The sequence below is a fragment of the Sphaerodactylus townsendi genome, linkage group LG02, assembly GCF_021028975.2.
Source record: "Sphaerodactylus townsendi isolate TG3544 linkage group LG02, MPM_Stown_v2.3, whole genome shotgun sequence".
NCBI lineage: Eukaryota > Metazoa > Chordata > Lepidosauria > Squamata > Sphaerodactylidae > Sphaerodactylus > Sphaerodactylus townsendi.
Genome location: NC_059426.1, coordinates 94,739,264 through 94,811,352, shown reverse-complemented (window position 1 = coordinate 94,811,352; position 72,089 = coordinate 94,739,264). Strand labels below are relative to the sequence as shown.

Below are 72,089 nucleotides of genomic sequence, written 5' to 3'. Positions count from 1 at the left end.
AGGTTATCAGGAAAGAGAAGGAGAAAATAGTGGGAGTGGGGGAATTAGGGAATATGTGACACCCTCCCGCCCCCACACTCAAATGTTTACAGGTCCCCCATTTGTTCTATATAATAGGCCACAACCACCTGCCAACTGCTTCTTCAGGGTCCTCCATAATTGCTTTTACTCTATTAGAGTTATATCATTCAAGCAAGAGAGGTACGCACATATACGTAGACAATTATTTGACACTGTAAAGTTTTTAAATCTCATTGATTTTCCTGAATGGGATTAAATAAAGTGTTTTACACTGGCATTGAAATAAATTAGAATTAAAGTTTCTTATTTTGGGTTAGATCAGTGGTGGCGAACCTATGGCATCGTAAGTGCCAGAGGAGGTGGCAATCTCAGAGCTCCCTCCTTGGTGGGTTGCGCACATGCAAACAGGATGATTTCGCATACCCACCCACCTCCCCACATCTATAGCCGCTGGCCTGGGCCACTGGGCTTGATTATTAGCATTAAGCCTAAGACCTAGTTTTGGGGAAGCAGTGTAGGTAACCCTGTTAAGCACTATTAAATCCCACTGATTTTCATGCGAAGAACTAAAGTGCGATCCTTTACCTGGGAGCAAGCTCGGTTGCTGGCAATGGGGCTTGCTTCTGAGTAAACCCTCCTAAGGTCGTGATTCACCCGTTGGAAGAGTTGCACAGTTGCTTCAAAGCAGAGCCACTGACTACCACCAAGCTTACACCTGAGTAACGCACGCCTCAGAGCTAACCGTTTTTTTCTAAACTAAAACTTCAGTATTCAGGTTAAATTGCCGTGTCGGTACTTTGCGATAAACAAGTGGGTTTTGGGTTGCAATTTGGGCACTCGGTCTCGAAAAGGTTCGCCATCACTGGGTTAGATTGTCCCTTTTTATTATTATTCATTTATTTCACAGGGTTGCACATCTGTTTTTCTTTAAAAAGTTAAACAAGACTTTTTCTAGAGGAAAAATCTATGAACAGTAAAATATTAATATGAAAGTCTGTCTATATAATATGACAGTACATACCTACTAACTAGGATTGCCAACAGTTAAGAGAATAATTTTAGATGTTATTTAGCAGCTGATGCTATTCATCCTAAAGTCATTGAAGGTTTCCCATGTCCATTTCCTGCTGCTACTAAAGGCACATGACATTTATTTCTCCAGGTTGTTGGCAACTCTACTACAAGAATATTTTTCTATTCACATTTTTCTCTTTCTTCCAAGCAGTAAGGGTCATACATGGGGTCATCTAATTTTATCCTATAACAAAAATTAGATTAGGCTAAACTACAATGATTAAGCTAAGGTCATCTATAGAGGTTTATGGCTGAGCAGGGATCTGAATCAAGTTCCCTTGTGTCCAAGTCTAATGCTTAATTTACTACTTCGTGTGTGTAAATCTTTGCACAGGAAACCAGTGCTCAGATTAGAGGGGGCCCTGACCCCTACTTTTTTGTAACCTCTCAGCTACTTTGCTAAGGATGTGGGAAGACAAATTTGGCCTCCCTATGTCTGTTCAGGGGTTGGAGGCAGAGAAAGAATGATGCATGAGAAGAAAGGCATGAAGAAATACAATTGGCAGATATGTAAGTTAAACTTATCTATACGGCTCCATATTGATTCACTGTTTTGTGCTTTTGAACATGATTTCAAGGTTATACAAATTTCCAGGGGCAGCAGGCTCTCTGTAGAATATTGCTGGTAGTGGTGAGTTAGGAGGCAATGTCTGGTTGTACTAGTCAGGCTGAAAGGAGTACTGCTTTAGTTGGAAACTGTCAAGTAAATCTAGACTACAGTAATTTGAATTGGCTTCTCATGATGCCAACAGCAGGACTAGAACTTGTATCTCCACCATAATTGCTTTAATGATCAATATGGTATTTGCCATTTCTTTCAGTAGTTGTACTTCAGACTCCAATTCATAGATTCTTCTGAATACCTTACATATCCCTCTGGGTTCTTATGGAGTTCTTTCTTTGGACTGTGTGTCTGTTACAACACCAGGTTTTTATTTTTTTAATTTTATGGTTAAAGTGTGATGGGGGGGGGGATCATTCCTTATATCTGCTCCAAAGTACCCATCCCAGAGGTCTTAACTAGGAAATCTAAAGCTACATATAGGTAAGATTGTAATGAATCACAGAGTAGAGTTGTGATGAATAAGTTGACACGTGTTCACAATACAGTTGTGGAAGCAGTCTTTAGAGATCAAGCAATGCAGGAACATCTGCAGATTTCTCTGTATTCAAATGTCACACAAGCTGCTAGAAGCTTCAGCTAGGCATGAACGCAGATTGTATGCTGTGTTCACGCACATGCACATTTTGGTTCTCCTACTTTCCTTCATGCACAAAGCTTGAGGCAAAACTTCCCAGTTCAATTGAGTTTCCAAATCACTATAATCACTGCATGCAAACATTAAGGCACCTGCATTTATTAGTTAGTTAGTTAGTTAGTTAGTTAGTTAGTTAGTTAGTTAGTTAGTTAGTTAGTTAGTTAGTTAGTTAGTTAGTTAGTTAGTTAGTTAGTTAGTTAGTTAGTTAGTTAGTTAGTTAGTTAGTTAGTTAGTTAGTTAGTTAGTTAGTTAGTTGGTTAGTACTCCCCAGCCTAAGCTGGACTCTGGGCAGCTAACATACATGGTTTAACAACAATCATAAAACAATAATTTAAATAATTAATAAATAAAATGTCTCATGTCAGTTCCCCTGATAGCGATTTAAATCAAAAGCCCACATAAAATACCAATTTCACCCAATCATATAAGATCTTATTTGGGTGAGAAAGGAGGGGTGTAAATTTTGGGGCCAACATATTTCACAAAGGTACATGCCAGCTTCAGCTGTAAGCCCAGTGGAATATCTCAGTCTCACATGTTCTGCGGAATTCCCTGATATCCTGCAGAGCCCTGATGTCTGCCAGTAATGAGTTCCACCACATTAAGGCCCTGACTCTAGTGGAAGCCATCCGTAAGTCCTTGGAGCGGGGATCACCAGAAGATTGCTGTTGGTGATGGAGGAGACAGCCCTCCATGACCAGTATGGGGAGATGCAGTCTTGAAGGTACTGTTGGCAATTCTCTCTAAGAGATACCTTTGCATTACAAGTAAAGTGCACTGAGGCAAAACACAGCGAAGCTTACCCATGCATGTGTATGCTTTGCAACAAAGGACTCCTGGAGCCAATTCATAGTTTTTAACTACCCTGTTTCCCCTAATATAAGACATCCCCGAAAAATAAGACATAGTAGAGGTTTTGCTAAAGTGCGAAATATAAGGCATCCCCCGAAAGTAAGACATAGCAAAGTTTTTGTTTGGAAGCATGCCCGACGAACAGAACACAGAAAAATAAGACATCCCCTGAAAATAAGACATAGCGCATCTTTGGGAGCAAAAATTAATATAAGACACTGTCTTATATTCGGGGAAACACGGTAATAAGAGTAGTCTCTATTAGTGAACCCCATTCTTGATAGAAAAGTGAGAGAGAGGTTCTTGATTCTAATCTATCTAACTGGACAATGAGAGATGCTGTCTGCATCTCTCTGCACACATAGTGTGAGATGAAGGGTGTGTGCGGGAATGGTGGAGAGTGAAGAAGGAAGGAAGGAAGTTCCCTGAGAGTAGCAATCTACACATCAAATGGATAGTGTCAGAGTGGTGGAGAAAAGGTGCCCAGTGTCTTGACCTTCTCTAGTTATCTGACTCACTGATAAGTCCTCCTCTGTCATTGAGACAGGGAACAGTGTAAATTCCTTCACTTCCAAAAGGTTCAATAGTCTTAGACTGCTCAAGGCCTTGAAAGTTAGTACCAAAACCTTGAAAGTGATCCGGAATTCAACTGGTAACCAGTGCAGCCAACTGAGGACAGGTCTAATGGGCTCCCTCACCAGAGTCCCAGTGAATACTCTTGCCACTGTGTTCTGGGCCAATTGCAGTTTCTGGAGCAGTCTCAACAGCAGAGCGAGTTACAGTAATCTAGCCTGGAGGTGACTGTTGTGTTAACAGCTGTGGCAAGATCAGTGCAGGACAGATAGGGGGCCAACTGCTTAGCCTGGCGAAGGTGGACAAAGGCTAATTTGGCTATATGTGTGACTGGGCCTCCATAGATAAGGAGGACTCCAGGATCACACCCAAGTTTGTTAACATATAGGGTAAAAGCCTGATATCCTTTTCAGCTACTTTATTAAAACCTGGCAAATGACAGGAACCATCCAAATTGTAAAGCAAGGTGGCATACTAAGCCTTCTGATTTTTGTCTGAGTCTTATTCCCATGGACTCTTTGTTGCTTCTTAAGTCCAGTATTGATTTTAACTTTTTTTAAAAGCAAGAGTAAATATGTCATTAGCAGAAATTTTACACCAATCCCACAGGGTGGGGATACATGGGACTCCTCCTGGAAGCAACAAGCCATGAGGGGCATGCAAGGCAAATGTCACTGGATGGAGGTGCTGTAATATATGCTGGCAATGGGATGCTGCACAAATGTGTGCTGCCCGAACATGGAAACAGCCCTTCTTGCTGATGCTCCTCTGTCAGAGGAGCCCACACCAACCCAGCTGGAGGTGATCTGAGGGCATTCCCAGGGTTGGGGCCACTGAGCTTTAGTTGGCTTCCACAGAGTTTTGAGCCCAGGAATGACCCTTATGCAACATGGGGACTAACTCCACATTTTATTGTGGAGTAGCCCATTGGGCAGTAATACAGGTCCTCAGGTCAGTCAAAAGGTTTTTCAGTTTTTATGCTCCCCATGCCATGTGAAACCCCTTAGGATGCAGTGTGACTGCACCACAGCTGTCATGGGCTGCTTCCCCCAATTTCAGCATGATCAGTGCCCCCCTATGCCACGCACTCCACCTGGGCATCCCTCACGGCTGGCCCTCTCTCTGCGGCGGGGGGAAATCATCCAAAAGCAGCTCTTTGCAAGAGAGCCAGGGATGCCGGACCACTGCATGGGCAGGCTGCCACAGCAGCAGCTGCCAGGGTGGCCTGGCGCTTGTCGCCGCCTCTCTCGTGGGGAGTAAGCCTGGGGACCCCACGCCTACTCCTCCAGACAAGCAGCGCCATTTAAGGTGCCAAAGTGGGGAAAGGCCCTGTGATGTCTTTGGCCAATATGGAACTCCCCCCCCCCATTGCGTAATAAGTCTCTTTACCAGTCAAAGTTGCTTTAGAATGAAGATATTTTTTAAACTGTTCTATAGTAGTTGGACAGATCAGAATTAAAGGCACCCAGATTCAATTCCCACTTAGCCATAAAGCTCTCTGGATTACCATGGTCTTATCCTCATAAATTACCAGGCTGTTTTTATGATGAAATAGTGGAAATAACCTTATATGGTACCCTAAACTGCTTGGAGGAAGGATAGGATAAAATTCTATCATTTTTTAAAAAAAATGGGGCTGAGACACATGTATACTTTAGACCTTATACCATGCCAGCTTGGTGACTGGCCCAAGGTCACCGAGTGCACTTCATGGGGATTTGAATCTAAAGCATCCCACTAGGATCTGGTCATCTGAGACAGACTGAAATCTGTATGAAGTTCACTGTGTGACCTTGGGCCAGTCCATCTGTCTGTCAGTCTCTCTTTAGCATAACTTACCTCTTAGGGCTGTTGAGAGAATAAAAAGGACGGGATTAAAATACACTCAATAATATAACTGTTTACTTCAATCTCAATATTTGCCATTACATTCTTTACTAATGATGAAACAAACGATCATTCTGAAGAAAAAATTCACTTTATTTTTGAGTATTTGTACACATGGGGCTCAACAGATAGTGAAGATGCATTCTTATAAATTACTTAAATTAAATTTAAATTAAATTAAATTAAATTACTTAAATTAAAATTAAATTATAAATTAAAATACTTCTCATAAATTATATGCTTGTGTCAGCCTAGGCATTTATTCAAATATCTGAGCAACGTGAGCAGTTCTTCATTCAAACAGCAGAAAGAACATGCTCATCAGTGTCTGATGTTGAATGCTGCAGTTCAGCCAGAAGAACATTGACTAAATGCAGTTCATCTTTACACCAATTGTTCTGAATCCAGCAAAAGGATTACTCTATTTCCAAACCACAATATTTTTTCATATAATAGTGCCCCAGTATAGGAGGGAATTTATGCTGACTAGGTTAAGTGCCTTTCCCTAAATGGCCACTGAGGGCCATTATGTAGGTATTTCTTGGTATTTCTATTTGGATAGAATATGTAAGTGTGGGGATGGTCAAATTCAGACTTTGGAACTGAATTGGTTTCCATGCTCCTACACATGAAGTCTTGTTTCCCTGCTCCTACACATGGTTGACCTTTGGCTAGTCACAATACTCTTAGAACTCTCTCAGCCCCACCTACCTCACAAGGTTCCTATTGTGGGGTGGGGCAAGAAGTTTGTAAACGATTTGAAACTCCTTCCAGGAAAGAAAAACGGGGTATAAATCCACTCTTCTCCTTTTATTCCAAATTACCTGGGAACAAATCCCACTGAATTCAGTGGGACTACTTCCAAGTAAATTATATATATATAATTATAATTATATAATTATAAATATAATTATATAATTATATAATTATATAATTATAATTATATATATATAAAAAATCTAAACGTGTGTTTGTCCCTGATGGTCTCCCTCAGAAGCTGCTGGACGGATCGCCCCCAAATTTTCACAGGACATCCCTCCCTGTTGTGGGCAGGTAATCACACCTTCAAATCACCGAAAGTACATACCTGAGCCAGGTAAAACGTATTTTTCCTAGCACACCAGGCCATGAAGCTGGCTGTGTTTAACTGTCACCCTTAGAATGTTCGTGCAGCATGTCTATGGCCTGAGGGGTTGGTATGCCCTTAGAATGTTCGCGCAGATGGCCAGAGAGGAGTAGTGAAAACAGTATATAGGTAATATTGTTAGGTAATACGAGTGGAAGTGAAACACATACACACTTGGCCATGTGAGACCACAGGTGGGGTTCCCCCCCCCTCACATGCAGATAACTTTCACTCTCTGTGCCTCACCCACTGCTACCACACAATACACATCCAGCTCATCCTCACACACCTCACTCAGCCCTCCCTCACACCCAACCACCACTTACCCACTTCCTCACTCATAATCGCCACATCTCTCTTTTACTAAAAGCGAGCTGGAGTTTGCCTTTTTCTTCTAAGAAAACTTCCCAAGAGGGTGGGGGCTAACCACTCACCGGGTTCCTCCGGCTTCTTTGCACATGGCCCTTTAAGAACCCAGAGAGCTGGCCTCGATCTGAGCGCCTCACCACCCTGCCTCTGCTGCCTGACTGGGATAGCCTCCTTGCCCCAGTTCTGCCTTACCCAAGCCAGGACTGTGCATGTCAACCAGCCTCATGGACAGCGGGATTCGCACTCTGGACAGTTCCGTGGTGGAATGGAAAGGGTTACCTTATACTAAAAAAACAAGACAGCACCATATATCGATGTGCATTGAAAAGGGGAAAAGGGATTCCATTTGACCACCCCAAAAGGCAATGCTGGGGATTATTGGACCTGCATGGACATCTGTGTGGGTTGCAGACTGTGATGAGAAGGACAACTGCCACAGCAACACGTGGCTGGGCCTGCTAGTTTATTTATATATTTTCACTTGTATGCTGCCTTTCTCACTGGGACTCAGCAGATTAGAAGCACTATAGAATTATTCAGAGGTGTATCTAGGTGGGACAGCCAGGGCATGTGTCCTGAGTGCCATTTGAAGGGCCAGCCCTCCCCCCCACCCCCCGGCACCAAGAACTCAGATCTACCCTGAAGGATCCAGCTTTAGATTGTGGGCTCTGCCTCCAAAGTCCATGTGCAGTTGAATACTGGACCCAGGCAGGCTGGGGTGGAGCGGTTTTCCCGCTTGTCCTAGATGCTGAGTTCCATAAATATGCCTCTGGAATTATGCAATAAGTAAGCCAATTATAAAATATAACATTTGAATGATAATACTTAAATCTATCAGCAAAGATTCCTAATAGCAGTAGCATATCTAAGTGAGGCAGGAGCAGTCTCAAGCCCCAGGTGCTATTCTGGGGAAACATTTTGCAGCCGCGACCCACCCCGGCCCCTGCCCCCTACTGTGGCCTGGGTCAGGAATTCCCTGTTTAGGAGCACAGTTGAAGGCTGGCCTGCAGGGTTCACCCTGTTCGCAATCTCCACGTTGAGATTGCAAATGGGCCAGCTGGCACTCCCTGCTGCCATCTCCACAAGGAGATTGGGTGGGCCACAAAATTGGAGCAGCAAAGGGTCCATTTGAGCCTTTCTCAGGTCAGGCTTTGACCTGGCTCTAAACAGCAGCCTGCAGCTTAGAGCTAGATTAGATATTTTAGATTAGATATTTAATTTATTTTATTTATCCAAATTTATCCAACACTTGCCTCAGTCAAGCTCAGACAAAAGCTGTTTTCTCTCATTCCCTCTCACTTTACACTGTTGGCTCCACCCCCAAGCTTTACCCAACTGGAGTTGGAGCTTAGGGGATGAAGCCAACAGTATTAAACTAGAAGCTCCAGCTTCAGTCCAAGCATGGCTGGGGCCAGGTTTGGACCCAGTTCTAAGCTGTAGGCTTAGAGCTGGATCCAAGCCTGGCCCAAGCCAGGCTTGATTGGCCCCTACTGCTCCGCTTGATTGGCCCCTACTGCCAGCCCCACACCTGAATTCCACACGATGAGGGGGTGGAGGGAGCCAGCTTGCCCTGTTTGCAATCTCCACATGGAGAATATGAATGGGGTCACACCCACTTGTTTCACTCCCCTCCATACAGAGATTGGGTGTGGGACTGGCCCCATGCCCAACCTCTGTGTGAAGGGGGTGAAACAAGTGGAGCTCAACCTATTTGCAGTCTCCATGTGGAGATTGTGAATGTGGGTGAGCCCCACTCGCCAGCCCTCAATTGCCTGGCATGGGTGGGGTGCAGCTAGGAGGGAGGGCTCAGCACCTGGGCTTGCCCTGGCCACCATTTTAGATAGATATGGCCCTGCTTAGTAGTTTATCACCAAACAGATTAGAAAAACATTTGAGTCTACCAGCAACAATTCCTAAAAAAAAAAACACATAATGCAGTGGGGCTGGAATTGAAGAATTAAAAGAAAAAATGCATTATCCCTAACAGAGGTTATCTCCTGATCTGATCCATGAATGTAGAGGGCCAGCAAGTGGGGCTCATCCCTGTTTTCAGACTCCACATGGAGATTGCAAATGGGCTGAGCTCCACTTGCTGCGCCCCCTTCACACATGGGTTGGGCATGAAGCCAGCCCCGTGCCTGACCTCTGATTAACTAGGTTGGTCTTCACATGTACTATGTGTCCATTTCTGAGATGTCTGTTTGGGGTATAAATTAAATACAGTTTCCTCTGCAGCAGCGACGTAGTGGTTCAGAGCAGGTGTATTCTAATCTGGAGGAACTGGGCTTGATTCCCCACTCTGCCGCTTGAGCTGTGGAGGCTTATCTGGGGAATTCAGATTAGCCTGGCACTCCAACACACACCAGCTGGGTGACCTTGGGCTAGTCACAGTTCTTTTAAGCTCTCTCAGCCCCACTTACCTCACAGGGTGTTTGTTGTGAGGGGGGAAGGGAAAGGAGTTTGTAAGCCCCTTTGGGTCTCTTTACAGGAGAGAAGGGGGAGATATAAATCCAATCCTTTTTCTTCTTCTTACTAAACATATGATCATTGTTGTTAAACCAGACCTGCAAGAAGGCACTCTCTCTCTCTCTCTCTCTCTCTCTCTCTCTCTCTCTCTCACACACACACACACACACACACACACACACACACTACTTTTTCCACAATTCTTCTGTTTGCCATTCTTGTTATGAGTTTCTCCAGAGGTATGCAATCTTCTGACAGAAAAAGATAAAACTGACTGATACAAATGAGTCACAGTACCCTGGAAAAAAAGTGATTCAATCCCCATGATAGAAAAAAAAGCTTGAAAAATTAACTGTTGAGTTATTGTGAAAGATGCAGCTGCACTCAATGAATGAAAATATATGCCACTTCCCTTTAATATTTTGGCTCTGCTGATGAATTGGTGAGGGGGTGTAATAATAGAATAAACTTTTTTATGGGGAGGAGAGAGTAAAACAGCTGTAGTGCAAAATTAACATTTATGAAAATGTGTGTACTCAGTTGGAGCATATGACAAAATTCTATAGACTGTTTCAGGTATTCAACAAGTGCCACTTCATGGGGGAAAGGACTGGGAAATCACAAGTGCCACTTCATGGAAAGCACTGGAAAATCACAGCCAATTTATGGCAACCTCATAGGATTTCCAAGGCAAGAGACATTCAGAAGTGGTTTGCCATTAGCTGCATCTGCATCATGGCCCTGGACTTCCTTGGAACTCTCCCATGCAAATACTAACTACAGCCAACCCTGGTTCCGGATCTAATGAGAGCTGGCTTGCCTTTCTAAGGTAATGCCTGAATTATTTTATACATATACCTTAAAATATAAAAAGTGAAAGCAGCAAACACAACCTACAAATACAAATTTCTGGAAACATTGGTCATTTCCACATGATCAGAATATCCTGGGTTAAGCAAGAAAAATATCCCTGTGCAGCCAATGGTTCCTGGTCCTAAAGCAGGTTTGCCACACAAAATTTCTTTCATCCCACAGTATTCAAAACCCGCCAAATTCGAGGTTCTTTTTAAACTCCAGGGTGAGCCTGCTAGAGCCTGCTACCATGCAAACACCAATTAAGAGCTGGACTGGTTTATTTTTCCTGCCCAGCTGCCTGATCTCCCTGTTAGACATTCATTCAAACTGCCACTCAGAAACATCAGCCAATCAGAACGTGGGATGCCAGGCATGCTCAGAGATGCTTGCAGCTGTCACTCAAAAACAACAGCCAATCAGAATGCAGGACACCGGGCATGCTCAGATATGCTTCCAAAGTAAATACAAAAGTCCCGGGATCATGCAAAACAAGCTGGAGTATTTTCTCACAGTCTTTATTGGATTCCTTCAAAAAAAAATGGGCAGCCATGTGAATGGACATCCTGGGATAAAATAGACCTAGGTTTTTTAAAAATGGTGGTAAGAACATAAGAAAGAGCTTGCTGGATCAGACCAGAGTCCATCTAGTCCAGCACTATGCTTCTCACAGTGGTCCACCAGTTGGCTTTTGGAGCTCACAAGCAGGATGTGAAAGCAATGGCCTTCTGCTGCTGCTGCTCCCGAGCACCTGGTCTGCTAAGGCATTTGCAATCTCAGATCAAGGAGGATCAAGATTGGTAACCATAGATCGACTTCTCCATAAATCTGTCCAAGCCCCTTTTAAAGCTATTCAGGTTAGTGGCCATCACCACCTCCTGTGGCAGCATATTCCAAACACCAATCACACGTTGCGTGAAGAAATGTTTCCTTTTATTAGTCCTAATTCTTCCCCCCAGCATTTTCAACATATGCCCCCTGGTTTTAGTATTGTGAGAGAGAGAGAAATTCTACCCCGTGCATAATTTTATAGACTTCAATCATATTCCCCCTCAGACGTCTTCTCTCCAAACTAAAGAGTCCCAAACGCTGCAGCCTCTCCTCATAAGGAAGGTGCTCCAATCCCTTAATCATCCTTGTTGCCCTTCTCTGCACTTTTTATATCTCTTTGATATCCTTTTTGAGATGTGGTGACCACAACTGAACACAGTATTCCAAGTGTGGTTACACCACTGCTTTATATAAGGGCATGTCAATCTTTGCAGTTTTATTATTAATTCCTTTCCTAACTATCCCCAGCATAGAGTTTGCCTTTTTCACAGCTGCCATGCATTGAGTTGACATTCCCATGGAACTATCAACTAAGACGCCTAAATCCCTTTCCTGGTCTGTGACTGATAGCACTGACCCCTGTAGTGTGTATGTGAAGTTTGGATTTTTTGTTCCTATGTGCATCACTTTATATTTTGCTACATTGAACTGCATTTGCCATTTCTTAAGCTCCACTTCACCTAATTTATTTGCTAAGGTCCGCTTTTGAGCTCTTTCTCTCTCAATCCCTTCTTTAAGTGTTCTCACCACCCTACATAATTTGGTATCATCCGCAAACTTGACCACCACGCTACTTCCAGGTCATTTATGACTAGGTTAAAGAGCACCGATCCCAAAACGGATCCTTGGGGAACACCAATCCCTACATCTCTCCATTGTGAGAACTTCCCATTTACACCCACCCTTTGCTTCCCGTTTCTCAACCAGTTTTTAATCCCCTCTTATTCCTTGATTGCTGAGTTTTCTCAATAGACTCTGGTGAGGAACTTTGTCAAAAGTCTTTTGGAAATCCAAGTAGACAATGTCCACTGGTTCCCTTTTATCCATGTGCCTGTTTACACCCTCAAAGAACTCTAGTAAGTTTGTAAGGCAGGACTTGCCTCTGCCTCTGCAAAAGCCATGCTGACTCTTCCTCAACAGGTCTTGTTTTTCTACATGTTTGATAATTTTATCTTTAACAATAGATTCTACCAACTTGCCAGGAACAGATGTCAAACTGACTGGCCTGTAATTTCCCGGGTCCCCCCTAGATCCTTTCTTAAAGATTGGTGTGACATTGGCCATCTTCCAGTCTTCAGGGATGGAGGCCGATTTCAGGGATAAGTTGCACATTAAAGTGAAAAGATCAGCAATTTCATGCTTGAGCTCTTTAAGAACTCTTGGGTGAATGCAATCTGGGCCAGGGGATTTGGTAGCATTTAGTTTATCAATGGATGCCAGGACTTCTTCCTTATCTACCACTATCTTCGCTAGTTCCTCAGATTCACCTCCTAAGAAGCATGGTTCAGGCACAGGAATTTTCCTCACCTCCTCTTGGGTGAAGACAGATGCAAAGAATTCATTCAGCTTCTCTGCAATCCCCATGTCATTCTATAGCACACCTTTTGTTCCTTCATCATCTAATGTGCCTACCACTTCCCTAGCTGACTTCCTACTTTTGATGTACTTGAAGAACTGCTTGTTGCTGGTCTTGATGTTCGCAGCAATGCGTTCCTCATAACCCTTTTTTGCCATTCTTACAGCTAACTTGCTTCTCTTTTGCCATCATTTGTGTTCCTTCTCGTATTCTTCATCAGTTGAGCTGGACTTCCATTTTCTAAAAGACATCATCTAAAAGACACAGGTATAATCTTGCCATTTGGAAACAACCATTGACAGGTTACAACTCATATTTGCTCCTGAGTAAATATGTGAAATATCTCCTGTTAATTGTGCACACCAGGTACAAATCTTACCTATCACCTGTGATGTCAAAATCTAAATGACATCCATGCTGAACAATACTTCATGGCCTTGAGTTTCATGATGAAATGTAGGATATAAATATAATAAACTATTCATTGAGGTTTGAAATGAAAATGATAATAATTGCTATGTAAAGTTCTATGTAAAGTTCTATGTAAAATTAAACCTCCTTACCAAAAATTACATTATAAAAATTCACCATATTTTCATGCAGATAAAATCATTTTATCTTCATAGCTACACCAGATAATGGGATAACATTATACTAAAGGAAGAAGAATCCTGATGCATTTTGTATTGAAGACAACGGGTCTACTCTAAAGGGGAAGAGGTGATTCATTAAATTCAAAGAGACATTATCCATGTCAGTGTGGCCTACGGATAATCCTTGTAAAGAAAAGGGGCTGTAAGTGATTGTAGATGAGGGGAACAACTCTCTACAACCTGATATGAAACTTGATACTATTGTCAGTATGATTCCCCAGTGAGAAAGATAAATTGTGGTCAAGACCTGGATAGGTTATCTAGTGGTCATCAGTGCTGGTGGTACCTTTTGACACCTAAAAAAATAAGTCGACACTACTGGACAAGAAATGTGAAACTTAACACTAGTCATGAAACAAAGCATTTGTTGGACTCACATTTGAATGGACTTTAATTGAAAGCACAGTGAAAATGCAGGTTACAATTTCTGTGGAATCAATAACTCGTAGTAATGTCTGAACTGTGAAGTATCTAATGTTTATTTATTTTCTAATTGTTCAAGAGCAATACATTAATATATATATATGTAAGATATATACACCACTTCAAGCAATTAAAAGTAAATAATAAACCCCCAAACACTGGAATAATATAGGTCCATTCCACTCAGCACAAATAAGACATCTGGGGGATGTCTTCACCCCACACACCCAAAATAAGGTGTCCTGGAGATGTCTTTAAAAAAACTGCCTCTCCTTTGTTTTCTGGACAGCACAGGTATTAGAGGAGGGACGAGGGTTTTTCCCACCCGACCGGTAAACTTTCCAGTCAGTTTCACCTCTCACTTTTGCCTGACATTTTGTGTGCTGCTGAAGGTTTTCCCAGGACATTTGCTCAGGAGGCTCCAATCCTGGGTACTTTTTCACCCTCAAAAATACATAAGTATACTCAGCTCTTTCTGCCGATTCCAGCAATATATAATTTTTCTATTTAAATTTTTTTTGGAGGAACTAGAGTTTGATTGAAGACGCTAGCTCTTGAGGTTTTCTGGTTAAAATGTCGTGGCCAGGTCTCAGTGGATTATTTGATCCTAATGACGCACAGAGTGTAACTGGCATCTTCAGATGTGATACACCTCTGAAGATGCCAGCCACAGATGCAGGTGAAACGTTAGGAACAAAATCCACCAGACCACTGCCACACAGCCCGGAAAACCCTCCAGAACCAGTTGAATCTGGCTGTGAAAGCCTTCGACAATACACTGTATTTGAAGATATGCAGACACGCATATGAGAATCTTAGACAGTCGGAGGACTTACACTGAAAAGCATTGGAATCAGGGAGGACAAATCAACAGCCCATTAAGAATCTTCCCTCTGCAGTCCCAATGCTTTTTGATGGGAGTCCTCTGAGTGGCTAAGATTCTCATATGCATAGCTCCATATCTTCAACACAGCTCTCACAAAAAAAAACATTCTTAAGGAAAGCTTTATATTGCCAGAATCAGCAGGAAGAGTTGAGTATAACTGTATACTTTTCAGATGTAAAAGATACCCAGGATCAGAGCCTGCCGAGCAAACATCCTGGAGCAACCTTCAGCAAATGGAGGCAGGGAGAATCCTTTCAGCGGTGCACAAAATGTGGGGTGCAAGCGACAGGTGAAACTGACCAGAGAATTTAACAATTGGGCAGGAAAAATAAGACATATCCTGAGCTCTGCATTCTACACAGCCAGACTAGAGACATCTTGCAGGCTGCTTAGGGGGGAAAGGTGCACTTTAAAGCATCTTCAAAACAGGATGGCTTAATCAAAAATAAGGCATTCTGAGGACATCTTGGAAAAAAGGTTGTACAGAGTTCCTTCCCAAGACGCCTTTTTTTTTGCATCCTCGGGATATTTTTTTTGTTCTTAGCAGAATGGACCATCGTTCCTCAAATTGGGTTTCTCTTTCTGCACATATAATTGTAAATGAAGAGATATTCAAGTCACAAGAACCATCTGTTTACTTTAAGAACCATATGTTAATGGAAATTCTGGACCAGCCTCTTCATAATTTCAGCTTTGATTTTATTTTATACATCTTGCTAGCCACATAACCAGCATGGCAGCTTGTTAAACAAATCCTGAACATCTACAATAATATTGGCTTTGCTTTGTGTGAGGATTTTATGCACAAAAAATTAGGAATATTATACAGTTTCTCTAGGTAAATGCTGTAGGTAGGAACAAGTTAACTTCAAAGCAAGATTCTCTTTTTCAGCACAGAGGTTTTTAATTTAACTTTACCAGCTTTGCAGTCAAGACTGGCAATCTTGTCAATTGTATTCAGTTTGAATTTTTCACAAAGTATGATGCAACATGGTGTTCAGAAGATTACAGGCACATCAGGAGCTCCTGCAAGCAGAGGATAAACCCAGTATAGACTCAGAAATCAGATGCATATGCCAATATATTCTATGAGAAACAATGTCCACAGTTCTGAAAACTGCAAGCAAGATATTAGAAAAACTTGATATAGAAGATAAATAAATCAAATCTCTTGGGCAGTACAAAGGTTACCAAAATCCTCTTATTATTCTTACAGGACTGCAACAGTATTTGGGAAAATTGGTGTATGCTGTAAGCATATAGTATACATACATACTTATCATACATACTCATCATAATGGATGGATGAATAAGAATGAGTACTGTCACTCGTCTGAATTTGCACATTTCAAGTAAAAAATAAAAGTACAAAATATTCTGAACAAAAGAAAAATATAAAAAGATTATTGTAATATTTAAAGTATAGTATAGCAAACTTGTACTTATAAAATAACATTATAAATTGAAATCATGAATGGGAAAATTCAAAAAATCTATGCAGAGGTACTGAACAGAATCCCACAATTTAGTTAACTTGTCTCAACTGCATTATGAAGATGCCTGAAGATTTCCTAAGAAGTTGAAAGACAATGGTTGAAATATTTGCAGGAATATATATTATAATGTGAAACATCTAAAGGGTAAGTTGAAGTTTAGTCATGTTCCTGTTGTGCATATTATGATGACGGACCAATTCATCAGACCGGGCAAATTTTTTTTGACAGCTGGGCCACCGGCAACTGAAAGGCTTTTCACCTGTCAACAAAACACACAATTGTTAAATCAGGATAACAGTGAATTGAAACATCCTATTCAAGGTCCCTCTCTCTTAGTTAGCTTATTAATTATGTAGTGGACCCAATGAATTTTTCTCAAGCTTTCCTAACCAACAGGCAGGGAAGGTAATTTTTCAAGGTTTTTGGAAAAACAAATAAGAGACGCTCAGTAAAAACAAGTGCGGGGAGCAAGCCCTTCCTTCGTTCTTAATGCTTTCTCCCACCAAGGAAAAAACTTACAATTGAGAATAGAGGAGGCACATTTAGGAATATGATTTCCTGAAAGGGATTACTGGATGTGCACTTTCATTTTCCTCCCAAATACAATAAGGAAGAAGAGGAAATTACAATCCCAAACATTTCAAGAGCTGACTTTTCTTAGTGAGCCATCTCTGCCTAACTCCTTCCCATTCTCAAGGGTAATTCCCTCCTCTTTGGAAGGAGTAACACTGACAGGGAGAACTGTCAAGCAACATCACCGGGAGCCACACAATTACAAACCAAGCTCAGATTCTGAAGGTTTTGTGCATGGTTTACACAGTGAAGGGAACCTTTTGATGTAAGGAAGTTCATGGTCTAACTCCCACAGTTCTCAATTCGTGCATGTTGAACCAACTGCAGTATGTAACTGAATTTTTAACACTCTTTCACTTATAAGGGGGAGGGAAAGACAAAGAAGAGCGGGGAAAAGAGAGAAAGGGGTGAGAGAGAGAAAGGAGGAGAGAAAGGGAAGAGAAAGGGGGTAGAAAGAGCGGAGGCGGGAGAAACGCCCAGGTGAGTGGTCCTGTGGCTGGGAAGAGACTGGGGGAAGGGACAAGGCCAGGGAGGGTGCTCTTTCTCTGGCCTTGACTCGACCTCCTGTGTCCTCCTCCTGGCCACCATTCACCTGGAAGTAAATTATGCTTAATTTTAAAGCAATCATAGGCTTTTGTGGTGGCTGTGGGAGGAAGAAAAGTGGCCCCCATTTCCCCATTGGTGACCAAAACAGAGAACTTTTAGTTGCTTTAAAATTAAGATTAACTTACTTCCAGGCAAATAGTGGCTGGGAGGAGTCTGGGGGTAGGGACAAGGCAGAGAAAGATCACTCTCCTTGGCCTGTCCTTGCTCCCAGTCTCCTCCTGGCCACAGCACCACTTCCCTGACTTAAATTAATCTTAATTCTAAAGCAACCACAGGTGTTTTTTTCTTGCAGCCACATGGGTGGGTGGTCAGGGTGCCCTACACCCCTGCTGGCAACTTCTAAATTAAAACTAAGCTAGTTTTTCAGTCTATGGGCTTCTGCTGGATTAATTTTGTATATCATGGTCTGGGTGATAGTGTCTATTGTTATATATTTGAAAGTACTAAAATCATATTATATTTGTGAGCACTAGAATTCTTTTTGCATCAGAGAAGGACACTATCTCTGTAGCTTATGGCTGAAAAGATTTAAGAAGTACTCCTCACATTTAATCAGGGATGAGCAACTTCTAAACTAAAACTAAAGGCAAAGGTTCATGCTTGAGTAACATTGCATAGGGTTACACTGCAAGTCTCCCTTTTACATAAGGACACACAATTATATTTTTCATCATCATCTTTATCATTACAATTTGCCTAAGTCTAACCACTTCCAGCAATTAGGGCCATACTATGATGGCATCACAAACTTGGAAAGAGACAAGACATCCAATCTTTAGGGGTACAAGAACAAGAATAGCAAAACAGTTTTTCAAAAATAGAAAAATAAAGAAAAACAATCCAAACAGCATCAGTGTCTCTCTTATCTATCACTAGCAGTTCGTACGTTGGGCCCAATATTACACTACAGAGCTGAACTAGGAGCATTAGGAATATAGCATTGAAGGAAAATATTTTTATCATCTTGAGAGACTCCAAATATTTGAAGAGTGGCAGACTCTTCTCTGGAGAATTGGATTTGTTTCCCACTTCTACACATGAAGCCTGCTGGGTGACCTTGGGCTAGTTACAGTGTATTTGGAACTTTCTCAGCCCCACCTACCTCACAAGGTATCAGTTGTGGGGAGAGGAAGAGAAAGCAGTTTGTAAGCCACATTGAGTCTCCTTAAAGGAGAGAAAGGTGTGGTATAAATCCAAATTCTTCTTCTTCAATTCTTGAACTCCTTTTGTTAGAATTTTGCACCTTCACTAGGTGGGGATGGTGAGAACTCAATCCCCCTTAGTCCAAGAAAAAAAATTGCAAGGTCATCACTAAAAATATTTGTCATTTCTTAAGATCAAGTAAACTGTACATTTGCCAATGTCTTGAGCATTCTGTAAAATTTAAATAATCACAAAATCATTTTAGATAAAGTAAATCCAAAAAATATAAATTTGAAAAAAAGTATACGCACTTGTTTTACCTGTATGAGTCCTGGTGTGAGTCTTCAGGTGATCAGATCTGGAGAACTTTCGCTGACAGGTTTTACACTGGAAGGGTTTCACACCTAAATAGATAAAAGAAGTCTATTCCTGTATTTCAATGTCTTTTGCGAGGGATGAGGAAAATCAGTTATTTCTGAGTTTCCAAACTGTTGATAGTTTCTTGTTGAATAGTTAGGGGGTTTTTTTAGCTATTTGTCTGCATATACCATACACCAGTAATCAGACTCCCTATCTAACCTTTTATAACCGTTTCTACTTTTCTAACTCCAGTTAATGCTTTGAATCTCACAATTTCTTAATTCCTGACAATGTAAGCAAGTACTAATTCATTACTGGCCTCTAAATTCAAAAGTTTGCAAGTGAAGGACAGCCTGTGATGGTAATTGCAGTTTTAATAGTTGTTTCTTGGACATTATTTATTTATTATTTGATTTCAAGGCTACCCTAGATGGTCTCAGGGTGGATCATAACAATAAATTAACAATAAATTAAAATATGTGACCATACATTATGAAATACATCATAAATTCAACCCCACATTAAGGAAAATGAATTAAAGGAATTAAAGAAAAGGGAAAGGGGGGATGGAATACCATTGCTGTCCTCAACCATAGACCTGGTGGAACAACTCCATCTTACAGGCCCTGCAGAACTACAACAGCCCAGGTCTCATTGGGTAGAGTGTTTCACCAGGCTGGAGCCTTGGCTGAAAAGGCCTTGATTCAATGTAATGTGAAACAATGAAAGCTTAATGCACCTAATGCACAAGATTTCATGTTAAACTATTGTTTTTCATAAGTTGACCCCAGATTACCACAGTTTGGCATTTGATTATAGAAAAGCCATTATATAAATTATATATACACATACATGTTTCATTTTATAACAGCCAGCATTGTATAGTGGTTAGAATGTCAGATTAGGATATGAGAAATCCATGCTCAAATCTACTATGGAAGCTTGCTGGGTGATCTTGGACCAGTCACATATTCTCAGACTAGCCTACCTAACAGGCTTGTTGTGAGGATAAGATGGAGGAGATGGAAACAATGTAAGTTGCTTTAAGTCCCCTTTGGGGAAAAGGTGGCATAAAGTAAATTTTAAAATGCCCTTGATCCAGATAGTCAAATCTGCAAATTAGGAATATGTATGAGGGTGGGGAGAATCTTTCTACAAACTTGGTGATCTTCCAGGTTTGCAGAAAAATGAGCCCTTCGGGGGAGGGCGGTTTATAAATATAATAATAATAATAATAATAATAATAATAATAATAATAATAATAATAATAATAATAATAATAAAAATCTTAAAGTATAAAAAAGAAGCCATAAAAAGTTTTAAAATGCTGAGATCTGACAGCACTTCCTCACAAGATCTTGGCAGCCATTTAGATTGCCTAACAGTCCAATCCACCACTTTGGCGCTGTCACACCCTTTCTAGAGAGTTTTCTGCAGCAGGGGAACCCCAAAAGGTTTTTTTAATCCTCTGAAAAATCCTCCATGCAGATAACATGCTGTATCTCTGAGCCAGCCCCTGCCGATACATGAAGACTGAGTGGACAGTGGAAGCTGACTAAGGTCAGCTTCAACCTCTGATCCATCCCTGGAAAGTCCCCACCAGGTCAACACATCTGGAGTCATTATGGGAGTGCCAAGGCAAGGCCAGGCACCTTGGTCACCCATAGCAGGGTGCCTCACTAGCCAGGTACCAGTGGATTTGTCCCTCGACCATGGTAAGTACCCTGGGGTGGGCATTTCCACTGACATAGGCCCATGCCATCTCCACGGGGATATCCTTCCCCTACCTCTGGATTGGGCTGCTTGGATCTCTCATAATTCAAGATGGCTGGTGCAGTTTCACTTCAAACAGGGGAGTGCTGGAGTCTCCAGTGAGACTGGAGGGAGTCAAGAAAGCAGGAAAAAAATTACAAGCAGAAGGAAGGATGGGAGAGAGAGTAGCAAATCAATAGATGAGAAAGATAAGTGGAATGGAAGAAAGGAATCTGGAAAGGGGGTGACTGTGTAGGGGATTTACTGGGGAAGGAAGGGGGGAAATGGAGAAAGATGATTAGTTGGGGTGGGTGACTTTTCCCCAACTTGGATTATTCCCTAACTCAGAAATATATCAGCATGGATCTTTCATGATTAGATCCTGCCAAGTTTCACAGTGCAGCTAACCATTTCTGTCCTATGGAAATCCACTTCCACACATGTTTAAATGCATGGAATATATTATCAAAACCAGGGGCGTACCGGCCTAGGGAAATGGGGACACTCATGTCCCCAGGCACATGCCTTTTGGTCACATTGTAGGGCGTCAGACACCCCCCCCCATGTGATGAAACAGCATGTGTCCTCCCACTGGAGCACCCCACCCCCATCCCAGACTCCCTGCAGGCCAGCTTCTGCCCACCCCAGACCCTGAGGACAGCAGCAGCTGGCCTCCAGGGATGGGGGGGCGGAGCTCTACCTCTTCCCCTGGCTCCCTGCAGCCCGGCTTCTGCCCTCCCCAGAGCCTGGGGAGAGAAGGAGCCAACCTCCAGGGACATGCTTTTAAAAGCACAGAGGCTGGTGGCGGGGCTCGTGGGTGTGGCACTGCCCTCAAGGCCGACTCACCCGGCCTCCAGGCTCTGGGGAGGGCAGAAATCAGGCTGCAGGGAGTTGGGGATGGGGACCTGGCCTGGGAAGCAAGGGATATAAGCAAAAAATATAGAATAATGGTCAAACCCGAGAAATAAAATAGCAATATTATTTATTTATAACTTTGAAGGGTTAGCTAGAAATTTTATGCAAGAAAATAGAATTGAGATAAAATGCTAAAATTGTTGTGTATGATTCTTAAAAACATGGTGTACTCTGTGATATCTTTCATAACTTTAGTATAAACAAAACTAATAACAAACAATAATAATAAACAAAATTTAAACAAAATATGTAGATGTGTGCCATGGTCTTGCAACTAATAATGTGTTTTCATTACTGAACAGTTTTCTTTTTTTCTTATCACCTAAACAATATTGTTTAGTGGTTCTTTTCTAAAATAGTAGGCATACGCAGGCTGGAGCTCAGTTAGTCATACGCTTAAGGTGCTGTGTGGTTCCGGGCTGTATGGCGTGTTCTAGGCAACATTCTCTCCTGACGTCTTAAGCCTGCATCTGTAACAGCATCTTCAGAGGATCATACCAGCCACAGATGCGATGGCTGGCAACGTCAGGAGAGAATGCTGCTAGAACATCAGCGCATACAGAGTCTCGAAACCACAGCTCTAACCTGAAAGTGATTCCGGCCGTGAAAGCCTTCGACAATACATACTACTATTGTTTATGGAGTGTTCCATATTCCTCAAGGCCACTCAAATCAGTATTTAACTCTCTTTTTATACACACTAATTACTGTTAGAAATAATGACTTTGGCCTGCATATTAGCTATACTTACCAAAGGCACAAATATAATTGCTTTCCTTTTCCCCAAAGAAGGGTAATTGTTTGGCCTGTGCTGATAAATGTGCTGATAATATTGTTATGTATATTACAGGATGTAAAAATAATCACTTCATAAGTTCAACACTCTTTTGTAGTTTAATTTTGTATGTATGCAAATACTTGATTTGATATAAACCCATGACTGTATCCACACATTGCTGGATATTGCTCCCTCTTTCTGGTGTAGAAATAATCTGCAACAGGATTGTCTTATCCACACAGGAAAATCTAGTTGTAAATGATTCCTATAGTGTCAAAAAATGCAGTATTCAGCAATGTGTGAATGCAGCTCAAGATTTTCTGGTAATAAGGAAAATAACTAGGATTCTATCCAACACACTCTAAGAATTAACAGTTCAAACTCCTACAGTTTCCAAAAGGCAATGCATGCAACAAACCTGTGTGCCGTCTTTGGTGTCGTTTGAGTTGATCTGAACGAGAGAACCTTCGTTCACAATCCTTAAAGTCACACTGGTATGGTTTCTCACCTTAGAAATAATGTTTCATTTGAAATGGTTAAATAAATGTGACAGTTATTAAATAGAGAAACCCTAATAACATCAAATATGACCACAAGGTCTCCCACAGAAATTGCTGTGCCTTGGAAACTGATTCTGGAAAATGCTTAAACCTTAGCAGATGTTAGAGGGAGAGTACTGATAGAACACAATGCACTGACCAGAGGATAGTCTCCAAAGTATAGCACAAGTATAGTGCATAAACATTTGAACATGACACCATGATAGGCTTTACACAATACAACACAGATCCCTTGTTACTTGCTAGAAATTTTATATCTTTCTCCAGTCGAATTATTTCAACCAACCTCTTCTGTCACTCATTTATATGGGAATAATAGCTACTCATTCCAGAGTTTTAACATCTGCATTTCTGTGTCGGACAAAAATCAGAACAGATGCTGATCATGGCGTGACCAAAGCAAAAGGGGAGGGAGGGATTGAGAAAAGTGTAAGAATAGTCTAAATTTTAGGGCAGCAAACCAAGCAAAGGTGGCAAACTGTTTCATGTCAACTTCAAGGAAAAGGACTGATGAAACCACACATCTGGAAGTGCTAAACAGTGCATGGGGAAAAGATCATTGGATGGATTCTTTGTTGGAACCAAAAGCTCAGGTCCATATAGAGACCCCATATAGAAACTGGGGGCCCTTCCACACGGGCCAACAAACATGGCTGCAGGATGCTAAAAAAATTGTTTTGCGGTGGGGGGACTTCACACAGATCCAACTGATGAGGGGAATGGGGAGTCAATGATGGATTCCACACAGTATAAATATAATATCTTTAGGACATTATAAAAAGTGTTTTGGGGAAGAACTTTGCACAGCTCTCTTCCCCAGAATGAGTTCAGCCCATTTTACTCCTCTCAACCCAGATTTTTCAAAAATCACTAGAGATCTTTTCCCCCCAACTCAAGTTGAAGATGTTTTCTGCTTGCTGAGCAAACACAAGCAGCCAGAAAACACTCTGTTGCTCTAATGAGGTAGTCACAGTATGCCGGGGGCTCCAAAAGACCTTCAGCTAGCCCAACATCCATGAATTCTCACATAAAATCATCAATATAAACCTTCTTTAATTAATAACTAACTGCCACACAAGAAAATTACTCCCAATAACTGTTTTATTTATATGATAGTCTAGTCTATTCATAGTATATTTACAGCTTTGCTGAGAAGTAAACTTTTATTTGAAAAAAGGTGTTTCTTTGCCAGTAAAACAAATTAAAAATTGATTCATTAATCGACAGGAAAATCTTTAAATATGTGAGTCATTTTAGCTAGATAGTTCAGGGTTTTTTTTAATCTTAGAGAAAACTTCCTATTGGTAAGAGCTAGAGTTGAGTCCAGTAGCACCTTGGAGACCCACAAGATTTCTGGGGCATAAGCTTTCTAGAGTCAGGCCCCTTCTGCACAGCAAATGTAAAACGAGTTGTAGTCAGGATAAAGGAACCTGATTTCCTTTTTTGCATTCACATGCATCTGTGCAGGCAGCGACTGGAGCCCACGGAAACAATCCAGGATGCTGTCGTGCCTTCACACGGAGACGCGTCTATTTTTTTAATTACCTCCCACCCATGTGTAGCTATGCACAAATGAACCCCACACAGCCATGATGATGTTCCATGATATGACCATCTGCACCTGCCTAGCTATGTAGATGCAAGTTTTTAAATGCCTAGCTATGTAGATGCAAAGAATTTTAAAAGGAAAAGGGAGGCAAATAAAACTACTTCTCCCTGACCATTTGCTTGTGAGCAGCTACAACCCAGGATTTTTTAAAAGACTCACTAGTTTAGTTATTTTCAAAAAACTGGGTTGGGGGAAATAACATGGGGCAGACTCGGTTTGGGGATGGGATCTGAGCAAAGTCTTCCCCAAAAAACGGGTTTTTTACCATCCTAAACCTGTGTTTATTGGCCTGTGCAGAAGGGACCTCAGAGCTTCCTTCATTAGATCCCTTCCTTTTGGTAAGAACAGTTCAATGGCTCTTCAAGTCTAGGCTGGAAGCTATCAGAAAGTCTGTAGATTGGGATTTTTTTAAATGCCCATGGTTAGATTAGATGATTTATCAGCCTTTTGTAGCTCTTGGACTCTGTGACTAATCATCATGTCTTCAGATTGGTTTATATTCATATTTTCATCATATCTAAAGGTTTCAAAATACTCCAAGACAAATAGTATACTTTTTGATCATATCTGTTTCATTAATGGCAATGTTAATTCTAGGACAGCACATCATAAGCCCCCCCCCCCAAAAAAAACCCCTTTCAATTTGCACCTCAAAGACATGAGTCAGAGCTCACTTTCTTGGGTATGTGAAGAGGAAATACTTTGGGGATTTCTCATATGGAAAATTACAGAAGGGAGTGCAAGGAGGGCCAAGAGAATTTGGTGTGAATCCTGTCATAAACATTTCAAGTGTGTGGTTTACAATGGGGTTTACACCAAGCCTTTTTCTGTATCAACTCCTCCTTTCGACTCCCCCATTTCTGTAATCTGCCCTATAAGAATTGTTAGAGCAATTTCCTCTTCAGACATCTTTACACATATGGAAATGAATTTTGTTAGATGTTGAGGTATCCATGAACACAGCTATTCTTCTGCAACTCGATAAGCAATCACTGGAGATATGAAATGTCAGGAAAACTGTGTTGAAACTCTGGTAATGCTAATTAGAAATTCCAGTTTTGTGTAATAGAGCTCTACATATATGCATGGTCCAGTTTTAGTAACATTATCTGAAAGAATTAACCACAGGAAATGTAATGAGTCAGGTTCCAAATAAATATCTAGGTGCTGAGGCAGGGGAATTTATAGGCCGCTTCTGGGTTCTTTTTGCAACCAGGATTGCTACCAAGTTTTTACTTATTTTAAGAAATATTTCCCAGTGAAATATATTTTTATATAATTCACTGGGAAAAAATTCATCCAAAACTTCTGTTGTGCCCCTGGACTGTTCAATAACGAGACTGTATGTTTAGATGATTTCTTTATTTTGAAAAAGCATCAGGAATAAGGATTTAGACTTCTATTGCCAGAACTAAAGCATAAGCAACAAAGCACCCACCATTATACCCCATGACATTCTCCCACATCACACAACATCATCCCTGTCTACCAGTCTCCACTGGCACCCCACCAGTCCCATGGTACAAAGACAATGCAACCTCCCCTGGGGTCAAAACAACCTATATTCCATACTTCTGCAAGAACTATAACAGCAGGTGTCTAATGAGCTGATAAGGCATTGCCTGGGAAGTGGAAGCACAGAGAGCGAGAAAGTACAACCACAGCAATTCAAAGGGAGGGGGGAAGAGAAGAGGATCCCACATCCTGGTTGGGAGACATGGCAGGATCAAACTGGAAATGGGTTGATCTTGACAACTTCAAACACTTTGTTCATCTAGAACACAGAGAGGATTCCAGTCTTACAAAATGCTTCAGTTCTGACACTGTAATCACAACCTTGTTACTTTGCCCTCCTTGCAAAGCACCCTGTCCCTCCCACTCATTATTTAAAAAGAGACAGTTAAGGAGTCCTCCCGGCAGGAAAGAAAACACTCAACAAATGACACTTGAGAACAAACAATGAATGGGTTCCATTACCAGTGCAAAGGAAAGGACAATAGTAGATAAAGTTAAACTACTAGACAGGAAGAAAATTGTAATCAATGAAGAAACTTACCAGTGTGTTTTCTGCTGTGCATGTGCAGGTGAGACAATTTAAAGTATCGCTTGTTACAGCCAGGGTATGTACACATGAAAGGTCTTTTCTCATTTGTTTCACTTGCAGATCTAACAATTGTAGGAGCTACTCCAGGCACTCTCCGCATATCCTATAATGGCATAAAGAATATGTTCTTGTACACAATATATATTGACAATGCAAGCTCTGGAAGAGAAGTAGCTCATACTAGGACTATTACTATCTTGATATCATGAACCTCAAACAAATGTGCAATAATAAATATTCGAAAGACCTTTTTTTACTTGCAAAACAAACTTTAATGTATAGCCCTTTTACCAAAAAAAAGGGGGAGGGAGAGAAAAAAAGATGTTCAGGTCACCAGTTGATATGTCATATAACTTGAAAAGTGGGGTTCATATCAGATGGGAATAGGTAAACTGAATTCTTGGTACATTAGAGTTTCTTGTGTAAAGCAATCCTGTAGCTAGTTAGCAATATTGTCTCAAATGCATGCCACTGAAAGAGAAATGAATTATTCTGCTGTTAATATGTAACAAAGTGCAAGTTTATATTGCTGTTTCTAGCAATAAGATAGCATCTTTTGGGGGAGTGTTATTGGTATAGTGGAACTTAAGAATATCAGCCATGAAAACAATCTAAACAAATGTTTCTAGAAGTAAACTTACTTGCAATCCTCTAAAGACTCCATGGGTATGTATTCTATATTGAGCCCCACAGCTGTCTTTCCGTATAACCGCCATAGGACCATACGCATGGCCCGTATCAAGCTCTCATATCACTGCTGCGATGGCTGAGAAACAAAGAGAAGACAGAAACATTTAAGAGTACATACTGCCTGGTTAACAAGCATTTTCAAAAATATTTGCAGTGTTTCTTCATTTGGTACGAAAATAGTTACACATTCCCCATGTAGCCATGTAGCCAAAAACATTGTCAGTGAAACTTAGGCATACTGATTCTATTTAAATACAAGTTCCAAGCTTCACATGCAGCTGTGCTTTAAAATGTGATTAGTGAATTAGAAATAATCAGGACATAAGAACAAAGTTCTGTGCACATGTGCATTGTGCAAGGTATTTATCAGCCAGATGCCAGATTGGCTATTGCTAATAACTTTGGAATGAGCAAAATGCCTCAAGTTTCAAATTAAGTGCTGTGGTTTTTTGTCAGCACCTCATGACTCAAATATAACCAGATAGTACTGAGAAAGTGATGACATTTACAAGAACAGCAGTGCTGTACTCTAGGACAGCATAACAAATCAGTGTCCTAACTATTTAACCTATATATCAGCTTGCAAGATGTGCTGTAGCTTAACCTTTAGTAAAATCAACAATCAGGGAAATTGTTACTCCTTGAAATCAATGGTTCCTTTTAGTGCAGTGAGCAAATACTCTTCAAATTCAAAGCAGAAATTTTTGTACTTCATTGTTCACAATGTAGATTTTCCTCTACACATATCAGTGTCTCCAGTGGCAAAAAAACACATTGTTTTGATTGAAATTGGAGGCATGCTTTCTTGCTCAGTGAAAGATTTGCTTTTAGTATAAGTATTACAGCCTTTCAAAGGAGCCAACACTTTGTGTTTCTGCTCAAAAACTAATATAACTGTGGTCATGCCCACATAGGTTATCTACCCTGGGTTCAATGCTATTTGGAAGCAGTTTTTTTCCTGTTTCTCCATGCCATTGTGGTGAACTCATGTATCTCCCAAGGTTTCCCCAGCTTTTCTCTAATCTGTTCCAATGTTATTGTAAATAGTGCAGTAAAGCCTAGATCAGTCGTTCTCAACCTTCCTAATGCCACGACCCGTTAATTCAGTTCCTCGTGTTGCGGTGACCCCCAACCCTAACATTTATCCATTTTACAGATGGAGAACACTGATGCAGAGAGTCTTAGGCGACCCCTGTGAAAGGGTCGTTCGACACCCACCCCCCAATGGGGTCGCGGCCCACAGGTTGAGAACCACTGGCCTAGATGGTTGCTGTGCTGTGGGAATATTCAGATTTTCCAAGCCTACCTTTCAGCCATTTCCCCTAACTGTTACCCCATGGGACCCATTTTCTTCCCCTGCTTCCAGAAGGCTTTTATTGTAGTGGTTGGAATGTTGGACTAGGATCTGTGAGAATGTGGTTTGAATCCCCACTCTGCCATGAAACTTTGCTAGATGACCTTGGGCCCATCACACACTTTCAACCTAACCAAGGTTGTTGTGAGAATAAAATAGAGAAGAGGAGAGTTATTAAGCCAACTTAGCTCCCCATTAGGGAGAAAAAAAAGTATAAATGAAGTAAGTCAATAAATATATATATCAGGTTCTTAATTGCTAGCTTTCATTTAAATGAAAGGTCTCTTGCTCCTTTTTCTGTAAAGATATAAGGGAAAAGGCATATCTCTGTAATCACAGGACTAAATAATTGCTTAAAAAATGAAAGCTGGAAACTCAGAGAACTTGGTACACACCTTGGTATATTGATATAACAATATTCTAGTGCTATTTTTTAAAAAAATTGCAAAAGTCCTTATGTCCCAAGGACGGGGATGGGATGGGGAAACTGCAGAGAAACCTGCCATGTGGAAGCCGTATTGCTGATGCATTTTATCAGCAACAGTAACAGGGAAACTGCACAAGTTCACCCCTGTGTGGGCAACACTGGTGCTTCCTGACTGGAAGAAGATCAAGGTACTGCACTGAATGATTCAGAGTCAAAGCAGATAGCTCCTATGTGGACAGTTGCTTTGAGCTTACAGCAGCTTTTAGTTGTTTTGGCAATTTATTTCTTGTAGCACTAACACTCTCTCTCTCTCTCTCTCTCTCTCTCTCTCTCTCTCTCTCTCTCTCTCTCTCTCTCTCTCTCTCTCTCTCTCTGCCCCAGGGCACAGATTGATCATTAATAGCCTACGGTTTTTTTCTGGACCATAGGTTAGGGTAGGAAATGTTTGGATCTCTCAGAACTCTCATTTGTCAGGGTAACTATTTCTTAAGGTATATATAGTTGTACGTCCATGTTGTTCCATGCACCCAAAAACAAAAATAACATCTATGTTGTATCTTTTATTGGGTCAAGAAAAGGGGGGGGATTTAACCAAAACAACACAGGGAACCACAACGGTTGACCCTCACTAGACAGAGCATTCCATTAGGTTGGAGACAGAGCTAAAAAGGACCTGGCTCTGGTTGAGGCTGGCCAGATGGGCCATATATCTCCAGTAGATTTCCATTCACTGATCTCAGTGACTTTTGGGGGACATACCAGTGGACATGGTCCTCAGAGAGCTAGTCTTCTCTACGATTCACCTCCACAGGATTAAAAGAGATTTCCGGGCATGTTGGCAAACAATAGTGTTTGAAATTGTTATAATCTTTACTGACTTTGAAGGTGTAGCCGTGTTATCCGGCCTTGTGTTTTTAACTTATACCTGTGTATACTTAATAATAACTATTTTTATTTTGTGATATATATATATATATATATATATATTGGTTTCCAACTCAACTTTTGTGATTCCCCATACATTTTACTGGAACCAATCAAATTCATGCAAAACATTGTGCAAGCCTTCAAACTCATCAGAAGTCTTTAACAGGCTGGATGTTATACATTTTTAAAACAAAGAAGGGTGAAAAGCAGATTTTTCAGTCCATTGTGTTAAGGTCAGATGTTGAATACATTCTCTGCAGTTTTGCAGTTGGCTTAACTTGTTTTCTATTTCTACAAATAGTTCCAGTCTTGGACTTGACAAGGTAGGATTGTGACTTTGTTCCAAGACTACTGCAGAGTTGGACCATTCTTTGTCATCATCCTGCTTTACTCTTACTTGTGATCGTACTGGAAGTGAGGGCAATGTGTGAACACTATGATGTTGGTCATAATGTCTTTTGTATCCTGCTTTGGCTTTCAGGTAATTAATTCAAATAGTCTTCAGATTTGGCCATTGAGGGTACAAGGCTCTCTCTACAGTAGGAAATGGTGTTCAGATTTTATGACCCATTATTAGTTGTATCGGGCTGTATCCTGTAGCAGTTATTGGAGGAATGCAGTAGGCTAGCAAAGCTAAGAATGGATCTTCTTGTTTTAGGATTTTCTTTGCAGTTTGCACGGCTCTCTCTGCTTCCCCATTTGATTGTAAGAAGTGTGGACTGGCAGTGACATGTTCAAATGGGTAAGTCTCAGCAAACTCAGCAAACTCTCTTCCTGCAAACTGAGGTGCATTGTTAGTCATCAGTCATCAGCACATCTGGACAACCCCATCTGGCAAATATATTTTTCAGGCAAGTGATAATTGTGGGAATTGACATGTCTGTCGTGGGAGCAATTTCTATAAACCTAGAAAAATTATCAGTAACAACCAAATAATTTTCACCTTGCAGTGAACAAACATTTGTACCAACCCTTTCCCAGAGTATGGAAGGTAAAGGAGGCAATAAAGGTTCTTTCTTTTGGGAAGGTTTGTGTCTCTGACAAAATTAACAGTTCTGTATGAAAGACATAAGGTCTTAGCTAATTTGTGGCCACCACCAGAAAGTACTGCACGTTTTCTGCAATTAGTGATATCTTGATGTCCAGTGTGAAGTTGATGTAACATGTACTTAGTAGGAATAACAAAACACTCAACATGAAAAATAAGTCCATGTGACATGGTAAGACTCCATGCTCTGTGAATTAAGGATTAACTTGGTAGTCAGCAGGCATGTTTTGGTCATCTTTTAGATACATAGTTCATTACTTTCTACATTTGGTGAAACCTTGACTTCCAGTGTGAAGTTGGTGCAACATGTACTGCTTTTTCTCAATAGGAATAACAATATACTCACCATGAAAAACAATTCCATAATACATGGTAAGATGTCCACACCCTGCAAAATAAGGACTAACTTGGCTTTGTAGACAGAGTGCATGCTTTGGTCAAAGCGTGGCACATAGTTCATGACTTTCTGCAACTGCATCAGAAGGAGTGAGGGTTTGTAGCTGAAGAAGAGGCTTTGAAATTGGCTTTAAGTCTTGCAAAGTGGCTTCATAGCATTCATCTTCTTCATTAAGTTCAATAGAGTCAGCATCAATAGTCTTCAAGGGATGCCATGACAGTGTATCAACAATGGTTAGAGTTTTACCTGGATGATACTCTGCTTGAGGATTAGATCTCATCAAGCGTAGAAGGAGTCTTTGGCATGTCATAGGAACTTTATCCAAATCTTTGCAATTTGTCAGTGGTACTAGAGGTTTGTGGTCAGTAAAGAGTTGAATGGAAGACAAACCAAAGAGATATTTGGAAAACAATTCACAAGTCCCAACTTCTGCTAAACTTTTAATTTGAGCATATCAAGCAGCAGTGGTGTAGTGGTTAAGAGCAGGTGTACTCTAATCTGGAGGAATCGGGTTTGATTCCCTGCTCTGCCACTTGAGCTGCGGAGGCTTATCTGGGGAATTCAGGTTAGCCTATGCACAACATATCGCAGGTGGGTGACCTTGGGCTAGTCACAGTTCTTCTGAGCTCTCTCAGCCCCACCTACCTCACAGGGTGTTTGTTGTGGGGAGGGGGAAGGGAAAGGAGATTGTCAGCCCCTTTGAGTCTCCTTACAGGAAAGAAAGGGCAGATATAAATCCAATTCTTCTTCTTCTGCATCAGTGAGGGTTCTGGAACAAAATGCAACTGTTTCACCATCATGGTCTTTAAAAAGTACATCATTGAGGCCATAGCTACTTGCATCAACACAGACAACAATAGGACAATTGTCATCATAGTATGCTAGTGCAGGTCCAATGGTTAACAATTGTTTTACTTTTGCAAACGACTTTACTTGATGTGAATCCCAGTGTCAGGCTACATCAGACTTTAGCAAGTCATTTAAAGGACACAGGACTTTTGTCAAGTTTGGCAAGAACCTGTCTAGGTAGTGCACCATGCCTGAAAAGCATTTAAGTTCTGTAGTGTAAATAGGAGGATCCATTTCTAGGATTGCTTCTATTTTATTTAAGTTGGGTTTAATACCATGTCCATCAGTGTAATGTCCTAGACGGATGAGAGACTTTTGGCATAGAAGACTTTGTTCAGCTGTAGACCTGAACCAAACTTCACCAGACTCAGGTGGTATCATCAGGACAGTCGCTGAATGAGACCCTGAAATTTTGATGTCACCAGCTTTAGAAATGCGTCCCTGACAGGCACCCCAAGAAATTTGCCCAGATTCTCTGCTCTGCAGTGCCTTGGTGAACTTTGCTTCTGGGGGCAGTGGGTGGGGGGGTTGAGAGAGTTCTGAGAGAACTCAGCCAGCAGGTTGCATGTGTAGGAGCGGGGAAACAAAATAAGCCTTTTGGGGGCCCATAAAATTGAGCTCCCAGAAGCAAAGTTTACCAAGTCTGGATGCGATTATCAGGAGGGCCTCCTGGAGCCACCTTGAAAGTCTGGTGCCTCTACCTTCAAAAATGTGCAGCCTGCTTACACACTCAGAAATTCCCCATGGGCTGCAATGGAGCCACTTCAGAGCACAGAATCTGCCAGGCTCTTCAGCAAGTTCTATGGTGGGGAAAAAAACAATTCATTTTTCCCACCATAGAACTTGCATAACTTTAAAGATCCTGGCTTTGAGGCGCTGGTGGGGGAAGGGGCGGTTGCAGAATGCACCCCCCTCCCTCTGCCAGCACCTCTAAGCCAGAATCTTTCAAGATGCCCATCTTGGAGGCACTGATGGGGGAAAGGGGTGGGTGGACAGAATGCACCTCCCTCCCTCTGCCAGCGTCTCCAAGCCAGGATCTTTCCCCAATCTCCGAATGCTGCCGAAAAAATACAAGCCGATCCAAACACTTTCTATTCAGAACGGCTCATATCTGGGCACAATATATTCGGGTCGATTATGGCCCGAATAGGCCTGGATTTGGGCCAAATAGGTGATTTGGAATATCTGAATCACCAACCCTGAGAAACATGCTCTTGTTCTGTATGGCCATAGACCAAGAAGTCATCCATATAAACGGATATGCTTTCTAGGTGCTATAACAGGTGAATCATCTATTTCTGGAATAACTCTGGAGTGCTGGGAATTCCAGACGTCACTCTGGGGAAGACATATCAGACAAAAGGAATAATGACAGTGGTTAGTTCTGCACTTTCAGGGTCTAAGCAAATCTACCAAAATCCACTTGAATCATCCAGCAGTGAATATACACGGGCACTGGCAAATCTTGGAAGGATGTCATCTATGGTTGGAAAAACAAAGTGTTCACACTTGATAGCTTTGTTCAGTTGTTTTAAGTCTACACAGATACATACTGAACCAACTGCCTTGGGTACTGACACCATCAGAGCACAATCTGTAGGCTCTGTGATTGGTTCAATCACTCCTCAGTGAACCATTCTGTTCAATTCAGCTTTCATTTTTGGAAGTAGAAGTACTGATATGGACGTAGCAATGCTGACAGCACCAGGTGTAGCATTCTTTTAGCCTTAATTCCTAATTCCTGTTGAGATTCTTGTGGAAAGTCATCTAGGCAATTGATCAAACCCATTGCAACAGCTGTGTCTCTGCTCAAGAAGTTGTTGGATCGAGATTTGAATACCTAAACCTTGAAGCTGCAGGCTTTTCCTAGGAAATGGGTTTGTGCTTAGCAATAAGTTGTCTCTCCCTGGGCTGGAGAATATGCAAGAGGTTCGATAAAGACTAGGACAGTTCTTGCAGTGCCTGTAAATGGACTCTGAAATCACATTCTCATCAGCTCCAGTGTCTATTATGAATTCCAAAGTCAGACCAAAAATTTGCTAAGAAACCACCCATTGGCCAGTTATGGGTTTGGAGCAGCTGACTGGTCCCAAAAATATCTGATGAGAGCCAACCTCTTTAGATGCAACTTCTCTTACACCAAGAGTGTAGCCAACTTCTCTCACATTTATTGAATGGTATTGTCTTTGTGGCAATGAACTGAAAAGCTTTCATTCAGAACTCAATACTAATCACATTTAACCTTTCAAAAATCACTAGAATTTGTCATTGTAGTAGTTCCTTGACACTGGTTGAGGGCTAATTTTCTAGCACTAATTTCAATAGAACTAGAAGAACTAGAATTAACACATGGCTATGGCAGAGGCCCTCAGGATCAGGGGCATAGTTGCCAGAGGGATATATGGGGACATCTGCCCTGGGCGGCCACCGATCTGGTCACATGGGGGTGGAAAATGAGCCACTCCTACTTCCCCCATCAGCCTGGCCCTGCCAGGCCTGGCAGAGGCTGCAGCCATGTGCCCCTGCCTGGCCCCACCCCACCAGCTCCAGTGGAGGCCACAGCCGGGCACCCCTCGGTCCCACCAGGCCCCGCAGATGCCACTTCTGGACACCCCTGCCTAGCTCCAGCCCACCAGGCCCGATAAAGGCAGCCCCTGAGGGCCCCGCTGCCTGGGACCGCTGATGGCTAAGGTAAGTGGGATGGGGGGTGGCGCTCGAAGCAGGTGCTGCCCGGGGCACCATTTTTGCGGGGCAACAAGCCTCCCTGCCCATGGATCACAGGATCCATGGGCAGAGCAAGCTCTGCCAGCCTCCCCCCTCCCTCCCTGATGCTCTGTGTGAATTGACATTTTTGCTTAGAGTTTATCACCTAAGCAATTTGAGAACTCCCTATCTCCCTCACCCCGATTTTGTACCAATTGTTGAAATCCCTTTTATATCGTTAGTCTTAAGGGCTTTTGTGTAAAAGTTAAAAGTTACTACCTAAGTCTCCGCACATATATACCAAGCCTGATGCTGCTTCCACCCTGGAGTGTTATAGGGGAAAACAAATCAAAGCCATTCAGAAGTTCCGTTTTAGGTCATTTTATTTTATTTCTATATTTTTTCATAGCAGTAATAAAACATTTTGAAAGCATTTTGAAAACGTAAAAAGAAATTATTTCCACTGTGTGACATGGACCATTGTTGTATTCAGATTTGTGAGTTGGGGCATGTTCTATATTGGGATGGTGACTTTGAAATGACCTTGTGCAAAAAATCATTGTTGGGTCCTGGTGGGGGAGGGCGGTCACATACATGGGGGGGGCGGGGGGCGTGTGTGCAAAACTCAGATTTTGCTCCAGACACCATTTTTCCTAGCTACACCTCTGCTCAGGATTAGCAGGAAATGTACCCTTCAGTTCCTTTGATGCAATGTTAGCATCATGTAGCAGTTAACCCAATTTGTACACTGTAAACTGGAAGAGGAAAAAAGAAAGTAATGTGTGTTCAGCTTGCATAAAGCTGACTAGCATTCTGTACCATGAGGTTTTTGTCAGTTGCCAAATTACAATCATGGCAAAGTAACAGTTGTATATCTATCTGAATTCAATGATTATGTGAATATGGTAATAATATTCCAGAGTACCAGAGTTTTGCTTCATAGGGCATTTCCTTCAAAGGACCATGGCAGAAAAGGCATGAAGGAAAAACAGTGAAATCAAAGGCATTACTTGAACTTTATATCATGGGAAATAATAATGAGCACAGCTAAAAATGTTTTATGGTCTTGTCTACTTCAGTATGCAGGCTATCCTTGACTGTGGCCCCCAGCACCACACAGCACACCATTCTAAAGAGTCCCTCAGCTCTCAAAAACCAGCTGGGAGGCATGAAGGGCAGTAAAGTTCTGATCTGTTCATAGAGCACCTCATGCAACTATTGGGATCCAGACCAGTGAAGTAAGGACAAAAGAAGATAATATGCAAACTTGTGATTATTGTACATGACGTAACTGGAATGAGTGAGGCATAAACAACTGAATGGCCCATCTAAACTTTTGTTTTCTGCTTTATAAACATCTGACTTTTGAAACCCCACAATTCATTAAGGTTATATAACTTTGGAATGTAATAATAATAATAAAATGGCAATTGTAAACATTCAAAACATCGTTATTAAAACTGTAAGTTATTAATTCATTCAGGACTTCTATTTTTCTCTAGTGTATATGACAAAAGAAAAATTGCTTAAGAAAATATATTAACAGAGAATTGATGAAAAAGAACCTCAAAAAGGAAAGTTTTTTCAAGAACAGAACACTTGCTTCTATTACTCATTGCACCTATTTTTGCTCAGAGACCATTCATAAAATTACTTAAAATCTTTCTGAATGACACTGGCAATTTCTTGTTTGTAGGGTATTGTTAGATGGTTTTAATTTACACAGTGCCTGTCACTAGTACATTTTATAAATAAATAATAATCTGTTTGGATTGTGAACCAATCCTTAATTCAATATGAAATAAATATTTAAATAAATCTGTGGCAATGATTAAATTCCGTATAGTCCTTAAATAATATAACCTTACTGAGCAATCCTTGGATAGGAAAACTCTAGCCTGCCCCCCCCACACACACACACACACAGATACTGCTGTGCCATAAGCATCTTACAAGCATTACCATGACTTTCTATGCAGCCTCAGTAGCTGGACTAAGGAAGAACCATGTGCACAATAACCATTTGTGTACACTAAATTCCCTTCTGCACATGCAGATTAATGCACTTTCAATCCACTTCCAATGCACTTTGTAGCTGGATTTTACTGTGTGAAATAGCAAAATCCACTTGAACATGCAGACATACCATTGTGAATCTACAAATCTGGCCTTCAAGGACATAGGTAAGGGGGGGTTCACGGGTTCAAACACCACATTACATGTACAAAGCTCTGCCCACCCCCACCGGCTTGGCTCCCAGCCAGCAGTCCCTTCTTCCCTCCCCTCCGGGGAGAAGAGACTGCCATTTCCAGCCTCGGAAAGCTGCTTTTATAAGCACTGAGACCTGGGGCAGGGCTTTGGAGGCGTGGCCATGCCCCCATCCGCCCCTAGCAGCATGGCCACACCTCTCAAGCCCCAGGCCAGGGCAGGGGAGACTCGGAGCACTGAGACCGAGGGCAGAGCTTTAGGAGGCGTGGTCATGCCCGCAGGGGTGGGTGGGAGCATGGCCATGCCTCCAAACCCACCCTATAAAAATATATAGCTACATCACTGCTGGCCTTAATTCATGTTTTCTGTTCAGATTTTTTCTTCAAGGGTAGATTGGCTATAATGGTCACCAGGAAAAGTCCCAGTGGGGCAATGACCGAGGGGGCTACCACCACCCTCCTGAGGTTACCCTAGCACCCAGCAAGGCAAAACTTTCTGTTCACAGGGCAGGAACAGTGAGCCAGCAGCCCTCATTTTGTGCAAGGTGGATGGGCAGGAGCCACCCCAAGCTGATGGCCTTACCCCACATGCAGTGGCCTTTGCGCTGCACAAGGCAGGCAGAAACCAGGGCCGCTGTAAGTCAACATACCCTGCCACATGTGAAACAATCACAGCTCAATTCCACTGCAAACTGGCAGTCCCCCTCCTGTGTAATAATTGAGCTAAGGAAAGTAGCCTCTTTTAAAAATAACTAGGGAGTGCATAGAAATCTATATTCAAAGAATCTTTTTTAGTTGGTGATCTGGAGATATATCCAGGAAAGTTGCATGCCAAGACCAGGCAGGAAGTTCCCTGTCAGAATCTTGCTTCAGCTGCGAATACCATAAGCCATCCTTTCGCATCCGAATTCTCCCCACATCGGCAATGACAGGTTAAAAGGCTAATATGAAACAACTTGCAACCCTAGTTAGGCTCCCAGACACAAAATTTAGGCTGGTCCTAATGTTGCCAGAATCCTTTCAGTTCTTTTGAACTGGATCCATTCTGATACTTTTCTGAGTTCTTGGAGCATTATAGTGGACAAAAACATTGCTGATACATTTTCTACTTTTTTGTCAGCAGGGTACTTACATTTCTAACAGTCTTACTTATAGTTCTTTTTTCTATGGCACACTTTAATGCTTTGCCCATCATTAAACTATTCATCAGATTCTCTGGCACCCTGCATGCCTGGAAGATTTGCCCTTTGTCAGTCGCAGTTGCCAGAAACCATAGGCATTTCCTTATGCATATTTTATATAGCTGAGAGTTTCTCTGATTACTCCCACTTTTGTTACCTTCTCAATCCACTGAAAATTACCATCTACTAAATCATCTGTCAGGTTATGACAGCAGTGTGACCTTAACAGTTGCTAAAAAAAATCCAGCAAAATACAAGTGAATATTTTTAACAAGGAAATGTCTTAATTTAGAGGGCCCTTTTTACACAACTACTAGAGTTAATTTTTATGATTTTCCAGAACATTTTATGAAATGGAAGAAAAGCTTTTCTGGGTATCTCTGCAACTTTGGCCGTTTCCGCACGGCCAGGGTGAGGGTTGGGTCGGTGTACATGACGCCGACCCAATCCCCCTGGGACCGTTTGCACGAACGGTCCCAGAAATTACCGGGACGAGGGCGCTGCGCTGCCCTGCGCGACCGCTCCAGAGTCGCAGGGCAGAGGGGCGTGTCCCCCGGCCTCGGCAACGTGCCGGACGATCACAGGGACGGTAAGTCGAATGGGAAAGGGGGGAGGGATGGCGCCTTCCAGCCACTGCCATTCACATGGGGAGCAAGGTTGGGAAACAGCGGCTTCGTGCCGCTGGGAAGGCGCGAGGGCGGGGCGGCTGCGAAGCAGCTGTGCCCCCCATGCGAACAGCTCCCTGAGGACGGTGTTTTTGCCATCCCCAGGGCACTGTACTTGGCCCGTGCAGAAAGGGCCTTTGTTTAACAAGCTCAGAGCAGCAGGCACTGGGACAGAGCATCCATCCTGGTTCCAAGGAAGGTCTCCTTTGGGTTGTCCCAGGCAAAGGTCAGATTAGGTGAGATGTGAGGCCACCGTAGTGGCCAGTCACTTTGTGAGCGACATAGGGTGTAGAACTTCTTAACCATGCTCCTTCCAAGACATGATGCCAAACTGAACCCAACCAGCCATGTAGGGCACACAGAACAACCTTTACAGACACGGAAATCATTTCCGTCATCACAAAGGTATCAGGTAAAGCCCAGGAGCATGTGCATTGTTTGTAATGTTAAATTTTATCTGTATTTTATAGAATAAACATCTGGGGAACCAGCAATAATTTGCAATGGGTAACTCATTTTCTCCTGTATCCTCTTTCCAACAACTATTTCCCTCCAACCTCCCAGAAACCACATCTTCCCCATTTCCCTGCTTCCTTCTCTCATTCCCACTCACTAATCATCCTACTTTTTAGCCAGCCCTATCCTTAATTTATTTTTTTTATTTTTTTTATGCTCCATTTTGTCTCCAACAGGAACCCAAGGCACCATGCATCTTTTTCCTCTCCTCTATTTTATCTTTACAACAAATCTGAGAAACAGTGACTGGCCCAAGATAACCCAGCAAGTTTTCATGGCAGATTACATTCAAACTCTCCCAGATCCTTATCCCCCATTTCCTAATCTGATACTCTAACTACTATACCACATCACCTCTCAGCTTTCCCTACTTCCCTTCTCTAGCTGCCTCTCACTAAGAAAAGTCCAGCCAAGTTGCAAAGTCATACATTAGCAAATTCTTTAGATGAATTGTGTGGTGGCCCCCATTAGGCCCAGGTGAGATGTATGATATCAAGTGATCTAATAGCCACTGCAAGATCTGAGTGGGTCGTATAAATTGCATGGTGATGAGCTGCCCACTGCTCAAATACCTTTCAGATGTCTTCTTAGACATATTACTTATACCTTATTTATACGTAGTAAGTATTCTAGCTCTATGAGCTGTAACCTGGATTTTTAAACTATGAGATTCCTGTCAAAAGACATCTGAGTAATGTGTTTGTATTGGTAATTGTATTTATAACACTGTATCTCTCTTAATTATGCCATTAAAGGTTTTATTATTATTATAAATCCATATATTAAAAAACCATATTATGTTTTATTATTTATGGTATAAAAATGTTTAAAAATTTCGCCTTACAAAAATATTTAAAAGACTAATATTTAAACGAAACCAGAGATATACCTTTTGGGATTTATGGACAAACAACTTGTAAAAATATGAAACTTTGTTTTAATACATGACAACAGCAGCAAGAATACGTTATGTGCAAAAGTAGAAAATTTCATATTTACCTATTACAGAAGATTGGTAAGTGAAGCTGTTGGAATTAACAAAACTTACTTTGTTGATTAGAGAAAATAATCTATCTAAATTTACTTTTGATGGACTATTTATGTCAGACAGAACACATGAACAGATGATTTGTGGGTTTCAAGAACAGAAGATTAGGGTGTTATATTAGAGAAAGGTGTGAATCTTTTTAGGGACAGTATTTAAGATTTAATGTTTTACTTGGTTGTAACTAAGGAGCAAGTGGTAAACTTTAACTATATTCTGCACAGGAGAAATCAGAAATCCTTTATTTTATTTTTATTTTCAGTTCTTTTGCTTTTTTATGTTATGACTTTGTAAAGTTTAAGATGTTGATTGTATGTGTCCCTTAAACAGTTGTAATAAAAGTAAAAACATTATTTAAAAAGCTATATTATGGTAAACAAGCTCTCAGAAATTTAAGCAAAGATTTTTCCATAAAAATGTTGAGATATAACATTGCTGATTTAAAGCAGAATCGATATTTATATTTGCCTTGACATAGGATTTTCAAAACATATTGTAATTTCAAATAGGTTTCAAATCAATAAACTACTTAATAATAATTAATATGTAATTTAGAAAGAAACCAATTTAACTTGCAGAGTCCCAAGGTTCAGATTTTTCTAGACATAACCTGTATTCAATTTGCCATCCATTTTTCCAGCTCTGTTAAAATTTCAGGAAAGAAAAATAAAACAAACACAGTAACAGCCTCATATCCTGTCTGCATCCCAATCAAATATCTTCAATATGTGGCCATTTCAAGAAGGACGTCCTGCTTCCAGAGTGACAGGAAACCAGTACTGTACAAAAAGTGATCATTCTGGAATCTACTCCCTACAAGTAGGAGGATAACAGTCCTTTGTAGAGAGGAAACTAAGGAAAATGGGAGGGACACCGGAAAGGCTAAAGATGTAAGAACTATATAAATGGAAGGTAATTGAAGGAAATGGGAGCTAGAGAGATGATAAATAAAAAGATTAAAATAAGAAAGGTATAAAAAAGGAGAATGTACAGGCTGTAATATGATTTTTGTCAAAATAAGTGGGGCAAAAAAACCTTCAGACCTGTATTTCAATACTTCTTGTTCTGAGCCACTCAGGGCTACAGGTTAAACAAGGACATACTGCCCATTCAAGGGCAGCATTCTCGTTTTTCTAAATGTGCTGCTATCTATGCCTACTAAGTGTTTAAAATAAAACATTCTGGTACATAAAGGGACCCTGGGAGGCATAATTTTGTTGTTTGAGCTCAGTTAATAGTACAACACAATATTTTGGGGGAAGTACAGGGGAAGGGTCCAAAACAAAAAGACATACATATCTTTTTTACAAGAAAATTGTTTTATTTCTTGATTGCTGAAAATCATCCTGAAAATAAACAAGCAAATAGCAAAGGCAGGATTGTGTCAACTGGCAATCCCACCTGTGTTAGCAATGCAATATCAAATGGATCTACGCTATCACTGAGACATTTGGAATTGTATAAATCATTGGTTTTGAAGTCAATGGTATGACAGGAGAAAACTAAAGTATTATATTTAACAGGATTTATAAGTGCAGCACACTTGTTCAAAATTGTAAAATGAATGCAATATATGCTCAGACAGCTGCTCTGAAAATAAATTGAAATCAGGAAAAAAGTTCTCTCTTTTGCCCTTTAACTTGCTCAGAAAGTTGAACAAAATTTTGTTTTAGATTATCATTGTGGATTCTGGTTACAAACTATGTTTTTCAAGGTTAACCTCTACTATGTGCAGGGACAAATATTTGCATGCTAAGAAGTTTAATATGATGGTAAGTTCTCTTTCCACTGGAAATAAAAAATAACACTGAATTTAAAAACAAACCTTACCCCTTAAGTGTAGATCCCAAGTTCATTTGATTCCAAGTCATGCATTCAAGCTGTGAGGTCATTTGATATAAATTGTCACTGTTGTGAAAATATTTAAAGTTAGAACCAAAGTTATACAACCAAGTTCAAATCATTTGTTTTACAGACAGCAACATTCTTAGCCTCTTTTTTAAACATTTTAGCAACAGATATAAACCCAAAATGTATTTAATATTAACTCCTTTACCTATTTTCAAGGCTGGATTTAAGAATGGAGAAAAGGATGAAAAATATTTGGTAGAGAAAAATGTAACATAATAGCTAAGAGTTGTAAATTATTACTCTATACAATTTAGTTATATAGAAGTCTACCTTATTGCTTTCTGGGAAAGAAATGTCACTGTTTAATTAAGACTGCAAATGAGAACAGTTATTGAACTTACAAAGTTATAGGATAAGTAATTAAAATGTTTCTACTGATAAAAACTTGACATAAATAAAAATATTGATAATCTGAATTTAAAACTGGGCTCCTGAACTGAATTATTCTATCATATATATTCAGCTATGTGAACTCTGTAGATGTTTTCTGAAACTAGCTCTTTGTTGTTTATTATCAATTATTATTTTAAAATCTCAGTATATCTACTTTTTTAAAAAGAAAGCAAGCTTCAAGAAGAAGAACAAGAAGCAGATTCACATTATTGTTGCCTATTATCTCCATCACATTAGACCGTGTGAAGCACAGATGATCCAGGCATATGCATGCTCACAAGGTTACTATAATTATTTGGGTGCATAAATTTTTATCTGAAAAACTCCAGTTACCCTGAATATACTACAGAAAGAAAGCCAGGCAGCTGAATCCAAATGGGGGGGATGCAAATGGTCTGTGGGATCGTGTGGCACCCCAGCTGCCGGAGAGAGCAAAGGCACTAGCAGCCGGGTATCCCTCAGCCCTGTGGCAGCAAAACCGAGAGGTTATGGTCACCGTGGAGCATTGGATTGGACACTGGCACAGGAGGACTCAGAGTTACACTGCCCAAAAGAGTGGCATAACTCCATTAAGCCCTATGGAGGGCTCTTGGGCTCTTTTCTTTCAGCCGCCTTCCTATGCCACCTGGGAGATCAGAATTGGGCTGGTGATATCCAAACAGCTACAATTAATTGTCTTACAAAAGTAAAGAAACCCTCATTTCTCACTCTTTAAATCTATCAAAACTTATTAACACTAAGGCCCTTTCCGCACGGGCGGAATATGGCGGCCTGGGGACGGCAAAAACGCCGTCCCCAGAGCCTCGATATCCCACAGAGATATAGCGGCTGCTTTTCGCGAGCAGCGCCTGGTGGCACCGGCTTCAAGCTGGCGTTTCCACGAGTCTTGCTGGGAAAGCGCGCAAACGCCGGCTGGAAACGCTTATGCCCGTCGTCACGACAGCGGCTTCCAGGCGCTTCCCCCCCCCCACTCCCTCCCTTCACTTACCTGCTCTCCGGCCCTCCGGCACATCGCCGGGGCCTGGGGACACACACCCCTGCTCTGCGACGCGGCAGCAGGCACGCAGGGCAGGGGAGGCGTGTCCCCAGGCCCCGGCGACGCGCCGGAGGGCCAGAGAACAGGTAAGTTGACCGGGCGACGGCGCCCAGCAGCGCCGTCTTCCCGGTTCTTTCTGGGACCGTCCATGCGAACAGTCCCGGCGGCGTCGGGTCGGCGTCAGTAACGCCGACCCAAGCCCTTCCGCCTCCGTGCGGAAAGGGCCTTAGGCACACCAGCCCCCTTCACCTTCATCCCTACCTTCTACAGAAACAAAACTTACATACTTCATAACACCTATGTATTTCAAAGGGGTAACTCTGTTACCGAAGGACCTTAAGGAGTAACCATTTCTTATTTCAGCATAAATTATGCTGTAAAGCATGGAAATTTACACTGGAATAAAAATGTGCTAACAGTTAAGGTGCTTTGAGGCTCAGGTTTAGTTAAGTCTAAATATATGTGTCTGAAATGAACACATATTATTTTCTTGTTTACTTCTGCCACCTTTTCCTTGACCTCACTCTCGTTTAAGATTTTGTTTTAGTTTGTGAACTCTTTGGAACAGGGACCTGTTTTCTTACACTCTGTGGAAATACTATAAACGTAGATAACTACTGCATTGCCACAGTAGTTGTTGGAGTTGTCAAGAACTTCAAATAAGATCCTATTGAAGACACAGAAACTGCTGACAACTCCAACAGCTACTATGTCAGACTACTCATGGAAGCCATTGAAATTCACAAACACTGGGACAGTTTCAACAAAAAGGAAGAGAGTCTGAAAATCAACCAAACCTGACTGCCTTCTAAAAAACATCAAAACCCAAAACTAGAGACACTGAAATTCATCTGCAAATGAACTCCACGCAGACACACGCAAATGCAATTGTAAATGTGATTGTAAATGCACTCCATCCAGACACTTGCAAAGGTGCCTCACCCCCCAACATGAACTGAACAAAATGTATATCCCACCACACAATCACTCCATACTATGTCACAGAGAGAAACACATCTTACCATGACAAGCTTCTGAAAATGCCACCTATAGATGCAGGCAAAACATTAAATTCAAAAACTACCAGATCACAGCCACACAACCCAGAAAACCCACAAGAGCCAATAGATGACTACTATTATAATTGAAATTACTATCAATAACAACACTAGGGTCTTTTGTGCACTTACAATTTGCAGCATGGCTGTGTGCTTCAAAGAGGGGGGTCTCCCCATGTTTCTTTGTTTACACACAATAAGGTGCTCACTGCTTCCCCTGAACCTAGCTACCATTTTGCCTGCCCTCTGCTTCCAGGTTGAGAAGTTGTTTGCCACCTGTTGTTGTTTTTCTTAAGCTGCTTTAACAATCTATCACAGGAGTGCTAGATCAAAAGTATAAAAAACACCTTTAAAATCCCCATTGATCCCCCAGAAAACCTGAGCAAAATACACACTAGTGTGCTTCACTTTCCCTGTGCAGGCAGGGAAAATATCACACTTTGCCCACTTTCAGAAACCACTGGGCTTCTCTGATCTGTGGTATGGTGAATTCTGAAGAGGGGAAAGCATGTGCTTAACTCAGAACCAAACCCCAAGGGAATATATATTCCATTCGGAGAAGACCACAAGTGTGTAAATGGGCTAGGAAAACTACCTATAGAAAACCTGACATTTTTTATAAAGGCTAGCACATTTTTTCCTGTCCTTCCTTGAAGGAATACAGGGTAGTATACATTGTTCTCCCTTCCCCATTTTACCCTCACAATAAATCTTTGAGATAGGTTGGCCTGAGCAAGAATGACCAGCCCAAAGTCACCCAGTGAGTTTCATGGCAGAGTGAGAATTTGAACCCAGATCATCCAGATACTAATCTGACATTACATTGAATCTACAGTTAAATGCGTTGCTGGTAGAGAAAGTTTGCATTGTGCTCACAGTGCATATTGACTGTTCCAAATATGCCAGTTTCTCCTCCTCCTTTTCCTTTCCTTCTCAATATTCTCTGCAAGATAGATTATCTTTGGTCATCCTCATCAGGCTGTTTTGTTTACATCTCAAAGATTTTTTTGTTACTTTGGGGTGATTATCCAAATTTTCCAACTATGCAGAAACTTCTACCATTCCTGTGGGCTGCCCTATTTTGATGCCGTTAACAGGCACAAAACCTGCTGAAGGAAACCTCTAGTCTTATTAACTGTACTCTAATCTGTGTAATCCAAAGCTTCTAAGTCATATCAATTTTACCCTAATTTTAAATTCTGCACTGCTAACAATGTACCAATTTTCCTTGTTTTGAAGGTTTTTCTGAAACTTTAATACACTGGATATAGGTTGAGGACTATTTGTCTCAAATCACCAATTGACTAGAAATTATCTTCATAAATTTAATTATAAGAACATTTACTAAAACACTCTTTTACTACCATTTCCTGCTAACATTTTCAGTACCAGGTAGAGCCCTACAGAGCTCAGATTCCAGTGGAAATCTTTTTGTGTATACATACACTTACACAAAGAAATGTAGATTACTTCAGTTGAGAGGTATGTATAATATCATTTGTCTTTAGCACTGAACATTATTATTCATTATAGTGTCTAAACTGCTATTATGTGACTACAATGTCCCACATATCAGCTTAGAAATTGGTAAGACTCTCCTGCAGTTTGCCCATTTGCAGCAGCGATTCGTGCTGGTCTGTGCCACTACATTCTGCAATTCCATGAATTCTTCCTCTATTGCTAATGTAATTAATTCCCCTGGGGCCCTGATTTTTATTAGAAGCACCAGCTCTGTACATTTACAGCAGGAGATTTTCCTTTAACTTTATTTCATTTGACACCTCATTTATAAGAGGCTTCTCCACAAGATCCACTTTTCCTCTTTTTCATCAAGCAATACACTTAGTCATCTTGACACCAGCTAAAAGCCACTCAGGTTGCTAGGATCAGGGCCTGAGACAACTCCTATACCTTTAAGAGCGGCACAAAGAGGAGAAAGTTAGTTGGTTCCCATGCAATGCTATCAGAGAAGCGTTACCCGAATCTACTATAATACATGCAGAATCGGAACCATTGCAAAAACAGTTAAGGAATCAGAACAACTTTAAATTCAGAGTCTGGTTACGTATTTTTAAAGTTTTCTGCTTTTAGAAATTTTCTTCAGTGATATGATCATTCTAAAGGTATCCATTTATAATAAACACATACAAGTAAGGACTTGCACTGATTCTTTCTAAAAAGAAATTTAATTCTAAAATTTGATATTTCAGTGCAAATGGCAAAAAGGAAAACAATGTTTCAAATTATTTTGGGTCCCCACTGGGGAGAAAAGTGAGATATGAATATCTAAATAAATACATACATATTTATGAATGTGGATATCTGAGCTTACAGGAATGGGAGCTTAGATAGGAGATCATCAAAGAATACTAGAGTTGCTATCTAGAGGCAAACAATGGCATACTGTCTCTGCCTTGAAAAGTCTATTGGGGCTGATTTTTCACGGTCAAAATGCCCCGTGGTAGATCCAGGAACTTATCTGCCATGGTGCTTTTTGTCCTACTTCTAACTCTTCACGGCTCCCCAGTTCTTCCCTGGAGTCTTGGCAGGGCTGGCATGTCATGCCCCAGCTGTTTCTTCACAAGCTGGGTGCTTTTCTATTTGCGCCGAGAGCTCTTACACAATCTCTTCCACACATGTGCAGAAGAGCTCCGTTTCCCGTGTTCTGATTGCCTGATTCTCCCCCCATTCCCCTCACTCACTTTTAGTTTTAAATGACTCTGAACACAAAATAGGCACTGTAAATCGGTTTCCTCCACCCACCCCCCATATAAAATCCTCTGTCACAGAATCAGTGCCCTCCACCCCATCTAAAATTCTTGTGTACATGAGACAATCACCACTCTCCACCCCCCCTGTCAAAAATCCCTGCGTGCATGAGAGAATCTCTGCCCTCCACACCCCATCAAAAATCCTTGTATATGAGAGAGAAACTGCACCCTCCTGTTCGTGGCGCCTGCACACCCTGCTTTTCTGTCTAAAAACCAAGGTTTCTCTCTTCATGTTTTTTTTCCACTGCAGTGAAATTCACATTTCTTATCAACAGGGATTCTCTCATACATACACAGATTTTAGAAGGGGTGGGAGCACGTTGATTCTCAGTGTCTGTTAATTTGTGGGCACCCAGTACTTCTTGATTGGTGAGGCAGGCCAGAACAGAAAGGCAGGAAAAATGGTGTTTTTCCTGGCAGCAGAAGCCACTGGAGTAACACAGGGGCATTTCAAAAGATCCCCAAATTTGGCGATTTTTGAAAGCCACGGAGCAAAAACAATGCTGTGAGGTGGCGCCGGGGCAACAACGTGGCAGACACACTGCAGCACCAGGAGCTGTGAAGAATTCCCAGCTGCACAGGAGTATTCCCCATGCTAACAATGGTACAATTTTGCCTTGGGAAAAAACAGCCTGGGTTGCCATATGCTGGCTGTGACTTGACTTGACACAGAGGCACCCTAATATTTAAAACCAAAGTAAGTTGGTTTGACCAGAAATTAGTGAAATTGGGCTTCCCTAAGAGTCATTATTATCTGTTTAAATACTTGTTTGTTTTTAAAGTCACATGAGTTAGAGGTTGTGTAAGAACTTTCAGGATGATACCAGTCATGTGCACTGTGTTCAGATTCACTTATTCAGTACATTGTCTTATTCAGCAATCACTCCAAGAAGTCAACTCATAATACCTAGCACTATCTCGGAAGTGCTTCTTTCTACTGGAGAAAAAGACAGGCCAATTGCAGAGAATGAAATCAGCCATTTTACTTCAGAAAAATATTACTACAAAAAAATTGAATTCAACTCCGTGTAACTGTCTTTTGAAACAGGCTCTAAGAAGAAACTGTACACTTTCCCTACACATCCAATTGCAAAGAATAACCATTTATAATGTTAAAGTTTTCCACATTGCTACTGCCAATAAACCAAACATGCCTTCACATTACAATACTTGTTCATGCCTTCACATTACAATACTAGTAGAGTATCTCAAGTCTGAAAACCTTCTTAAAACTTTTGATGGTGGAGAGAATTAATGGTAGATGCATTAAGGCAGGACTTCACAGAGTCCTACTTTAATCTATTCAGTGGACCTTATATACAGGTAAGGGCTCTTACACAAAAGCTGTTCTAATGTGATATACTGCTAAAATGCACATGAAGAGTCAGCCTGCACCCTGTGTCCCACCATTGTTTGTATTTCTGGTTTTGTCCTCCAATATTAACTGCCTCTGGCCTGATCTATCAGAAGCTAGTCAGGAGTATTTCAATGGGAAACCTCCAAGGAATACCAGGGTCCTGACATGGAGGCAAGCAATGGCAAATCACCTCTGAATGCCGCTTGCCTTGAAAACTTGCATGGTTGTCCTAGGCCTGCTTTGATTTGATAGCAAAAAAAGTTACCCACTTCTTTAAAAGAGGCATTGCCATGATTGGTGAGGACAAGGTTTCACATGGACCCTTCCTTAGCTATGGTATTTCCCTTCTTTTCCTATCACAACCATTTTGTGTGTGTGAATTCTCACGGTAACAAGGAGCCCTGTCACTGAGACATTTTGCTACTGTTTATCTGTTAACAGAAGATAAAATTCTGTTTCATGATCCTGAAACACAGCTCTTTCTCAGAGAACAGTTATTTTACAATCCTGGCTCAAGGTCACCTCTTCCCCTCATTACTTTTTTTAAAATTGCACCATATTTACTAAGGCCCTTACTGCACGGGCCAAAAACGACGGCCTGGGGGCGGTAAAAACGCCGCCCCCAGGCCCCCGATACCTGAACAACTGCGCTCCCCACTCCCCAGGGCGGCGTCAGGCGCCCTAAAAAACAACCCTTTGGGGTTGTTTTTGAGAAAGCATGTTCGGCCCGGGCCCGGTCGCGGTCGCGATTAACGACCTTGCCGCCAGGGAACACGCTGTTTCCCCTCCCTGTCCCACTCACCATGTCCCACGTCACAAATTCGACCTGCTGGCCGTGCCAGCCCCGCCCACGCTGTCCTCCGACACCCTGGAGGTCGGAGGGCAGCGTGGGCGTGGCAGACGACTAGCAGGCCGTGGGCTACAACGTGAAGTAGTGGAGACGAAGAAAGGAGAGGCGTGCTCCGTGTGGAGCCGCCTGCCCGTCTGCCGACCTCTCTGGGAGGCGCCCGCATCAACTTGCATCGCGAGCGGCGTCACGCCGCCTCTCCAGCTTTGCCGGCGAGAATTGATGCGTCTGAGAAAGCTTGGCCTTAGTAAATCCAACGCGGGTTCCACTATACAAATTAAGCATTTTATTGTTTTAATGCATTTTTAAAAACCTGAACGTGCATTTCCTGGAAGAAGAGGTATGTTGGAATGGTCAGTACAAAAAGACAATACAATAGGACTGCAGTGAACAAAAATGAAGTTAAATGACACAGTGGCATTAATGTGGGAACAGCCTTACAGTGCAATCCAAAAGGTGGGGCTGAAACCACTCAGGAGGCAGTGTGACCCTACCACAAGCATAAACGACCCTTACACAAGTATAAGGGAAATTTATGCCAGCCCTGGGGAATGGAGTGGCAACACCACGCATGGGCAACAGTGCAGCCTCAGCCGCAGCATACCTCCAGCACAAGAAGCTCTTGTTGGTGCCAAAGGGGACATTCCTGGGGCCAGCATTAGTCAGCTCCCTGAGTCCTTTTGGCCTGGGAACACTAAGGTCGTTTCCCCACTTCTAAAATGGAGGGCGATACGGACCGGTTTTGTTTGCTTCAGGACCTTTGGAGCGCCGGTTCATGGTCCCCACCGCAGCTTCTGCCCCCTTGGTCCAATGAATGTGGCAGCCGCACAGCAGCCACTCAGGACTCCTCACAATCCACTCAGGGGCTGTCCTGATTGGCTGCTGCGTTGTGCTGGGTGTCCTGATTGGCTGCTGCATTGTGCTGGGGCAGGAATTTTTTTTATTTTCAAAAGGACGAATCAACATCTCCACGCTTTGCCGAGGAATCCACATCTATTTGATCACACACAATATGCATCTCTATGCCCATGTGTGCTCAAAACGATGTGCAGACGTGGATTTCTAGTGTTAAAAATAAAAAACAGGCTGTGCGTACATCGCGCACACTCCGCCGTGGCCTAATTGGATGGATGGCTCTACGTCACCAACAGTGGCAGGAAACTCAAACCCAGAGTCACCCCTTGGACTTCCCCGCTGCCCCATGCTCCGCGCAGAGTTTTCCAGAAGGTGCTCTTCCATCCAGGATCTGAAATACCATGCGCTGAAGGGGAAGGAGAGCAGCAGAATCGGGGTGGCTGCGTTGTTGCTGCTGAAGTAGTGCAGAGTGCTGCAGGCCGCGAATAGCCCGCAACAAACGGTGTGTGGGGAAACGATCTAAGATTTGCTGGCACAGACTTACACCAGCAAAAAAGTAGGTGAAGTCCATAAAGCTACATACAGCAGTTCCAAAGGAATTGGAGGAGTGTCCAAGTTGGCTTGCTGGCTCCAGTGCAGCAAGTTTCTTAGGAGTGTTTCAGCTGTGTCATGGCTGTGCTGTGCACTGCTACCCCCCTCCCCCTTTGGATTGCATTGCTTCTTTCATCTCCAGTAGCAAACATACTATGCAATCCTAGGCATATACATAGAAGTAAATCCAGCTCAGTTCAGTAGACTTACTGCCTAGTAAATCCTTATTTACTGCCTAGTAAGTCCTTTTAGGACTGCAGCCTCAGTACCAGGAGCAGCTTAATTTGACCATACACTCTCTGTATAAGGCAAAGAAGAGCATGAGCCAAAATATGATTGTTGCTGGTCATGTGGTTTGAATACCACTCATTAAGGACAATGAACCAGAAAAGGAGACTTGAAGACTGAGAGTTATTCCCTTTAATTTTCACATGAGCAGAAAATAGCTCGATGAGGCTTTTAAGAAGGCCTCAGAATGAATAACATATTCAAACCTTGTTTAAAGTAAAGATATTATTGTTTTGCATCAGTCAGCACAATAGGATATATTCTTGGAACATAGCTTTATTCAGACAGATCTTCTTCTTTAAAGCAGTCTGAGGAGATAGAACTAATAATGGTAGGGAAGATTATCTGTTATTGTTAAATGAATCATTTCATTCCCTAAATTGTTGTAAACCAAACATTACAAAAGTCATTTTTTCCTTTGCAGAGATGTTTTTAAATTGAAGTGAGAGATGGGACAGGCATTTGTACAAAAGGGATTAATCTTAGTTGGAGTGAAATAAAAGGAAGTTAACTCAAAGAAAAAAAAGGAACTTAAAAGGAAACCAGTAGTAGATCATTTGGAGTTTGTTTTGGCCTGTTCTGTTGCCTATGAGTTCTTGACCTTGGTAAAGAAACAGCTATAATCTGAGTTTCAACTCCTCCACTCTTAAAGTCTTTGTAAGTGTGACATAGTAAATTTTCAGCATTGAAAAGGTTTATTTCATCAAACTACGTGATGCAGAAAAGTTTCCATCACCATTTGAATTAAGCTATGCCTTTTGGAAAATGAATGCATATTAATAGTTTATACTGCTTTACGACTTCTGCCTGTCCACTGCACAAGTTTGTTGGGTGGATAAGTGGAAGACAGAAGAGAACTATGTATATTATCTCATGTGCTACATGGAAAACATGCAAGATAAGAATGCAATAGATAGATAGTAACTGATGCTGCCAAAGTGAGATTCTTAGAAAATTCCTGTCCATTTAAGAGTTACATTTGGATTAGAGAAGTGCATTCTGGTAGAATTGAGCCAAAATATATATTTTAAAACCATTATCTATATTTCTCAGATCTATTTGACTCCCCCACATATATACAGGTCCTTTTTGAATACTAAAAAGTGGGTCCTGAAAAAATCCCAGAAATATTCAGGATTAACCAGGAATTTCATAAACCAGCATTTGTAGACTCCCAGGACTGTTTTTTCCAACCCTATCTCCTGTGTTTCTGTGTCTCCTGGGACTTGGTATTGGCTTGCCAGGCTGCTTTAAGTAGGATTATATCACTTGCAAGTCTCTTTGTTGTTTTTTGAAAGTCTGTTCTTTGCTTGACTTGATTTGTGTTGGAGTTGTGCGTTTTTGTAGCTCCTCACATTTTACAATGAGACTCTTTCATTTTACATTGTTCAAGATCCTCGTATTTTACAAAGTTAGAGATTATCAGGATCTCAGATATTAAATACTTTCAGATTCTCAGCTGTTACACTGGTTGGGCTTAATAACAATAGCAAAAGCTTCAATAGGATTTTTATACGGGAGATTCTCTAGTTTTTTTGCCCATTGTCCTCCAAAGGAAACAATGGAGAAATGTTGAGGACAACTTGATCACAGACCCAATTCACTTGAAATGTGAGGTTATTTAAAGGACAGGCACCTGCAGCTCTCTTTAAAATTTTGTGTTAGTGCCTTTAAAAACACACCCAGCCCTTGGAAAAAATCAAGATAGGGAATATAGGAACCAAAACATATTAAAAACGAAGGGGGGGGGGGAGGGCAGAAAATCCAGTCTTTGGAACCAAGGAAACTGGGAATAGTGATATTTTTCAGTTCTAATATATCCAGACCTCCCCCCTCCCCACAAGAAAAACATATATATATATATATGGCATAGTATACCCTGATCTTGTCAGATCTCAGAAGTTAAGCTGAATCAGTGCCAGGCAGGGAGACTTCCAAGAAAGACTTTGGAGAGGAAGACAATGTGCGAAACCACGTCTTTCTGCTTAACCCAAGTAGTACCTTGGGTAGTTAAACATTGGATTTGTGGGCAACTTGAGCGTGGATAATTAACGGTACATCATACCATTGACTTGGGATAAAATGATTGGAGCTGTTGTCTGTACTGCTTTATATAGTTTATTGTAAGTAGGATCCTATTATGTAATTTCTGTTTTGAATAATATGTTAATACTTATGCAATGATTTCGTTCTTTTTGGTAGTTCCAGACTTCTAAAATTGTAATGCAGTAGTTATTGAATTTTCCATTCTATTGTCTGTGCTGAATCACTCTGCCTTGATTCCCTGTGAGAAAGGCAGACTATAAATAACATACATAACATAAATAAAATATATTTCACATTTAGTTCACAGTTTGTTTCCATGTTATTTTTTTTTAGTATGGTGACTATCCCATCTTTTCAAAGCCACATAATTATGACTGCACAGATACCATGTGACACAATATCTACGCTTTTATGAAAGTACTGCCATTAATACCCCCACTTTCTCCTCCTCCTTCTTCTATGTACAAATGTATGCCAGAAAACAAATTTTGTGCAATTTAGAATGCTTGCTCCCCTACTTTAGCAACATATGCTGCCTCTCCAATAATAAATAGTATCCTCTCAACTGTTTTCCAGTTGTAGCCATTGATAGGTAAAGAACAAAATGTTTTGAGAAACAAACTCTAATTTGTCTCAACAGTCATTGAGAGGTTGCACTCAGAGAATGAACTGCTTTGCCAAATAGTCATTAACGATGATTAACTGTTCTTCTAAATATGCTGCTCTTGGAGAGTTAGAATGGACATAATGAACAGTATTGCCTTCCCACTGTTATGACTTTAAAAAACTGACAGTATCTCAATGGGTTTCCTGTTCCAGCTTTCTAGAGCTTTGATGGTTTCCAAGCGATATTATAATTTACAGCAGATCATGAAATAAGTTTTCTTTGGAATAAATTTGACTATTATATCTGCAAGCACTAAAAATGTCTATTGTTAAACAATTTTTACAGTATACATTTGTCTTACAAACTACAGAAGTACATATGCATTTGTTAGCCTTTCAGATATTTTTGAATGCTACAATAACCCAGCAGCAGGGTTTCCAGCATTTTTAAGGACAAAACATTCACCAGGTATCTGCAACCCACTGTGGAAAAAAATCCCACACATCCTCCTATGGCTTTTTTCTCCAACTCTAAAATTCATAATCCATTGACTGAGTATACCCCATCTTTTTGTCCCTTGATCAGTTTTAACTATCCAACCTTCTCAGATTAGTTTAGTCCAGTTTCCAGAGCCATGGTATCATTGCTTCCTTCATATAGGCCTATGGACATGGACCTTAGGATACTTGGCATGCTACTTTTCAGAGGTCTACGTAATTAAAATCAAATTGCATTAGAGGAGTGGCCACATGTACCTAGTGACTTCAGCTGGATTTACTGCCAAGTAATTGTACTTACACTCTGACCTGAATAACTCATGCTAGCCTGATCTTGACAGATCTCTGAAGCTAAGCAGGGTTGGTCTTGGTCAAAATTTGGAATTGGAATGGAGACCAGCAAGGAATACCAAGTTGTGATATGGAGGGAGGCAATGGAAAACCACCTCTGAATGTCTCTTGCCTCAGCTATGACTTGATGGCAAAAACAATTGTGCCAACAAATTGGTGAAGCCTGGATTAATCTATTCATTGATGAGTGCTTGCAAATTCATGAACATTCATGAAAAGTTTGGAATGAGAGGCATTTTGCGGAGCCTTTTAAATAGTGCCACTGATAACTACAAGTCCTCCATTAAAACTGAAATAGCTAGATGTAAGCGTCACATACCCATTACTAACTGGATTGAAGAAAAAAAGAAATGCAACACAAACTCAGCTTCATGCATTATTAAAGTATCCACACTCTTCTCTGCCCTACATAGCAATGAGCATTCTTCTCTCATTCCAAGACAAGCAAGAGGAATTCCTGCAAGCACAATTACTCTTGTGTTAATCAGGCATCCAGAAAAGAAGCAGCAGAATTCTGCACCACATCTGTTCTATTCCACTGGTACTAGGGAGAAGGAACCTCAGACTCTGCACACCTTTGTGAGATCTAAACAAATTGCCAAATAAATTAATGAACCAGTGGAGTAGTAATGGCGAACTGACTGTGAATATGTTTAAGTTGTAAACAGGTCCCTCACTGAACTGATCTGGATTGTTTTATAGGATCTAAGCACCAACCAGGTAAAAAGCACCAATCAGACCAGTCAGGTACTTTATAGACAAGTTGCAGAGTATTTGGAGTCAGCAAAGTTTTTTCTCCTAGAATGTCTGAGCAATTTGAGTTAGCCCAAGAGTCAATCAGTGCTATATGCAAACAACTGAAGCCTCTTTACTATGGAAGTAAAATGTCTCTAGAGAGCCAATATGGTATAGCAGTTAAGGTATAGCTGTTAAGGAGGACTAGGACTTGGAAAACCCAGGTTCAAATCCCCACTCACACTATGGAAGCTTGCTAAATGGGTCAGTCAAACACTCAGCCCTTAAGCTAGATAGCATTTGGATAGGAGACTTCCATTGAATACCAGGATCTTTATGCAGATGAAGGCAATCACAAACCATCTCTAAATGTCTCTTATCTTAAAAACCCTACAAGGTCACCATAAGTCCACTTTGACTTGATGGCAAAAAAAAAAAAGTACTGCTGCAAATGGGCCAATGCATAGAAAATAGGAGACCTTTAAGAGCTTGAGCTGTGGTGACAAAGTATCTCTTTAAACTCTGTCTGCTGTAGCTTTTCTGGCACTGATCTGTGAGGACCAAATGATGCCTAAAGCATATCTTTTGGTTCTATGGGTGATAGCCCACATTTTTACTGTCACTAATTAAATTAACATGTCAGGCCCAGAATTTAATACAAGAGACCCAGCAAAAGGACACTTCATAACTTGTTTCTGTTCATGTCTTTGGCCTCTTCCTACTTGGCCCTAATTATGGGATTTACTTAAGGGTTACCAGTTCATGAGAAGCAAGCAAAATGGTAAACATTCTGGAATCCATGTCCTATGAGGAGAGACTTAGGGAGCTAGGTATGTTTAGTTTGGAGAAGAGAAGGTTAAGGGTGTCATGATAGCCATGTTTAAATATTTGAAGAGATGTCACGTACAAGATGGAGCAAGTTGCTCTAGAGACTAGGACAAGGAGGAATAGATTCAAGGTACAGGGAAACAGATTCCACCTAAACATTAGAAGAACTTCCTGACGATAAGGGCTTTTTTGACAGTGGAATATGTTGCCTCAGAGGGTAGTGGAATGGCCATCTGTTGGGAGTGCTTTGATTACGTGTTCCTGCATGATAGGGGGTTGAAGCCTCTTTACTATGGCACTTGTCTTTTCCAACTCTATGATTCTATGAATAACTTAAAATAATATGAGAAGCACTGGATACAATTCCATTCCTGTTAAAATCAAGACTGACATTGATTTTAATGCAACAGGCACCACAGTCATCATAATTTTGACTTCAGACTCTGCGTCACAATTTCACTTCTAGATATTAGGCAGAACATTGTGGACATTATTTTAGCATGGATCTTCTCTGCCATTGTTATTCCTGTGCACTAATCTGAATAAAGTCTTTACTTCCTTTATCACCACATCACCTCATTTCCTTGAAGTCCGGGAAGGTTTGCAAGCAAAAAGGTTTTGGAACTGAGTGACACAATATTTTTGCTGTCCAGAATTGATTAATCAACAAAGATATAACCAAGCTTGTCCAGTTCCCCTTGGTAGAAGCTCATTGTTTTTGTGTGCACATGTTTCTTAGCAGCTCCCCAGACATGGGATTGGTTCCAAGTTCACCAAAAGTTGAAGAATAGGTGGGGAATATAGAAAGAGGAGGATTTTTTTCTGGCTCCTAAACAAACTAAGAATAAACTAAAAGGTACTCTTCTCCCCACACACACTCTCTCTCTACCATTATACCAAAGAAAATGGTCACAGCAGTTATAGACAGTATTTGTTTGAAATATGTGTGCCCACCACAAAAAACAAAATAAAATTTTAATCCATTCCCCATTCTCAGGCTCTATTCCCTACAAGTAAAATAATGAATGGTCATCAATGAATATATCAGAATGTTGCTGAGACAGGTTTAAGAGGATGCATTCTGCATCCTTCTGTAATAAACAGGAATTCCATGTTTTCAGTGTGCATGCATGTGAATATTGCAACTGAGGATTTTGAAAGCATTCTCGCTCACTCAAAGTGCTGTGAAGTAACACTGCAAAATACTGATTTAAAACAGTAGTCTGTCCCCTCTTGGATCTTGTAAATTTATCACAGTTGGCATTAATCTCCAGTAAAAGACTGTTTACATTGATTCATTGCTAAAAAAAAACCCAGAATTCCGGAATACTATCTATTTGAGAGAGGCATTGACAGTTTCAAGTACCAGTATTCTTTTCTGTCATTCTATTTTCATGGAAAAGAACACACCCAATTACTCCCTTTCCCTTGTTTACCAGTGAGATCAACTTCTGAAATTCCCACTGACCAAAGTGAAGAACAAAGGAACCAAGGAATAAATCCAAGGAACAAAGCCTTAGTTTATTAATGAACAAATTAATTACATCCTTAATTTTCCATCTTTCTGACAGAATATTTAGTTTAACCAAGAATTACTGTGTCTCAAACCAGTTCAGCCCCATTAACCTCAGTGAGAATCTTAATTTTCAAAAATTGTATTCAACTTGCCTTTAAACTGAATTCTTAAAGAATGATTGAGCTATTGGTTAAAAGGAAATTCAAAGAAATGTTACCATGGTCTTCATAAAAAAGAAACATTGGGGAAAGCATGGCAAGCCAACTATTCCTGGCATTAGGATAGGCAGTTAAAATTAAACAATATTAGAAAATGAATTGCCCTTTTCTGTCAGTGATAAACCTTTCCAGTTAAGTGGATTGATTAGTTGATTATAGCAAGATCATTCCTATTGAGAAAGAATAGCCCCTACTGCACAATAAGAAGAGATCTACAATAAGGAGGAGATCTACAAACCCTTGAATTGCTGTTAGCCATCCATGCTATTTGGAACAGCAATATGTGATGCTAACCATACCTTTGCAATTTGTAATTAAATTACACGGGGTGGGGGGGCGTGTTTTCAGAAACAATACACATAACACATAGTGGGCTGACATGGGAATCTATTGTTTTTCTATCTTTGGTTTTACTGTTTGCTGTTATTTGTGTTTTATATTCCCCTAAAGAGAATTGGAAGATGTGATAAAGTTAGATATTTTTATTATTCTTGGAAGGTGAATGCCTGCTTTTACTTAAGTTGGGAAATATGAAAAGGAAGAGTAAAACAAGGATAGCAATTTAACTTAGGAATAGTTTGCACTACCAACAAAGCTGTTTTGCCAATAACTGGGAGGAGGAATGTACACAAAGACTACAGGCTGAGCAGACTACAGTAAAGCTAACAAAAAGGCTTTGCACCTGTTGTATGGGGTCCTCAGCAGTAAGGCCTGGCTGTCCGTGGGAGTGTGGCAACCATAGACTGGGGGAGGCACCGAATACTGCTGGTCACCTGTAAATAAATCACAGAGAAATGCATTACCCTGAAGCAGTGTGACTCAACGTTTTTAAAGTGTCATCAGAAAATCCAGGGGATGGACGGAGTCCTTTCAAGAAATAATTGTTTTCATTTTCAACAGTTATTTTTATCAGAGGTGGAGTTATTTTGAAAATGGCTGAATGGTTTAACATTGTAAAACTGATGGCTGCTTTTATTTTTAACAAGCATGCAGTCGAAATGATGTACTTTAAAGTGAACTATCCATCAAACATCTTTGGTTCAAATCTCACTTGGACAAGACTCGGCCTGAGGAAAGCCTTTATTTCTCTATTTCCCATTTGTTAATCAGACTGTAATTTTAGCCTCCTTTACAGTGATTGACTAAGTGCAACCAAGGGTTACTGAGGTATTGTGTCCCTTTGCACAATTGAACTGTGCAATATAAATGTTAAGATGAATCCTTCCAAAGTTATGCATTTTGAGCCCCATTGGTTGCAACAGAGAAATTGAGTGTGTATATCTATAATGTGCCCTAACTATTGATTTAAATACCTGGGGTGTATATTGCTTATGGAGAACTTACACATCAGTTTTAAGCACCTTATAGGAACATTCAAATTCTCATCAGCTTAGTCTAGGCCAAAATAGTTCTGGGATACTATCAAAATACATTTGTATTGATTATTGTACTATCTCACAAGAGTAGAGCAATTGTCATCAGAGTCATGATTTTCAATAGCACTAATCTATTTAGCTTCTTATTTATATGTGGACACTACTTTTCCCCTAAGGATGCTAATTATTCAACTGACATTTGCACGATCCTTCAGTCATAAAAACCCATGGGTGAACTGGTTTGGGGGGACTTTATGGGGCTTTTGTGCATGTATGTGTGGAATCCTCAGTAAGTTAAATCCTGTGATCACTGACATATTGCACAGAGAGCGCTTCACACAGTTACCTAGAGATGTCTGTTGACCGATGGGATCCTCGTGTTTAAAGGAGTGGTTTGCAAACTGTGCTGCATGGTGAGAGGGAGTATGGCCGTAACTTGGAGTTCCATCAAACGCCATTGTGCCGTAACCTGCCAAAAGAACAACATAGTCAGGAATCAGAAGTTGAATTGCCTGGCCTTGAACTTTCTCATGAAACAGCTTCCTGCAAAAAAAAAAAAAAACACTTTGCAGCAGCTGGCAGCTCCTTTCCACAAGAAGAGATAGCCATCACAATGAACCCAGATAAACCCATGTAGCGACCAAAATAGTGCAACTGTGGCAAATTTTATATCTAGCCCCTGTCTTCTATCACCCTCTCCATCATATAGCTTCAGAGAGAGATGGTGAAAGGCAACCCTGCCTTGCCATAAAAGTTAACCCCTGTTGCATCTTGCAGCTTAGATTTCAACAAAAGAACAGAGCTGTTGAGACGAGACGGATGTGATGTTACAGATCGTATAGCGAAAATCAAGGCACAAACGCCGGGCGACCGCAGTGGCGGCACCGATTATTACCTGATGTGCCTCAATTCTCTTGTGCAAATTGTTGATGGTAATGCTGCTCCCCCCACTCCCACCCCAGAACCTCCGACACTCAGGCAATGGGAGAATCTACCTGGCATCCTAAGCATATTCAATAATTATTTCGTGTTGATATGCTTCATAGTAACAATGTTTGGTTCTGCGCGGGACGGTTCGTTAACCCGTTGGCAATGGACGACGAACTCGGCGTTTATCCATCCTAAGTATGGTCACTTGGAAATACATCCTGATCTTTTTGGAACCAAGGTGTAATTATTGAGATGGTAGGGTGAGAAACTGACAGTAAAGATTTTTCACCATGCCTGAAAACAGTGGCAGGTTGTTTTCTGCAATACTTTCAGTCTTATCGCTGTTATCGTTTAAAAGAAAGTTCGTATCGTGATGACGGACGGATTCCCAGGACGGATGGTCTTCCATTCCGCTGGGATGGCATCTTTTAATCTCCACCTCTCCTGGCACTACTTTTATAAGATTAACTTTCTAAAGCGTCTGCAATAAAAATGGCACGCCATTAAATGAAAAAATAACCTCCTACTTTAAGCGAAAATTGCTGGCTCAAACAATAATAAACAGCCTATTTTTTAAAAGAAAAAAAGAGCGAATTCAGAAGGAAAAGGATCGTCTCTGGTGACCCCAGGCTGACACCTAATCGTAAATCAGGCGTTTAGACACCAACTTTCATTAATTACCTGGAGCCAGCTAAACAACTTCAGCTAAAAAGTAATTACAAAGTAATATTATCTTTGAGGTTTCTCGGCTCATCAGCATTTACCCCAAGACCAAAGAATGTTCAGCGAAGCCCTTCGGAGACCTGCCCTGATTCTTTCCCAATCAATACGCGCTGGGGTTGTTTTATGTATTTTTTTCCTCGCCAGCTCTCCGTTAGGAAAGCTATTTTCTTTAAATCTCGTTCCCCTATCAATCCGCTATTTTTAAGAGAGCATTCCAAACATATTCAGGCAGTCAATGTCCTGCTACTATACAGATTTCGGGTTGGGACAGTGACTCATTAGTGTGATTTCCAATTACCTGCATGTTCTTAAGCATGTTTACTCAAAATTGCCATTGATGTAAATGCTCTTAAGATTACATCGTAATTCGAATAAATTAAAATTCGAATAAATTAAAATCAGGTGGACCTAGCTAGCCTAATAAAAAAACTTTCAGATCGGAATCCTATTGAAATTAATAAAATTACCCTGATGTGAGTTCAGTGTGAATTGTAACCAGACAATCGAGCAGCAGCAGCTCTTCACTTCTGAACCCAGACCTTTCAAAAAAACAGGTTTATGTAATTTATTTATTTATCCTGATTCTAAATGCGTCACCAGGGGATATAAATCCCATGGACCTTATGCCGACGTCTCCAAGTGCAAGAATTCAAACTTGGAGGGGAAAATAGACCCTTTGGCTTCCGGTCAATTGAGACTACCGATCCTACACACAATCGGTTAGTTTCCATGATGTATCCAGCAGAATTAAACATGCTTGGGTGCAAAGTTTTACACTGTGCTGCCCGAAGGGCGGTTCTTGTGGACACTGGAAATCTCTCCAAAAGAAATTATTTGTGAGCCACAGTACAATGTCCTTAAGGTTTAAGGGTCTACTCTAGTGTAACATACTTGAGGTGGGTCCCCCTATCCACTGTAAGCCTCTTAAAGTAAGACTTGGATTTCCGAACAACCTCAGCTCTGTTGCCAGCTGAGCCGGGCTGCGCTCCTCGTTGTCTAAAGCAGAAGCCTAAAACCTGCCTGCCGAAGATTGCTTGTGTTTCGCATCTGCCTGACTCCTTTCAGGCGTTGCCAAGGTTCCCTCAAAAATAAAGACTCTTGAAAACAGGATTTTTGTGAAGCTTTCTTATCTGTCCGGGGTAGAGAAATTTCTGGAACTGCAAGTTATTTCCAGAGAGAGAGAGAGATAATTTACTAGACTAATTCCCCCCCCCCCCCAAAAAAAAAAAAACCCCGAAAGAAGTTGGCCAGCGACAGAACATTGTTGGAGAAGCTCCTCCCCGAGCCTCCTCCTTTTTCTCCCCGGCCAGCCAAGAACGGGGACCGGCCGCCGCCCAAGCCCGCGTTTCTACACCAGAGCTGTCCCTGGCTTCCTTATCTCCACTTATAACCCACAAAGCAAAGACTTCCCTACTCCTCCCCCCTCTTTTCTTCTCAACTGACCTGCAACACTGACACTTCCAATCTGTTGTTCCTCTCGGCCCAAAACACAGAGATTTGGTGACCTTCAACATTATCCTCGGAGCAGAATGATGTTTTGGCCCCATTTTCCGGTGCCGCTTGACCCAAAGCTTAGGAATGCGATAAGAGGGCTGAGTGGCGAACCCCCCCCCCCCCTGCCGATAGCGCGCGCTCTTTAATTAGGGCTTTATCGGCGGCTGGGCTGATTAAGGCGCGCTGGAAGTAATGGCAACGGGGACATCTGTTGAAGAAGGGCCAGCTTCTAAAGGGAGCCGGTTGTTAGAAGAACCCAGCTGGATGGAAGGAGGGAAGGGATGAAGCGGGGATGCAGATAGAAGATTCAAAGCAAGAGGGCTTCCCCCCTGCCAAAGACTTGGCAGAACCGCCAAGGTAACGTCTTTCCCACGGTGCGGAAACTTGTCCAAGCCTAAAATTCAGCCTTGACTGATTCAAAGCAAGAACATTATATTCATTCCCCAAACAGTGTTTACCAGCATTCCCACATTTCTCCCAGTCCCCCTAAAAGTGGTGCTCTCCTTCTCGCCTCCTCCCCCTCATTCATTTATAGCTCGGGTCTGGCTAGAATGAAACTGCTGGCTTGTTTTGGTTTGGTTCTATCATTCAAGTTCTCCCCCCTCCCCCATATCGCTTCTTTGACACCGTATGAAAAGCTAGCAAATCTATTATTCTTCATTCCTATTTCCCAGTGTATGCATGTTGGAAAGTCTGGATCTAAAAGACTCATTACTTGGACCAACCTGTCACTTAAGATGACTAGAAAAAGATTAACTAGAATACATAGTGTCAGAAAATCCAGAATCCGCATTTCATTGTTTAAAAAATCAAGATCATGGACTTTATTCTTCCTCTTTGTCAGAATAGGAAAATAACACAGGGGAGTGTGAAAATACGAAATCCCATGAAACCAAACTGTTGAGATGCAGATACACTTGCCCTACCGAAGTAGCCAGATTTGTATCAATATTCTGTACCAATATAGGACAAATTCTAGCTTTTGACAAACTATGGTGCTTTGGAATTGTAATGTATTTTTTCCCAAAGTGTAGTATGAAAAAAGATTTAATGGATTTGAGAGTGGTCTTTAAAAAGTTGGACTTTCCTTGGTGATTTTAAACAGTCCTGATCTGAAATTTGGTAAAATAAGGGGGAAATAGCTTTTCCCATTGGTATAAACTGTGTTTCTTTTTCTAGCATTTTATTATTATTAAAATTTGGATTTATCATTTTGTTGTTTTAACAACAAATTTCTTTTTGCATATGTTCTCCCTCATTTATCTAAAAAGCTTTCCTCAGAAAAAACCACAGACCGCAATTAGGTTTATAAACACACACAATATAAAAAGAAAGAATCAAAATTACTCAGTTCAAGTTGATTTATTAGTCTACAGTAGCAAATAAAACAAAAATCCAGTGGCATCTTAAAGATTGACAAGATTTTTTTTACACGAGCTTTCCTGAGCAACAGCTCACTTCAGCTCACTTGCATGTGACTCATGCAAAGCTCATGTTCAACTACACACTGTTAGACTTTAAGATGCCACTGGATTTTTTCACCTTCTAGTTAACGGAGATTCCCACCCCAACCCCTAGAAATGCTGTAGATTTGCATATTTGGTGGAATTTGATAAGAATATCCAAACAACAGAATGCCAGCAGGCAGTATGGACCAGAAAAATGCTCTATTTCATTCTCATCCCTTGGAGAAGTATTTTCTTCTCCCTTGGAGAATTATTTGGATAAAAAATCTCAGGTTATGAGACATCCCACTGATCAAATTAGTACTTATTGTCAAAGGAATTATTTGGGAGAAACTTTTTTAAAAATAGCTGGATAGCTTTTGTTCCCTTTAAAAATAAAATATTGTGACTGTTGCTTTGCAAAGTAGTTCAGCTATCACATTTTAAAGTAACATTTACAAGTTTTATTTGTTTTCTACGTTTACTTAATTGTGCCCCAAAGGCGGTTATTTGCCTAGGAAAAAGTCATGACATCATAAGGGCACAAACCACCTGCAAGCTTTTCTGCACCAGCACCACTGGAATGAATGGCACTACTGGATTGAAGCTCCAATTGTGCTAAGAATCTATTGATTTCATACATGACATTACTTTCTCCCTCATACAGACAAATCTAGAGTACAAGGAAGAAACCTTATAATTTTAGTAAGATATTCTTTCCCATTCTTTCTCATTTCTCACTATCTCTCTCCATACCCTTTACAGGTGGTACAGACAGAAACAGATGACCATGAAGAAATAAATCTTTGATTATCAAGAGAATCCATAACCCAAAATAGGCCAATGATATTTCTTTGGTATCTCTTTCAGAGAAATCTGTGAACCATTTCCAAACAAATCTTCAGGGCTTAAAGGTCCCACATGCCAAATCCATGGTGTGCTTAACAGGGTTTGAACATCTTGTCAGATGGAATAATTGATTCTACATACACGATGCATAGATAAATTCCTTTGATTTTGCCAAGGCTTACTACCACATAAATATATTAAGGTTCTGGTACCAATTAATAGTGTGTTCCCTAAAGGACTGCATGTTCAAATCATGCCTTTGATGTACAGGTCCTGCGAAATTTTGTGTTATGAGATGTGTGCCTATTCAGACATCTTCTGACCCAACAGAAATAATGAATAATTAGTTTCAGCCTTAAAACTTTGTACTAGCCTCACAGCAATACCTTCTCAGTAATATCAGATTAGGTATTCAGCATGACACTGTATCCCCACCTGCTTATTTCCTTTACATTTGCAGACTAAATTTAACAAGACGAGAATTAATTTTTATTTCCACTGTCTATAGGTGAATAGAAGACTCTGCTAGCAGCAATTTATTGTATGCCAACTGGACTCAGTAATTTCTGGAATCCGGTACCTTGGAAATTAATGTTAAATTGTTGCAAGAGATGTCTTCAAGGAAAGGGATACCAAAACAACCTGTTCACTAAAAACGGAAAGGTGGGCACGTGTTTGACCACAGTTCCCAGCCTTTAGGAATTAACAGGCTCCACCATGTTTAAAAGAAGCAAACCAACACTGACATCAGCCATGAAAACAAGAGCTTGTTTTCACTAATGTTGCAATCTAAACTTAAATATTGCAATCTAACTTAAATAGGTCTCATAAAACTCAAGAGAACTCACATCTGAGTTAATATATACAGGCTGATTGCTAATTAAATAAGTTTATTATAAAGGGTTCCACTGAATCCAGGAGAATCAGGATCAAGGGGTTAGGAAAAATTGGCTCACCCCCTCCCCCGGGAAACCAGGAAAGAAAGTTCCTTTCTCCTTCTTTTTAAAGATTAGAATGTATAACATCTGCTGTGAATCGCTGATTTACTGAAGGCAGCACCAGATATCCCACTGACAGTCCTGAATATGCGGTGCATTTACGGAAGAAGGGTCCTCAACCCACAGCCGTCTTACTGCAGCGGCGCTCTTAATGGCAGTTTAAAGCTGCCCATCCAGAACCCGATTAATCCAAAGTAATTTCCCTGAGTGTTAAAATGCACTCAAACGCCAACCCGGGGCGGTTTCAAGGATATTTATGTCTCTCTCCATCTAAATACATCACGTTTCAAGTAACTTCTTACGCAATTTTTATACTGAAACACAACACCCACTGAATCAAGGACCAAACTGGAAAGCAGCGGTCCGCCACCTTCTTCGTTAAATGCGGAGATGGCATCGCATCCCACAATCAATCCCTTACAAGATAGCATCTCGGATATCAGGGATTCCTCTGTGCACACCGATTGCCATGGAAGGCTGCCACCTGGGCCGCGGCGGGACTCGGTAGGATTGAGTTCAGAGTCGACGCCAGGCGGAGGCTGCGTTGCCGCACGTGTGTCCCAGGTTAGGCTCGGTCCAACACGTCGATGCCCGTTGCCGGGCAGTTCCGCATCGGCGGCCGCTCAGTGAGGGCCCCTGGGCTCTGCGGACGGCCGTCACGGGCGGCAAACGGCCCTATGCAACTGGGGGCGCGCGCTTAGGAGCCTCTCGGGTGGTGGGCCCGTTGTCTGCCACGGCGGGGACCCGGGCGGGGGGGGCGCTGCCTTACCTTGGTTGCGGAGGGCGGCTTGCTGGCTCTCCAGGCAGTTGGGCAGGTACGGGCCGCTGGGGAACATCCGCGCCTGGCCGGAGGGCGCCTGGCTGGACGGCGGCGGCGGCGGCGGCGGGGGCGCGAAGGGCGCGTAGCGGCAGGCTCCGGTGCCGGTGAACTGGCCCGAGAAGTGGACGGTGAAGGCGCTGAGGCACTGCTCGTCGTGCGGCTCCGAGGCGCTCCAGGTGGGCTCCTGCTTGATGAAGGCCGAGTGCGGGGCCAGCGAGCCGTAGGAGGCGCCCGACGGGAAGTCCAGGACCGGGGCCCACTGCGCGGCGGCGCTGCTCACCGGCATGGGGCAGTTGCCGTTGCCCGCCAGCGCCGGCCCCGACGGCTGCAGCAGCGCGTTGAAATCGCGCACGTCCGAGCCCATCTGCTCGCCGCAGACCTTCCGCCGCGGGGCAGGGAACCACTCGCCGCCCCCGACGCCCGCCCCCGAGCACTTGTTCCAAGCGCTTTGCGCCCGGGCCGGCTCCAAGCACCAGGCGGCCGAGCTCAGCCCTTTGGGGGACGCTGGGTCCGGGGTGGGCAGGCAAGCGCCCGGCTCCAGCGCCCCAGCAGCGGGCAAGAGGGAGAGCGCGAGGTTGGTCTCCAGGGTCGTCCTCGGGGGAGGCTGACAGCAGGGCGCGGAGGGAGAGCGCGCCGCCAAGCTGCGGGCGGGCGGGCGGGCAGGAAGGGAGCGCTGGCTGCGAGGGAGGCACCGGCTGGCCCACCGGCTGGCTGAGGAGACGCCTTGAACTTCTTACCTCCGCTGCGGCTTTGCCTTCCGCTCCCCAACGCTCAGCTGACTGAGCAGGGCTACCCGCGCGAGGTGCTGGCTGCGGGGGAGGAGCCAGGAGCGCGCGGGCGCCCCATTCACCCTCCCCGCGCTCACGCGGCTGCTTGTCTCGCACCCACGCCACACTCCCCCAACCCGGGGGCGCTCCCTCCCTCCCTCCCTCCCTCGGGCCAGGAAGCCGTGCGAGGTCTGGAAGAGGCGGGAAGACCAAGACTCCCTTCCACTGGCTTTGCGGTCACCGAAGGCCGTCCCCGTCCCCCTCCCGGGGCTCCTGTCCCAGCGCCTCTTTCTCTGCAAGGGACTGAGGCAGCTGGTTTGTGACTGCACGGGCTGGTTCGTGTGAAAAGGAAGAGACGCGCCACCGAGGGGAGGGGGCAGGGGAGCCAATGGCACCAGGCAGCGCTCTCGGGACTCGAGGTGTGAAATCGGGGCGGGTGTGCATATGGGTCATATTACTTTGCAAGCCAGCCCTCCGGCTGATCGCCTCAGGCCTCTAGCATGGCTAGTTATGAACTGGGAAGGCCAAAGTGCTCCTTTCTGTTCTCCTTTTACCTCAGGTTGAACCTGAGGGCCGCCAGCCATTCCCCAGAACCTCTTCTCCAAGGGCTTTGCCACCAGGTCCGTCTCCCGGCAGTTCTGTACAAGCTGTCTTAGAAGAGGACGAGCCAGAAGGGCGGGTGCTATCCAAACATCAACTGAATATGGAGGGGTGGGGGGGGTTCCGACTAGCCACCGAAGTGAAACGGAAGGGCATGGATTCAAAAGTCCACACACACACACACACACACACACACACACACCCAGAGAAGCTGCAAGTGTCAGTTGAACCTGTTGGTGACGGGGTAGGACCGGGGACGCCGAAGCGAGACTGAAGCAAGAGGGCTTTTTCTAGACTTCCTGCAGGTGTTTCGCCCTCTGCCCCCTCTTCCGGCCGGGGCTCCTGGCATTTTGGCCCATCACAGCACCAGCCACTGACATCTTTCCGCCAAAGCCTGGAAACTGGAGTCTCTTCGCAGACTCCGCCGGTAAAAACCGTCCACACCGGGTATCTGTCCCGTTTCATTAACCTAATTTATCTGCAGCTTCCATTCGGTCGCACAACCTCCAGGCAGGCACCATCTAAGCCCCTTCGCCTTCGCTCATATCGGTTCACTGGCTGGACGATGGAGGTCGAGCACAGTCGCAGAGGACCGATTGCCCCGCTTCGGCGTTTGAAGTTCTCCGAAATGAAGAAGAGACTCAGGTTCAATCAAGGGTGGAGCAACGGGACCTCAGAAGAGCCTCTCTCCACTGGAGGGGATCCGCCTTTCGGGTGGATTATTTGGCACAAGCCACGTGCTCTCAGCCCCGCCTACTTTAGCGGGCCCCTGTTCGGCCAAAAGGTTGCTCTGAGTTATCCCGAGGTAGGGCAATGCGCAAATATAATGTATACATTTTAAAACAGGACATGAGAAGTAAAGGATTCTGATTTGCTTCATTTGTATGAAGATGAGTATATTAGCATCAATTTAAAAGGGCTTGGACTGGGAAGGAAGGAAATCAATCAATAAATCAGTCTCCTGGCCTCGTTGTAGATATCTCCCAGGTATTGTTTAGTTAGGTTAAAAAAAAAACTTCAAGGTGAAACTGATGTACTTAACAGCGAAAACATTTAGGCTGAATTATATTCTCAAAGACCTAACACCCGTTAGAAAGTTAGTGTACATGTTAGTCGCTCGTTGGTTTTAGTGGAAGTTTCTTACTAGTGAAGGTAAGGAACAGTCCGAAGAACTAAGATATAAGGCCCATTGAGTTCAAAAGAGTTTGCTCCAGTAAACCTTCACTGTACTGCAGAATTAGGATTGCAGTTTAAACTGTTTTTGACATCTGGCTCTGATGACAGCTCCACACAGATGAAATTTAATGCAATAAACTTACCAGTGTATGTTACAAGAGAGGAAGCAAAACGTTGCAAATCACTCTTCCGCTGTCATTTGCAATTTTTCAACAGGTATTAAAGAACCTAGTTAACATAATACACCCTGGGGGATCCAGTTACATGGTACATGAAGAGTGCAACATCAGAATCTCCAGTCTCAGCATATTATTTTAATCACATTCAAAACCTAGGTGTCAATTTACATCATTTGAAAGCAACATGTAAACCTTTTCTATTCGGTGCTGGAAATGCTTGGCAGAATTGTAATTGCGGACTTTTATTCCTTTATTTGCAAGTTTCCGAAAGGAACTACATAGTTCACAGAAACTATTCAAAAATATTTTTCTTTAAAATATTACACCTTGTACAACAAATATGTGTTTGTGTGTGTTTTGAGTAAGGGACTAATTGAACCTGACAAATTCAGCAAAATTGTTTGGTTTCCTGATAATTCGTTCCACTAAACGGGGAATGGGTTTTTCTTTTTTTACCTTTCAGAAAATTGTTTCGAAAACAGAATAGATTGTTTCAGAGCAGCCTAAAATAAAAACTCAATTAAATTCTACATCACCCTTCTTAAACAATTCTAATTCATGTGGAATTCCGCTACCATAGAGTAGAAATCAATTCCCCTGGATATATGGAAAACTGGATGGTGCCCAAATGCACAGATTACTTTTGCTCCTGTACCCAGGGGATGGTTGAGATAATCTTGGGTACAGTCAGTTTCTGCCAAATTATTTCTGAATTTTCCTCATTTTAGTGATTTCATCTTCAACCTAAAGATCTTCATTATTTGAAAGAATGTTCCCATGGATATTTTCTGAATAGTTAAAAAAAACCTGGATAAATGCAGTCTTTTAAATAAAATTTCTATTACTGAACTGTCCAGACTTGATAAAAACTGACCTTAGCAAACAACCAAATCTGATCTCAACATTTCAACAGATTTGTGCTGAAGCTGCTGCTTAAATCACCGCTCAAATTGGGCGCTCAAATTGAAAAGCTGACTTGCTTTGAAGTACTTTTCCTGAGGACTGCAGGGTTTTTCGTTATCCTCTTCCCACCCCCCACCCCCAAAAACACAACTGAAAAACTGTACCCTGCATCTTTTTTGGAAACGTCAAGACTGTAAAGAAACTTTGACATTTCCTTTCAATCGGCCATTCCCCAGGGCAGTGGGCACACACCATGGAAGGTTACTGCCGCGAAGAAGGGCTTCCTGTTGCTGTTTTCATAAGTATATAGATAATTTTCTCCGGATTATAAATGGGGTGGTTTCTCTTGTACATGGTATACTTTGGGATTGTTCTTAAGCTTCGATTTAAAAATAACAATTCGTCTTTGAACCTTAATACGGGGTGAGATACAACAAAAGACGCACTGGCGTTTGAACTGATTTGCCCAACAGACCACAGTGGACATGCATTTTGGCAGGAGCTGAAAGTGGGTCATACTGGTAGATGAATTCCTCAAGAAATGGAAATTGGGTCAGGACTGGATGTCCCTAATACGCCCCTTTAATTCAACTTGTTCCCTGTTTTTTTCTTAGCAGGCGTTCAACGATTTATTTGTTCTGAGCTTTCAAATGCCCGTCGAAGAGCAATGAAGATGCCAGTCCTCCGTCCCGCCCCACGTTTGGTACAATTGCACGTGAGAACTAAGACGCCGCGGACCCCCTTCTGCCCTCTGGGCCTTTCTTGTTGGTCCTCCTTCGCTCCTTCCACCTTCCTGAAAAACCCGCCGTGGTTTCGGAAGAGAATCCCAGCCGGGTTGACTCACAAGGAAACCTGTGACTAACTTCGTTTTGTTTGTTTGCTTGTTTAAAGGGACGGTTTCTCCGTCCACCTCCATCCTCGATGCTCGCCGATCATTCTGTGCAGACGGGGGGGGGGGGAGGGGAGGGGAGAGAAGGGCGTATCCTCTCCCATCCCGACTTGATTATTTAAAGAGCCAGGAAACAGGAGGCCCAGCGGGTGTTGTAGGGAGCAGAGAGGCAGAGTCCCTTCCCCTATTCCCAGGCGGTCAGCCAGCGCGCCTGGAGGGAGCTGCTGTTTCCGGACGAGTCGGAGGTGGAGCAAGTGCCGCTCTTCTCCGGCGTCTTCTGAC

The 72,089-nt window shown here is 42.0% G+C and overlaps 1 protein-coding gene across 4 annotated transcripts; it reads right to left on the bottom strand.

The window, feature by feature from the left end:
• Positions 1–14,714: 14,714 nt before the first annotated feature.
• On the bottom strand, positions 14,715–67,802 carry WT1 (WT1 transcription factor). 4 transcript variants are annotated; one of them, XM_048483720.1, is made up of 11 exons: positions 67,243–67,802; positions 60,381–60,503; positions 59,341–59,431; positions 42,584–42,661; positions 36,862–36,868; positions 29,348–29,387; positions 27,386–27,441; positions 26,697–26,847; positions 22,890–22,979; positions 18,978–19,070; positions 14,715–16,603 (listed from the first exon to the last, which is right to left on the bottom strand). In XM_048483720.1, the coding sequence occupies exons 1-11, from the start codon at positions 67,655–67,657 to the stop codon at positions 16,482–16,484; spliced, it is 1,266 nt and encodes a 421-aa protein (XP_048339677.1). In that variant the 5' UTR covers positions 67,658–67,802; the 3' UTR covers positions 14,715–16,481. The 4 variants fall into 4 exon arrangements, with proteins under 4 accessions (XP_048339677.1, XP_048339675.1, XP_048339674.1 ...); XM_048483718.1 differs by lacking the exons at positions 36,862–36,868; positions 42,584–42,661 and adding an exon at positions 45,291–45,297; XM_048483717.1 differs by lacking the exons at positions 29,348–29,387; positions 36,862–36,868; positions 42,584–42,661; positions 60,381–60,503; positions 67,243–67,802 and having other exon boundaries at positions 27,386–27,510; positions 59,341–59,421.
• Positions 67,803–72,089: the final 4,287 nt, after the last annotated feature.

Excerpts from the sequence above, each read along its gene's own strand:
- WT1 (XM_048483720.1), bottom strand. The coding sequence starts at position 67,657 with ATGGGCTCGGACGTGCGCGATTTCAACGCGCTGCTGCAGCCGTCGGGG. Across the intron at positions 60,504-67,242 it reads AGCCGCCCTCCGCAACCAAG|GTTACGGCACAATGGCGTTT; the intron begins GTAAGGCAGCGC and ends TTCTTTTGGCAG. Across the intron at positions 22,980-26,696 it reads GCACAGCAGAAAACACACTG|GTGAGAAACCATACCAGTGT; the intron begins GTAAGTTTCTTC and ends ATTATTTCTAAG.